The sequence below is a fragment of the Sesamum indicum genome, linkage group LG9 (assembly GCF_000512975.1).
Source record: "Sesamum indicum cultivar Zhongzhi No. 13 linkage group LG9, S_indicum_v1.0, whole genome shotgun sequence".
NCBI classification, from domain to species: Eukaryota; Viridiplantae; Streptophyta; class Magnoliopsida; order Lamiales; family Pedaliaceae; genus Sesamum; species Sesamum indicum.
In genome coordinates, this window is record NC_026153.1 from 8,511,817 (window position 1) to 8,583,905 (window position 72,089).

Genomic DNA, 72,089 nt, shown 5'->3' on the forward strand with positions numbered 1-72,089 from the left:
TTTTTCAACTACTCTAATAATTTTAATAGTTTTGATAGTGACAATAATTATATAAAAATTGTTGCTAGCAATACCTAATGACTGAAAAATTTGGGCAGGTGAGTTTGTCAGGTGTGTGCGTGTAAATATATATATATATGTATGTATAGGTCTATATTAGCACTATAGATGTCACTAATTATTAACAATGACAATTGAAACAGAACTTTTGTTTATATTGTCATTATACCACGTTTTTCTATTTCCGGCCAAATATTTTATCCCATCAAAACTGCGATATAAGATCTGGATCATTAATTAACGTCCGAACGTCGTTTCTACAGGGAAACGACTACTCCTCTGGAGTGTGGCAATTCGAAGCATACATGTATGTGCCATATGGCACTTCCGGTGTATGCATTATGCAGGTTTTCGGGTCCAGCCCACACGCCACGACCCTAATGCTCAGAGTGTACAACGGGACACTGTCGTACTATCGAGCGCCTGTCATCGTACCAAACATATATGGGAGATGGTTGAAGTTGAATGTGGTTCATGATGTTGAGGGAAGGAGAGTGGAAGTGTACATTGATGGAGTGCTGAAATATGAAGCAACTGGTAGAGGTGGACCTGAGGGAACCTCTCATTACTTCAAGTGTGGGGTTTATGCTCAGAATGATGCTTCTTACTATATGGAATCACGTTGGAAGAAGATTAGGGTTCTTAAGAAATGTCAATAATGATATATAAGTAACATTTCTTTCTTGTATGAATGCTTAGGGTTATTGTAGTTGAATGATCATTGCAGCAACAATATTTCTTGCATATGTGGAATCTTGAGTGATGCTCTCTTGTTCCTCACCTTTTGTTGATTATGCATGCATGGTCCCAGGGGGTGAGATGTTTGTGTTACAAATTGGTGTTATCGTTAGCAAAGCTCTAGGTTTATATGTAGCAAGCATTAATTTATGCAGCTTGATGCATGTCATGACTATCCCCATGCTTCACGTTGTTGATTCTTAGCCATTTCTAACAGTGCAATAAATAACTGACCAAGCAGCTGAAGTTGTTGAGGATGCTCCAAGAAATCTGGGATAGACATATCATTGAATATTAGTTAAGTATAACTATTCATTCAGGTCAATGGAGTATAGTGAGTGAAATACACAGGTTTCTATCAGTGGAGCTAGAGGTTTGCAAACTTTGTTAACACTTATTTCATTAAAGTAAAATGACCCAAATGCAAAAACATGAGAAATAAAATTTGTGTCATTCAAAGTTAAAATGCATGAATAGTGATATTAAGTTGTGATAGGAGGCCTTATACTTTTTAAATAATGATTCACTTTTATTACAGAATCTACCAATCAACAACCCATAGTTCCAGTTTCTTTAAGAATATTTGGGAAAAATATTTTTTTAGTCCGTTAAGTATGTCCAATTTTAGTTTTAGTCTTTTAAGTATGCCCATTTTTTATTAACTCCAGTAACTTGCAAAATTGATTAGTTTTAGTCCTCCGATCGATTGGATTTATAATTTGCATCGAAAAAGTGACATGGCATGCCACCTATATGCGTTTTTATTGATTTATAATCCTATGTGGCTAAAATTATGATGTGGAAGACAAGTTGGTCATCTTTTGGAGGGAAGAAAGGTGACTTTTCTTCTCTCCAAACTTGCACAAAAGATGGCCAACTTGTCTTCCACATCATAATTTTAGCCACATAGGATTATAAATCAACAAAACGCATCTAGGTGTCATGCCATGTCACTTTTCCGGCGCAAATTATAAATCCAATCGACCGGAGGACTAAAACTAATCAATTTTGCAAGTTACTGGAGTTAATAAAAAATGGTCATACTTATAGGACTAAAATTAAAATTGGGCATACTTAATGAACTAAAAAAATATTTTTCCCAGAATATCTTAATATATATCTCCATTGGGAATTCGGCTACCTTTAAACAGTGATCTTATTAGACTAGGTTTTTGATAACACACTAATATTGTGGTACCATTTTAGTGAAAATTGAGATGTCAATCTCTTACCCGAGTATCTTAGTTAGCCTAAACCAATCAACTACAAGGGATGACCAGCAAGAAAATAACTTGCCATATTGAGTGAATTTGGAGTATGAAGCCTGCTTGGACAAATCTAAGCCACTTTTTCTGAGACAGTAATTTCATTTTTTAATAGCTCCAATGATCTCACGGATATGTTCCCAAGTGAAGTGTGCAAGAATTGATGGAATTTAAAGCGTGCAAACTCTATAGTCTCATTCAATACCTACAACTGCTCAACATTGACTAACTCTGAAGTTTAGTGTGTTGGATATCAGAGATGGAAATTTCCGTCTCTGAAACTAGGATTTCCGTCTCTACAATAAATTAGCGATGGAAAACGCCGCAATCCGTGGCTGAAAGATCTGTGGCTAAATATTAGCGACGGAAATAATATTCCGTCTCTAATTCCGAGATCGAACATTTTCGTCGCTGAGTCTGTCGACAAACAAGAAGAAAGTTTAAGCGTAATCCGTCTCTGTTTTCCGTAGGCAATCCGTCTCTGAATCCGTCGATAAAAAAAGAACTTTACGTCTCTGAATCCGTCTCTAAAGGTAAAGTATTTGTTTGTTAATGCCGTCTCTAATTTCATCTCTGAAACGTAGAAAATGTTCCGTCTCTAATCCGTCTCTAAAGCCTTACAAATTTCTGTCTCTAATTCGTCTCTGATTCAGACTCTAAACTTTCAAAATTTTCTGTCTTTAATTATTTTTGGTTTTTTTTATACCATCAAATACATTCCATCAATACCAAAATCTGAATTTGCCAAATAAGAACAATAAATATTAACAAAAAAGATACTCATAATACAACAACACTAATGAAATTGATGTCATTGTATCATCCAAATACTACCAAATAATATCAATGGTTGCGCTCCCAAGTCAACAAACATAAGTCAAAGTACAACCCAAATCAACATAAACTAAGTCATAAACAACCAACAGAAAAAATAAACTAATTATCTTTCCTGGAATGTTGTTGCTCCTGTTGTCCAGACCCACCAGCAAATTGATGGTTTGTGTATCCCACATCTTGAAGTAATTTTCGAACTAATTCTCGTAGGTCTGCCTCCCTCTTCCGAGCCTTACCTCCCTCTTTCGAGCTTCTTCAAGAGCAATTTCAAACAATTTTCTATTTTCTTCTTCTCGTCTTGAAAATTCTTCTTCCATCTTTGTAGCATTAGAGCTCATATCCTCCACAGCTTTTGTTAACTCATTAATCTTCTCATCAGATGCTTTAAGAGTAGAACTGACTGAACTTGAACTTGTAGATGAGGAGCTACATCCAAATCCATATAAGCGTCCTTCAGAAGGACCTCCAGTGATATCATACCAAGTTGAGATATCGAATGAAGACTGTGAACAAACATCAGTACAACCCGTTTTTGCAAGGTATTCTTCTTGTGCAAGTACATTAGATACAAAGGAATATTTATGTAATAAAAGTCTAACAAAATCTCTCAACATATATACTAACCAATATTTAAATCCAATGACAAATTATACTTACACTAATTCTTTTGGATTTGTTGTCGATGAACTCCCCAATTCCTTTGTTCTTTCTATGGCATCTTTGAAATAGCTCAAGATCAGTCACTTCTCTACCAAGTTCTTTTTTCTATAGTTTACAAAACAATATTAATTCACATGTCGATAAATTGCATAAAAGATATCTAAAAACTTTATACTTAAAATTTACCATTTTTTGCCTATGTGCCACTACAGGAATAGAACCACTAGTGTGTTTTGTTATCGAACCATCTTTTTCAGTCAAACGATTTTTTCTGGCAGTTCGACATTTTCCTAAATAATCTTTTGAGGCCCAATACTTCTAACCTAGATCATTCCATAATTGATTATTCAACCAATAAGGACCTCTATCAATCATATCACTCATCTCTGGTTCTCTACCTAACTGTTTGTGAGCATAATTCAGTGCCTTTTGCTTAGCTTTGTATGCCATGTCATGTGCTCATAGGTTTAGTTAGATGCATATAGTCTTTTGAGCCTAGGTATCAAAGGCAAATAACGCAACACCTTGAAAAGTACTTTTTTTCCGTGATCCTGCCTTGAATGCTTATATCGAGGATGATAACATTTGAAGGCCCTTGTTCTCTTTGTAATACAATACACAATTGTTTACACAAGAATCAATTTTTTCATAACCTAGACCAAGTTTACCTAGGTGTTTTTTGGTCGTGTAGAAGTTATCTGGCAACTTTTCATTTTCAGGCAACATGCTTTTGATTGTTGACACAAGTCGATCATAGCAAGCTTCAGGTAAATTGTACTCTGATTTGATACTTAATAGTTGGGCCACAACAGAGAGTTTTGTGTGATTTTTGCAGCCATCCCATAATGGTTTGTGAGCATCTTTTTAATAAGTTAAAAAACTTTTGTGCTTCTGGATTAGGCAGTTGTTCATCACACGTGAAGTTTGAGCTCAACTCACGGCCTATTATATCTATCACCATTGTTTTATAACGAGACATTTCTACCCGAGGAGCGGTTAAAGAACCCCCCACATCATCTCTTATGTTTAAGGATTCACCATGTGCGTATCAAATGTTATAACCTCAAGTAAATTCATTTTTTACTATGTGTAAATGCGCATCACTCTGATTCAAGAATCTTGTGCTGCCGCATTTAGAGCATGGACATTTGATTTGTCCATAATTAAAAAATCGTGGGGTATCAAAGGCAAAGTTCAAGAACTCCTGATCAACCCTTGTTATGAATTCATCTAAAAGAAACCCATTATCATCCAAGCGCCTCCACATCCAACTACGGTCAATATTCATTATTCTGCAATTTTTAACGATTTTAGATATACTTGATAGAGAAAGGAGGCTAGATGAATTAACCATTATTTTGAAAACCAAGGTTTTTTATCTACTGATATAAAAAAAGAGAAATTAACATTTAATCAAATTTGATGTAATGATAACTCAAGTTACTTAAGAAAATTCAAAACAAATTTCAAAACTTCTTGTTCTGAGCTATCATATCAAATAACATAATTGCAGTATCATCCTGATGTTAACAAGAAAGGAGGAGCAATATGTTGATCTGCAGAGGGGTATCAGTTGAAAACAACCTAAGAAACACTAATAAAGAACGAAAATAAGCATTGCATTTCTTGAATATATCAATGCAACTAGCATGGAAAACCAAATATTCCTCATCACCACAACACATGCAGGACTAAGCGCATAGCTAAGGTATAGCACCCCCTACTCGCTACATCTAATTATCACTGTTTCATATTTTCTTTAATTAGAACTCGTTCTATAAGTAATTTCCTTTCATCCCGTAAAATAAACTCAAATTTATCAATATAATGTATATCACAAAAGATAATATATACAACCAAAAGTTTATATTATCCTTACTAGATGTTCTCATGTATATAACCTCAAAGAAAATAGTATCACAATTTTAACCACAACCCGATAATGACCGACCGTGGTGGTTGTTTTGAGTCCTTGGTGGCTGTTTTGGTAAAGCAAATTATAGGGGAATTTATTTAAAAAATACAAAAAAAAATTAAAAAATTAATGTGTTTTAAAAAAAATTAGAAAAGTAAGTGGCACCACGGTTACTTACCGTGGTGCCACAATTTTTTATTTAAAAAAAAAAAAATTCTATGTCACCGCAGTAGTCAACCGCGGTGACATTGTTTTAAAAAAAAAAAAAAAATTTTTTTAATGTGTCACTGCGGTGCAAAACCGCGGTGACAATTTTTTTTTTAAAAAAAAAAAATTATTTTATTTTACGACGAATTGCTGCCAACTTCTTGTTAAAATTTCGGCACCATTATGACGAGTTGTCAACCATCAAATATACCGTTCGACTCTCCTTAATGAGACGAACATTTCCCCACAAATAATTTCAAGTTTTATCAATCGTAAATAATGAATTTTTAGCACGAACACCGCACCTTTCGGCCGTCGATTCGCCGCCACCGGAGTGACCCACGATCACGAACCACCACCACTGGACTCGCCTCGACCTAACGGTTCTAACGAGACCAACCTAGTTCAATTTTATTAAATATTTGTTAAAATATGAAAATTTGAAGATTTTTCCGCCGAAAATTCGCGCTGAAGCTGTTTGCTGCCATTTCTCCACCGTCAGGACGAATTATAGATTACGACCATAGCCGTTCGAGTCCTGCCGTCTAGACGATTCCAACAAGACCAATCTTGCTCAATTTCATCAAGTATTTGTTTGTTCAATTAAAATTTATATGTTTTAAATAGTTATAATATTATTAAATTCTATTTAATTAATTAATAATATTATTTATAATTAATTAATAATTAATAATACTATTTAGTATTAATAATATTATTAATTATTAATTAATTATAAATAATATTATTAATTAATTAAATAAAATTTAATAAAATTATAACTATTTTAAAATATATAAATTTTAATTGAACAAACAAATACTTGATGAAATTGAGCAAGATTGGTCTTGTTGGAATTGTCTGGATGACAGGATTCGAACGGCTATGGTCTTAATCTGTGATTCGTCCTGACGATGGAGAAATGACAGCAAACAATTTCAGCGCGAATTATCGACGGAAAAATCTTCAAATTTTCATATCTTAACAAATATTTAATAAAATTGAACTAGGTTGGTTTCGTTAGAACCGTTAGGTCGAGGTGAGTCCAGTGGTGGTGGTTCGTGATCGTGGATCGCTCCGGTGGCGACGAATCGACGGCCGAAAGGTGCGGTGTTCGTGCTAAAGATTCATTATTTGCGATTGATAAAATTTGAAATTGTTTGTGAGGAAATGTTCGTCTCATCAAGGGGAGTCGAACGGTATATTTGATGGTTGACAACTCGCCACGATGGTGCCGAAATTTTAACGAGAAGTTGGCAGCAATTCATCGTAAAATAAAATATATTGTTTTTTTAAAAAAAAATATTTGTCACCGCATGACACATTAAAATTTTTTTTTTCTAAAAACAATGTCACCGCGGTGACATAAATTTTTTTTTTTTTAAATAAAAAATTGTGACACCACAGTGTGTAACCGCAATGCCACTTTTCTAAATTTTTCCAAAACACATCACTTTTCTTATTTTTCTTTTTTCCTGCATTTTTTAAATAAATTCCCCAATAATATGGTCTGTCCTTCTCTTACATACCTAATGCCCAACTTGCCAATGTTAATAATTAACTAAATCAGACATGAATCATAGGACAAAGGACTCTCAAACATAAATTACCAAACATTTTTGTTTGCTGGGCATCACTTCTATCTTACAAGCGTAAGAACACCATGTCAAAAATGTCGGGCCCACCAAATTTTATATTGATCCCAACTTCAAACATAAATGATAAATGATCTTTTATCATCCTTTCGTTTTACACACTGATGTTATATACATGTGTGCATTTTAGATTGGCCGCCCCACTTTTACATTATAATCTAATTTAATGATGTATTTTAATTATTAAAAAAGATAAGCGCATGTAAAATCAGTCATTGATGTGACACCAATTTGTCATATAAAAATGTGATAAAAGATCAGCACCAAATATAAATATAGCACATTAAAGTTCTATATCAACGTCAATAAAAAATACTGGAATTCAGAACCCAACCACCCAAAACTAAAAGAATATATGAACGACGTAGTAGCTAGCAATCAAGCAATCACACACTTCCCCTCAATCCCAACATTATTACATGCCAACAAATTCGATAGGAAGCAGCTTCATCTGTTGTAATCAAGAAAATGTCTTCTCCCAGCATTTGGAGCTCCATTTTTGTTCTTCTAATTACAGTAGTGTACAAGGTTGTGGGGTGGGGACCTATTGATCCCACCAAAGGGTTCATCTCTCAGCATCTGAACCGTTCAAATCTCGTGATCCAATGGCCATACGACGTGCCCGAAGATGAGAGGTACAGCTTCAAGAGAGGGGTTCACAAATTGTGGGTTTTCAAGACAGATAAACCTCACACTCCCACCTCTAAAACCAAGCCTCGTACTGAGATTCGTGTTCAGGTAATTAACTTCATTTCCCCAAACACGTTTTTTGTGTTTTTTTGGTCGAGTCGTGTTACTTTACGACTTTAGATTGTAAAGTATATGTTTATGTGTTGTCGCACGGCAATTGAACCACAGGGGGAGAGAATGTTAATTTTATTTTTGAAAATTTATACAGATCAATAAAGCATGAAAAAGTACTCCATAAAAGTATAAATTTTCTACTTTCAGACGCGTGAAATTTTTTTTTATAAGCGACTGACAATAAAATTTGAATTCAGATTCTACTTATTTGGTCTATCTTGAATATCATGCCAAACGACCACCTCATTAAAATTTAAACTATTAAAAAAATAAATTATTTAATATTCAATAGGGGGAGCTCACGTACCTTATTTATAAAATTTTTATAACACATTTTTCAACTACTCTAATAATTTTAATAGTTTTCACAGTGACAATAGTTATATAAAAATTGTTGCTAGCAATACCTAATGACTGAAAAATTTGGGCAGGTGAGTTTGTCAGGTGTGTGCATGTAAATATATATATATATATGTATGTATAGGTCTATATTAGCACTATAGATGTCACTAATTATTAACAATGACAATTCAAACAAAACTTTTGTTTATATTGTCATTATACGACGTTTTTCTATTTCCGGCCAAATATTTTATCCCATCAAGATCGTTAATTAATGTCCGAACGTTGTTTCTACAGGGAAACGACTACTCCTCTGGAGTATGGCAATTCGAAGGGTACGTGTATGTGCCATATGGCACTTCCGGTGTATGCATCATGCAGGTTTTCGGGTCCATCCCACCTCAGGCCTCGACCCTAATGCTAAGAGTGTACAACGGGACGCTCTCGTACTATCGAACGCCAGTCGTGCCAAACATATATGGGAGATGGTTGAAGTTGAATGTTGTTCATGATGTTGAGGGAAGGAGAGTGGAAGTGTACATTGATGGAGTGCTGAAATATGAAGCAACTGGTAGAGGTGGACCTGAGGGAACCTCTCATTACTTCAAGTGTGGGGTTTATGCTCAGAATGATGCTTCTTACTATATGGAGTCACGTTGGAAGAAGATTAGGGTTCTTAAGAAATGTCAATAATGATATATATGATGGATTTGCTCTTTTTAATTTGAATAAATTGGCATAATTAATGTTTAATTTTATGTATTCTCAATTTTGGTACTTCATCAGTGTGAAGTGTAAGTTTAATTCGTCCAATTGAGACACAAAATGGAGCATATTTTATGATATAAAAAATTAATTTAATATATGTCGTTGTCCTCTGGATAAGCAAACCTATAAACAGAAAAATGTCAAGTGATTGTTTGATGTACAACATCTTGAAGAAGTGAACAGATAATCGAAATCTAGTTAGAGACCTTTATCGGAAAATTGTGAAATTCCTCTGTTGCATACACCATTGTTTCATTTAATTTCATGTTTTATGTTCTGGTGGTTAGTTTTAGCTGATTTAGCAAATTTTCGAATTTAAAAAAAAAAAAGAAGAAGAATGACATGGCATATTTTAATCCACGTCACACAGTGACATGGAAAAAGAGGGGAAAACACTCAGCAGCAGCAACATATCGTACGCTTTTTATAAGAGAATGCAGAAGCCCCATTTCCCAAATGAAGAACCCTAATCGATTTCACTCTTCTCGCCACTTCTCTCGCTAAAATTCCTTCAATGTCCGCTGTTATAAGTTCGAACGAGTGTCATTGTGGAAGGCCCACGGTGGTGCGTACGGCGTGGACGAACGAGAACCCGGGAAGAAGGTTTCACTCCTGTTGGCAGTACAAGGTAAGAAAACCCACCTTGGTTTGGAATTTCTCTAAAAATATTTTTTTTTGCTGTGTTGAAAGGCTGATTTTTGTGGTTTTTGGCAGAGAGGAGGGTGTAGATTTTTTACATGGGAGGATCCCGCAATGTGCCAAAGGACTAGGGCCATTATTCCAGGTTTGCTAAGGAGAATAAATGGCTTGGAAGCAGAGGTTGAAGTGTTGAGAAAGAGAAACAAGAAAAATAAATTTTTTTTAGTTGGCTTAGCTTTGCTTTGGATGATTTTGTGTTGGTTGTTGAAATAGGTAGGTAAATTTTGTAAAGTTTGTGTTGTTGCTGTTGTAGTAGAAGGAAAATATTCCTTTGCAATTATCAAATGTACAAGTGTATTTGATTTTGATTCAAAATGATATTTGATAATATACAAGTGTAATTGGTTTTATCTTTATTTGTTGTTTATGGGATCATTAGATTTTTGGTTTATGGAACTAAATATGAGCATCTACAAAACAGAAATAAACAGGCTGGAATTGAGCCACGGCAAAAACTTGAGACTAATAGCCTGGAATTGAGCATCTGCAAAAACTGAAATGTAGAATCTGGAAAAACTAAAAAATTGGAATTAAACATCTAAAAAAATGAAAAATTGGAATTAAACATCTGCAACACTGGAATTGAACATCTGTAAAAGAGCAACTTTTTATTGACTTCACAATGACACAAGGTTCACAATGATGAGAATTGAGTAACTTTTCATTGTTTCTACAAACATATGTGCAGAAATTAGAGCAAAAACAAAATGAGCTGTGAACTTGAGTTTGCATCCAACTTTACATAAAAAACAGCAAAAACAACAAAATACAATTCTCAACCTAATGAACTAAGAATCTGATGAACTAATCTGACTTAAATCTAAAAACTTTTGTCCTCCATCTCTTATTATTGCAGCACGATTTCCTTGTGGTGCTCTTGATGTGTTGGAAAAAACTGGTAATCCTTGGCTGCCAATCATAGGTGGAGGTGCTCGAATTTGGACTCTAGGTTGTAAGGTTAAGTGCTGGTTTGATTGTTACAATTGTTGATACATTGATGGACCTTTCTTGTATACTAGAGCTGCTGCAACTTGAGACTCCTGTTGTGTGATACATTGATCAACACTTGGTTCATCCATGGGATCTTCTTCAGGGGGCAAAGGTGGAACAATGGTAGAACCTTGTGTTTCCTGTGAAAAAGCTTATCCATCTGTTTGCCAACTTGAGTTTGGAAAAACTTCAAAAAATTGTAGAAATTTAAACTTACAGTTGAGTTTGCCGTCTGTTTGCCAACTTGAGTTTCCTGTGGTGCTTTCTTCTTTCTCTTGGCAGCCTATTCCATCAATTCAAAAGGTATTAAAATAGACATTCAATGTTGTTATAAGTATATTTTCAAATATTGTTTCTTACTCTAACATTGGTGCCTTCTGTATTAACTGCTGCTTCAGGAGCTTTCTTCTTTCTCTTGGAACCCTATTAAAATAGAAAAGCAATCCAAAATGCAGGAGTTATTAAATGGAAAAGCAACCCAAAATGCATGCATTCTAATCATGTTTTCTTACTCTAGTATTAGCATTTGTGCTTTCTGTATTAGTACTTGGGCCTTCTGTGTTGATTCTTGCTTCAGGCATCTGCAAAAGTGAAGGTTAAAACTGAATTAGAAGATAAATATTATATTTGCAAAACAGGGAAAAAAAAACTGCAAGTTTTTTTAACCTCTTGTGTCGGAAATGGTACTCTTTCTGGACACTCGGCTGTATTATGCCCAGGTTCCCCACATGTTCTGTAGTGAACTGTGGTCTGATGCCTTCTGAGCTTCTGCACTTATTTTTTCTTACTTTTCTTTTTGTTCTTCAATGTAGGTTCATCACTTTCTCTTTTTCTTGCCTTTGGAGGCCTCCCTGCACCCCTTCCAAAGTTGGGTGGTAGAGGAGGAATTATGCAAGACTCGAACCACAAGGCCACATGACTTATTAGTTGTATGGCAGAGTTATACACTCTCCTATAAGTCTCAACTGTGTAACCATCTGCCACATAATCTGAAGGGTCCTTTTTTTGGTGATAAATGGCAACAAGCATCCTTACAGGCTATGCCTGACAGTTGCCACTTCATACAGCTACAACTCCTTAACCCAAGATCCACACAATGTTGACTACCATCAAACAAGATACTTGGTAATGGAGATCATCAACTTTGATGGGCATACAATCAGACATCTTATTTGCATGTTTCTGTAAGGTTTGTTCAATTTTAGGACACAATCTGTTCTTCCACTTTGTTGCGCTCCTATCTCTATTTTCTTGCATCCTTCTCATAAGATATTCTCTAATCCATTCAAACATGGTAAGAATTGGTTTGTCTCTTGCATCCAAAATGCAAGCATTGAATGTGTCACACATTATTCAATAGCATATCACATGTAGATGACTCACTGAAATGAGACCTAGTCCACTGAACTGCAGGTTTATCATTAAACCAGTCAAAAGCTTGTTGTAACTGATTTTTCATTTTTTGCATCCTCATTTTCCACTCACCCACAATACATGCTTTGGCAGCATTCCACAGTGCATTCTTGAATGCTAAACCCCTAAATACAGCTTGTTCAAAGTTATTGTGTAAGTGCCTCACACAAATTCTGTGATCACACCCCGAGAAAACTTCTTCAAATGCTTGCATTAAGCCTTTTTGTTTATCAGACATGAATGAATATTCATATTCCCTAGTTATATTAAGATCATGCTTCGACACAATTAGAAACTACTCCTAAGTCTCTCTGCATTCTTTATTCAGTACAACATATGCAATAGGGAATAAACAATTGTTTGGATCTACACCTATTGCGGTGAGAAGAATAACACCATTAGGCCCCTTCAAGTGACACCCATCAACCCCAATTATAGGCCTACATCTAGCTTTAAACCCAGTCTTCAATGCCCCAAAACACACATAAAATCTACTGAATCTTTCCTCCCCATCTATCTATTCAGTTTCCACAATCACAATAGACATAGGATTAGTCTTTCTTATCTCCTTTGAATAGTTCGAAAGTTTGTTGTACTGCCATTGAGGACTGCCTTCAAGTTCCTTTAATGCTGCTTTTTGGGCTCTATAAGCCTGATGCATAGACACATTCACCCTCAACTCATTTATTATGTCCACTCTAAATCCCTTCACACATCTCTTCGAATCAAACTTAAACTTTTGTAAGTACTTATCTTTTATCCAATTTGTCTTCACATTTTTTACTTCAAAAATTTGAGAACATGAATGCTGGTCCCTAAAGAGGTTTATTTGGAAAGTTTCTTCACCTTTTACCTTAATTGCATGCATTGTCCATTCATAGTCAGGATTTCCACATTTTGCATATAGCCTCACTTTGTCATTTTTGATGAATTTTAGTGTTCTCTTGGTCTTAATTGCATAAGACTGCAGTGCCTTCTTAAATTCAGCTTTATTGCTGAACGTCATCCCCAATTCAAAGGTGTGGTCATAAGTTTCTTCAAGGTTAAATACATGGTAAGAAGGTCCAATTCCCTCCCATCTGAGTCCCTATGTTCATCTATGTCCCTATCATTGTCAACAATATCTTTTTCTTCATTTTCAGATTCACCAGATTCACTACATTCTCCCCCTCCAGATTCACTACATCACTATCAGCTAAGTCGTCATCCCCCTCACCCTCACCAAAATCAGCCCCCTCACCACCCTCACCATCACCAACCTCAACACCCTCAAGCCCCTCACCCCCTTCACCACACTGAATGCCCTCACCCAAAAACTGGTAACCCTCACCCAATTCAGAAACATCACCACCCTCACCATCAGCAACTTCAGCACCGTCAGTCCCCTCACCCACTTCATCCCCCTCACCCACATCCACACATACTGACATCTCTCTATCTTTTTTGAACCTCTTATATTGCCTTTTGAAATCATTGTTATCAAGCAACAATTTAAACCCTTTGTTAACAAGTACATAAAATCTTCTACACCTCATTATCCCAACACTATCACATATAATATTCAATGTCTCCATACAATACTCTTTAGGAAAAATATAGTCAAATTTACAAACACTAACCTCCATGTACACGCCTTCGAGAACATGCATGGCTACACCATCATATTGCACAGAAAGTGTAATAGAATCACTTTTAGGGTCTGTACAATTTTTAAAAAAAATAAATAAAATATGTCATTGAACAGTAACAGTACGTACAAACAGAGTATTAAAAAAATATATAAATCATAAAAGATATGGGACTACAAGCAATAAACAATATCTGAAAAGTGACAACACATACCAACCATACACTAAACAAAAAACATTCTAGGACCACACGCAATAAACAACACAAGCAATAAACAACAAAAAGGAAAAGGCAAAACAACAAATAACTCACAAAAAAACAAAAAAGAAAAAAAAACTTTAAAACATAAAATACTTACGGTACATAGGCAAAGATAAGCCCAAGTGGCGCTCAGGCCGTTTCATCACCATCGTGCACCAGGTGAAAGTGAAAACCTATCATTTTCGTCTAATTTTTGGGGATTGTGAAGGCAATTTGGGGGAGAAAGAATCGGGTTTCTTTTAGGGCTGCTGAGTTCGTCTTTTAGGGATTTAGGAATCTGGGGACTTCTGTCTAATGAATCACGTGCGTGCGTGCAGCTGCGGAGTGTTTTCCCTCTTTTTCCATGTCACTGTGTGATGTGGATTAATATGCCATGTCATTTTTTTTAAATTCAAAAATTTGCCAAGTCAGCTAAAACTAACCAATTATGTCTCAACCCTAATTTAAAGGTCCACATGGGCTCCACGTGGAAATTTTCGGCGGGCTGGGTAATTTTCCTGTGAAAAAAAGTCCCAAAATTGAGCAATTAAAATACATAGAGGACCAGATCCAAACCCTAACAAGTTAAAGGACTAAAACGGGATTTGGTTATAGTTAGAGGACCAAAATTGCATTTAATCCTGTGTGGAATCTCTAGCGATGCTCTCTTGTTCCTTACCTTTTGTTGATTATGCATGGTCCCAGGGGGTGAGATGTTTGTGTGCAAATTGGTGTTATCGCTAGCAAAGCTCTAGGTTTATATGTAGCAAATTTATGCAGCTTGATGCATGTTGTGACTATCCCCATGCTTCACGTTGTTGATTCTTAGCCATTTCTAACAGTGCAATAAATAGCATCCAAAAATATATGAGCTGCAAAGGTGCCTGTTAGTCAAGCTTTGGAGCTGACCAACTAGCTGAAGTTGTTGAGGATGCTCCAAAAAATCTGATACAGTTGCTACTTTTTGTTCAGTAGAACAAGCCGGGAAGACATATAATTGAATATTGGTGAAGTATAACTATTCATTCAGGTCAATGGACTATAGTGAGTAGGGGTGGGTGTTGGATCGTGTTTTTTGGATTCGGGTTATTCGGGTCGGGTACCCGACATGCCCGACTGAATCGGTTACCCGACTAATCGGGTACCCGACAGTCGGGTTTGAGTTTTGACTGCTTGCAAAAATGTAGATAGATCATTTTTTCATAATGAAAGTAATTCACTAAAATATATCCATGTAACTCTAAAATATAATTTATGGACACAAATACTTAAAGCTTTACATAAATATAAAAAAAAAAAGGAGTTCAAACACATCCATAAATTATCAGAAGGCCTCCGAAATCCTAATGCCTACAGACTGAAAAAGCTCATATCACATTTTCATCCTCGAGTCCTCGACCTGTCAAACATTAAACATACAAAGTGGAAGAACTATTAGAGAAAGTCAACCAAATAAAAAATGTAACGTTATACAAATGAGGTTTTACCGTTCTAGTACCTTGTCAAAAATTTACAAGTAGCAGTTAGCACAATTAAATGTCAATAATTATTGAATCAACCCCCAACTTAGTCAACTCTACAATAAAATAGAAAATAGTTAGACAAGTAGAATACATAGAATTGAACAATAAGAGAAATACAAGAAAAAAAATAAATAAGTACCTTTCTCAACTACTTCAAGTTCACTCAGATCCTCCTCAATGCTAATTGGTTTGGAGTCTTTTTGTATCCAATTTTGAGTACAAATAAGTGCTTGTACAATTTTAGGAGACAAAGAGCTCCTAAAAGTGTCAAGAACACGACCACCGGTACTAAATGCGGATTCTGATTCAACAGTTGAGACCGGTACTGCCAATACATCCCGAGCCATTTTGGAAAGAATGGGAAACCTTTGGATGTTTACTTTCCACCAATTTAGTATGTCAAATTTATCTTTGTGAATTTCAACATCCTCACCAAGATATTTCTCTAATTCTGATTTCACTCGATCTCCTCTCCCACCTGATTTGTACATACTGAACTCTTGTTCTATGGTAAATGTACGAGTCGCCTCATAGTCAGTATATTGCATAGATGTCCCTACTGAAGAGGAAGATGATGAAGAAACACGACTAAATGATGATCCCGGGCATCCTGGCGTTCCTTGAATAGTATGGCCGTATCTCAACTTATAATCATTAAATAATTCGTAAAGTCCACCTCTCACTTGTTTTTTAATCACATCACTTTTTTCGATACCACCATACAATTTATCAAAACTGAATTCAATGAACTCCAATTTATGACGTAGATCAAGGATCACGGCATAATATAAAATCATATTCATCTTTTCAATTGATCCCCAATATTTGTCATACTTTTCCTTCATCTTTCTTGCCATCTCATTTAATTCAAAATCATTACTACTTAACCAATGTCTGAGAAGCAAGTTAACTTCACATATTTCACGAAATACAAGATTAGATCTGACGTACAAGGCACCAAAAATGCGCAAAGTGAGACCAATACCTTTGCCCTCTCTCAATCATAGTCAGTCGGTATCCCATCAAATGGTTGTCTTGAAAGATCAGTTTTATAGGCAATATCCACATCTTCATAAGCATCAAATGCGATCTTAAGGCTTATAGCCGTCTCCAACATCAAGTAGGTGGAGTTCCATCTAGTAGGTACATCAAGAGATAACAATTTTTTCGTTTCCAATTTTTCAAATTCAACACACTCTTGAAATTTCTTGTACCTAGCTGGAGAATTCCTAATATACCTGATGGCTCCTCTAATACGGGAGATAGTTTCATGCTCACCCTTTAAACCATCCTGCATAACAAGATTAACTATATGTGTCATACACCTCTTGTGCACATATCTCCCACCTAAGATGTTTTGCCCCCAATTTTCAAACTTCTTTTTCAAGTAAACGATAGCCCCACCATTTGAAGACGCATTATCAACAGTGATAGAGAAAACCCTGTCAATACCCCAATCAAGCAAGCATTTTTCAACATCTTTACCTATTTCTTCACTTTTATGCCCGATAATTGGACAAAAGTTCAAAATTCTTTTGTGCAAGTTCCAATCATCATCAATAAAGTGAGCAGTCAGACACATATAAATGACTTTTTGAATAGATGTCCAAGTGTCTATAGTGATGCAAACCTGTTGAGCATGATGTTTAATAAACGACTTCAATCTTACTCTTTCACGTACATATATATTGAAAATATCTTTTGTTATTGTTCTTCTTGATGGAATGGCAAACATCGGGCATGTAACAGACAAAAAATGCCTAAATCCAGGATGTTCGACTAACTTAAATGGAAGTTCATCCACAACCAGCATGTAACACAAATCTTCTCTAGTTTTGTCTTGCTCAAATCTCCAATTAACAAGAGGGGCGTCACTATCACCAATGCGAGTTGGTTGGAAAGACAATCTATTTTAATTTCTGGTGATTTCTTGGGATTTTTTCTTGCAAGATTCATAATGATTTTTCAAAGGTCTAGTTCCATGTGCTTTTGGATCGGCTTTGATCTCTCTACTACAATATTTGCACCTAGCCTTTTGGACATTATCCTTTTTACAATGAAATTTAACGAAATGATCCCAATACGGTGATCTAGAAGCCACTACCCTCTTTTTCCTTTTTTTAAAATCACCTAAAACATCTTCCTCCTCATCCTCTCCCTCCAACTCCTTATCAATATTATCATCAAAATAATGCTCAACATTCTCAAGATGATCACCACTAACCTGATTTTCCAATCCATCTATATTTATGGTTTGGGCATTCGGTGACGAGTTAGACTGAGACTGAGAGTGACTTCCAATTCCATTCATATTTATGAAAGATATATTGAGAAGCCAATGTTTCCAATCTGCAAAGTACAAGAACAAAAAAAATATATTAAGAGTTGCTTCTCTCATAACTTTGCATTGAATAAATATACAAATATTAGCATGTAAAATTAGAGTTTTGACTTTTGACTTGATACTATAGTAGCTACCATCAAAATGGTCTTGTGCTTATAACAACCTAGCCTCCTACATGTTTCCTTACATAACAGTTTTTATTCTTCTATATGCAGATGCCTCAGTGCTTATTATATGGTTATATATACTATTAAAGTGATAAATTACAGCGAAATTTCATACTTACTGCTCTTAATTTAAATAGACCATAGCTCTGATAAAAAAAATGACAATTCATGTTACTATCATATACAATAAATAGTCGCATCAAAGCTTTGAAACATGGTAATGGTGTTTGCTTGTTCAATTAATATTACACACGACTACATATTGCATCTAGTTAGATTTGAAAGAGAAAATAACAGACCGGGATTAGAGTGAAGAAAGCTATATATAGTATATACTGGCAGTTGAATTGACCAATTTGTTCATCATCCTAAAACTTCCCATAGGAATCTTTCCCTTTTGTTTGTTTAAAGGACAAATAGAAGCAGTTATAAGTATGATTGAATAAGGACACAATCTGATTGACCAAATAGAATCACGACACTTTTTCTAAGACAGTAATTTCATTTTTTAATAGCTCCAATGATCTCACTGATACGTTCCCGAGTGAAGTGTGCAAGAATTGATGGAATTTACAGCGTGCAAACTCTATACTCTATTTCAATACCTACAACTGCTCAACATTGTACTGCTGCTTATGTAAGCTGGGATGCCCATATCCAACATCAATTGACCTTTCATATCCATAAAGAGTACATAGATTACCTATTTTCTATGGGATTTAGACAACGTTGTGATGTCTTGAGCCAAATGTTTTCTGTTAATCTTGGTTTCTCCACATACATGAGTAGCAATAGAATTTAAGAGTATGCTTCAAACATGGAGAACCTCAGTTGTCTGAATTAATACGATCCCCCATACAGTGGCATGTGAATTTCACCTCAACATATCTGGAATGCGTTCCACTTTCCAGAATAATGGGAATATATGTCGTCTCATGCTTTTACATCCCTTGTTTTCTGTTTTGGTTATTGAATAGTTGTGACACTTATACAGTGCTTGCTTGTACACAAGATCACAGTCTTCACTTTCTTGCGATGGCTCACACAGGCATACCAACAAGGAGGCTTTGTCCATGTGCATAAAAGGTTAATGCTCAGTTTATTCTCTTTTGAAGTTTGAAAAAAATAAAAAAAAAAAGGAAGTATTGGATTATAATTTGAAAAATACCGCAAAATGAGAGAAAATAGCAATTTTTTTTCACTTTAAATAAAATTTCCATTAAGTTTATCAGAAAAGTTAAGGAAAGGACCGAAAATGCCAAAAAAATTAAAGTTTGAGGATCAATTGCAACCTTAAATTGTTTGAGGACCAAAATCACATTAATGACTATGTTCGAGAACCAAAAATACATTTATCCCGGCAACTTGCTGTTACCCAGCAGAGAGATTTCTTATGCTTAATTTGCAGATTCTTCAGTTGAGGAAATTCCTTCTTCAATGGTGTTCCATTTGCAATGTTCAGAAGAGCAGCTTGTGAGTTTCATAACTTCAATATTTTGCAATGAACCAATGGTCAGCCATATCTTGCCAGCAAACAAAGCAACCACTCAAGGTTAACTTTTCCGACATACCAGGAAATGCAAGCTTTGACATCAGAGGTCAGATTTTCAATTTTTTAAGTTGATGCAGGTGGACAAGATTATCAAGGTGATTTAATTGCCAGGGTACTCCATCTCCTCCGTAAAGGACTCCCTACTATTTATATGTTTGGAATACAATTAGCATAATTATAAGACTTGGAAAAATAAGTATTGAAACTTTGGAGAAATTCTATTAGAACAATTTTGGTAAGCAAAATTCTAACAAATATATCGTCTAACGTGCTTCATTCCTCAACCTTTCTAATTCTTTTCCTCTTCTCACCATAATCAGGCCCAAACACAGCACAACAGAATACTAGAAGGAAGCAATCATGTTCTCATCTGCCAGTTGAAAGTGGTAGATGATTCAATCAAATTGAAGTATGTAAACGGCATCCATAGATTGCCAGATTGAAGACAAGTGTGATGGATATGTGTGCAGTGGTAACATCCATGCAAACTAGCCAGAACTTATACTAACATGCTCGTAGAAACTGGCCTGAACTTATTTTCCAGTAAAGCCGACTCCCGATGTTCCATTTGTGTGCCACAGCATTCACAATGTCTACCAAACAAGTAGCAGCAGTCAACTCATATTCAGACACTGCAAATACATGAAACATATGCATCAGTGCTTAATAATTTTGTTACCTCATATAATGATGATTAAGTGGAGACTTTTTCTTAGTGGTTTGAAGATATGATAGTTAGGAATCTGCTTTGTGAGTCAGCAAGCATGTGTTGTTCTAATATGCATATCAATGAATGAAAGCTGGGTATGTGCACTGAAAAAACCAATTCCATTCCTTCCTTTGCTATGTTTCTGATACTCAAAATTTCACATGCCAAAACAAAGTATTTACATGGTATCAAAGCGTTAATGATCTTAAAGGGCCTGTGGTAGAAACATAAAGATGACGAATGAATACCAGCAAAGCTTTCTCTCTGACGATCCACAAAACTCAAACTTTAAATCCTCATACTTCTAAAAATATGTTAACTCTTTCACCGCCAGTTTTCAATGGTTAAAATAATCAAGTATGTGAAGTCGAGATGAAAGCTCATCTGAGAGGTCTTGGTTTATGAGAATGGGTTGAAGATGAAAGGGAAATAACACCTTTGGGAAATAATCGAGCCCTGGACAAATCAGAGACCATAAAGAAGACGAAGCTAAAGCTCGTCAGCTTTATCATTCATTCATGCTGCTGTCTCAAAATCGATTTTCACAAGAATTATGGCTTGAGAAACATCAAAATAGCCTTGGGACAAACTCAAGGAAATGCATTTGGAAAGTGAAGAACTAGGCAAATGCAGAGTCTGAATTCAAAGAGGAAATTTGAAGTTTTGACAATTAAAGATAATGAGTCCATCAAAGAATACGAGGACAGGATCATGGCGGTCATTGATAAAAAACCGGCATCCTGCTGAGGATTTAACAGACCGAAGGGTTATTGATAGAGTTCCAGTAATTTGAGTCTAACATTTCTTCTCTCGAGAACTCAGAGGATTTAATCAAAATTTCCTTGGTGAGCTTGTTCATGCTTGTCAAGCTGAAGAAAAAAGAGATCAATGACACAAAAATACAAATGAAGAGTCTATCCTTAAAAAGCAAAAGCTCTTCAAGGGGGAGAGAATAATCAAGCTAATGAGAAGAAAGATAAGGAAAACTATGATGGCCATGGAAGTTAAAAAATGGAGGCAAAAGGAGATATCTTCTGTGTCCTCGTTGCAAAAGGAAGAGCCCTTCAGCAAAATTTTGCTAGTTTAGGCCAGATGTAAAAATGCAGATCATGCAAGCAAATTGGACATGAGGAAAAGGTATGCAAATATAAACATGATCTGCAATGACAACAAGGGCAAATGGTTGAGAATCAGCAACAACACGACTTCAGCTATTTGTTGCCACAAATCATGTGACAAGCAGTTGTAGGAAAACTTGGCTTACAGACGGTGACAGTACAAACCAAACGAAACCTGAACTGAGTGATTTCAGGGAGTTGGATTGGTCATGTAAGTCAGAAGTAAAGATTGGGAACTGAGACTTGATTGATGTCAAAGGCAAAGGAGATAATGCTGTTGAAACTCCAACATTATCAACTTCAGATGTGTTATTTGTGCCTGAAATTAGTAAAGTTTTATTAAGTATGGGAGAAATGCTAGAGAAGGATTACTCTTTGTATTCTCAAAATAATTGGGGTAAAATGCATAAAACTCCCCTATGATTTTGCGAAGTTGCAGAAACCTCTCGTTAACAAAATAGCCTGAAGGCCCCCCTTGTGTTGTATTTAAATCAGCACGGCTCCCCTATTGACATCTAACGTAATGCCATTAATAGTTTCGTTAAGTGTTCGTTATACCCTTACTTGTTATTTGTTTCCTCTGATTGTTATGACCGTTAGATATTTGTTAATTCAAAATGAGAGCCGTTGGGATGTGAGCAACTATTGACAACCATTGTATCTCAAACACTTTAGTGATTGATCATTTGGATAGGTTATAGCTTTACCTCCAAAGGCTATAGAGTTGTAAATTTGAAAACCAAAAAACAATGACTAATAGTTAGAAGTGACATGGCATCAAATTTGATGAACCAACATTGTGGAATTGGGAGAAACATGAAACAGAAGCTGTAGATGTTGATCAAACTTGGGTAACCATACCAATTCCTAACATAACTTTCTCACGGACAATATAAACTTACTCAAAATCGTCAAATCAAACATTTAACTGACCACTTTTGTACCCAACTCCAGAAAGGGACCAAAAAAAAAATAAAGGAATTGCATTAACCACTCAAAATCTAGAGGTATATGAATGGTAAGAAAGTCATTGAACAGGACTTAGTAACATTTATGCCTTGGTTTCCCATAATTACCAATGATGGTATTGAAACTTATCAGTAGCCTGATGAAAACCTTAGTCAGGATAATAAATTTATTGGACTTCCTTTATAAGCACTATAGGAAGATGAGTTACTCAGTTGAATTGAGTAATTTAGTTATTTTTTATAATTCAACATATAATGTCCACATTTTCCCTATGTCATAGTAAAATTGATGCTTAGTGTATCATCCAATCCATATCAACCAATTTTCATATAAACATACTGAGCTATTGCATGCTAATTATTTGAGTGACTCTAGTGTGCTTACAATTCAAATCAAAGCAAAGTGGAGGATGCGAGTGCAACTATACCCAAGACTTCATCGATCCTTAATGGTCTGATATCTCTCATACTTTGAGATGTACACAACCTTCCCTTTCGTAACTTCTACAACCCATATCTTACCATCAGGCGTTAGCGTTAGAGATGCATGTCATGCAAAAGGTTGCCCTAGAGCAACCACAAAACTAGCGATCGTGAAGGTAAGTTTGATAGACGAACAAACCAACCAACTAATACTTGAGATAGGTTGATGCTAAAAGCTCTATAAAGCTCGCCATGAGTCAAGTTTGAACATGTATTTTTGTTCTTCAAGATTTGAATCTCAGCTTGAGCTTGACTCCGTTAGTAAAAAGCTAATCAAGTATAAAAGTTCAAACTACTACTACTACTCAAATTGAATAAGTATATCTCAGCTCGACTGAATTAATAATAAATTAGTTCAAACATCATTGTTGAAGCTCGATAAAAATTCATATAAGCTTGGATAGTGTGTGTTCAACGTCACTTAATATATCTGTACTTGGAGGATCATTCAGAGAAGTAGTAGACATGCATATCATGCAAGATATTGTGGTGACAGATTTAGACACCTAGCAGCCTATGGCATGCCATTTGACAAGTCAAAGACCAGCATTTTCACGCAAAATATTTCTATGGCAGGTCTCTTGAAAAGAGGTAGCCACGTTTCATTGACTTAATAGGGCTGATAACACCTGCAGCAGTACTAATTAAGGTAAAAAGAACGTAACAGATAGAACAGATGTTTCGCTAAATTGTGAAGACATTTCCAGCAAGGTAACAAGACTTCCTAATCATAGGAAACGATTAGCCCAAGAGGTATTCGATCACATCTCCTATACTTGACGCTTCAAGAGTGTAGGATATGTCTTAACTTACCACTTTTCACGCCTTGATAATCATCTCTTATTTGTTCGTTTTGAATGCAGCTTCAGGTTTCCCTTAAACTATGTTACAGAATACTATGCGTAGCTACCATATCATATAGAAGCTTGTGTGTTTTATGACACTAAGGCGGAAGAAGCAGATACCTTTTGGAAGACAGTGGAGTGTCAAAAGCCAAAAAGAAGGTGCTTTTGCCAGAAAATTTCAGACAGCCATAATTTCTTAATGCAGGAGTTATCAGATGATATGAAAATGCATAGAAAAGTCTTCTCAAGGTCTATATTAGTGTTTTCTTTAGCATAGGCCCAGAAGAGGTCCACTTAAGAGCCAAATTTCATTAGTTTCAGCCACTGTCCAGTCAGTGTTCTATCTTCAGTTATATTGTATAACCTTTACTCCAAATAAATCTGAGTTCTCATGTAAGATTCCAAATAAATCCGACTGCACATGTATGAATGCTTCAAGCAATAGTTTTATCTCTCAATGGCCAGTTTTCCAAATGAGATTCTGCCTGTATGCATTGCTTCCAGTAAGTCTGGAATGAGCTACAGATATCACATAACAGTCTTGAAGCAGATCAAGTTACTGACCTTAATATTCTCCTCCCACGGTTCAGCCACTAGTTCCATGCGCTCGACTAATAAGCCACCCCCTCCTCTTGAACAGACAAGCACATTAATGCCAATGTCATTTCTATTGATGTTACACATAATTACATGAATTTAGCAGATGCAGCGCATGAAAACATCCTGGCAAATCATGTCAGACTTTAATAGGCAAGAACTGCCTGTAAGATTTACTATCAACAGAAGAATGTAACAAAATAGTCTCCAGAGCAATACTAGTCCCAACCTAACATTGTCACTGATAAACATTCTCTTCTAAGTGAAAGAAACTTACAAGAGAGTCACCACATACTCCAGCTGCAAATCCTGTTCTATGTACAGGCCTATTTATTATATTCTTTATCTTTTTCTTATTATGAAACTCTCCCAAAGTTGTCAGTCATTTAGGAAACTTTTAGTGAAAATTGATTTCTAATTCACCAAGTATGTATATAATATCTCACCAAATAATAAATATATGCAGAATGGTTGACTATCCCAAGGACAAATGAAGGAAAGGTACGAACAACTTATATACCATATAAGTATTGACATTGATGCAAAAAGTTGCTCCTTGCAGCCGGATATGGATTAGTCAAGCAATCATGGATTAGGTCTATGAAATGTATACCTGACCTCTTCAGAAAATGATACATATAGGAACCTATTTCCTCTAATGACTTAAAAAGTTTCCGAAGATGAAGTAGCAGAACATCCCCACATATTACGAAGGGAAATATTATAGGGTTGAAAGAGCTCGCCTACGAGGAAAGATATCCCAGATGTTGATTTGCACCAAAATGAAATTAACCTTATTATTCATTTGCAATAAAGGATTTTCTTGCTAGAGACTAAAATGGAAAGTAATACTGTTGACAGAGAAAAGGGTTAGATACAAGCAATCAACATATATTCTTATTCGTTAGCTTTGAAGGCATTTTGGCACTTCACCACTATTTTATATGATGATGAATCTGAGACACTTTCAAACACTTAAGAAGGAATTCTTATAAATATGGGTTTCTTATACGTATATTTAACACACCAGACCATTTCTGAACTTGATACTTGCAGACTTTCCATGCTTTTAATTGGAACTGTTGCATATTTTATTTCAGTCAACAACGACAGTGCTATCTAATAGTGGACTGTGAATATGAAACAGACCTAGAAACTGGTAATCTTAGTCAAAGATTAGCTAAGGAAGGATATCCTTGGTGTTCATCCCATTCGCAAAGTGGAGAAATATCAGGGTGTCAAAGATTTCAGCCATACTTGGAAAGAAATAAAGTAGGAAAATATCTACAGAGCAGCTAACATCTAGGAAAAGGAAATGGAGACATAGAATGAAACTAGATTAGCGAAGCTATAACCTGTTGGAGTAATCTTGAATCATTCTGCATGCATGAGAATGGTACACTGAATCCTTTTGATATACTTGATATTTGTCTGAATCTGATTGTCTATATGCACAGAAGCACATGATCGGCTTCTGAAATGGTTGTCTTACTAAAGCAAGGTCATGCAACCCATTCTTTGGATATTGAGGGTAGCTTGTTTCCGGTTGAGAGAGGTAGACATGGATTCATTATATAATATTAAGATTAAAATTTTGTTTTGAAACCTTGAGATCCTGTTAGCGATCATAATTTCAGAGCATTATGCAAACTCTGGTTTGATGTGAAGCATTAGGGATGCACATTGTTATGGTGGAGGAAGCATAAGTTGCTTCCAATAGAGGGCATCTGAGGCTTAAGATCCTGTACAAAGAACTAAAAGATATCTGGATTATTGACAGAAAATAATCCACACATTTTAGCTGCAATACGAATGACAGATAATCGTAATATTTCCTGTCATCTGCACAGGTGTTTGAGTTCATTAACAAGTCCACATCTGAAGGAATATGTTAGCATGAGAACTTGGTTCTGATACCTGGAAATACAAGTTCCTGTGATAAAATTCAGTTGGTGGCATAAGTGCATCAAGAAAGACATGTCTATCAATCTTCCAAACTCTTAAGTTGAAAAGCTCCGCCAACTCATCAAGTGCCTTGCGTGTGGATTTATCTGCAATAGGAGATTATGAACAATGCAAAGAAATGTTTTCAGTTTCGTTACAGGTTTGCAGTTGGTAACATCCTTCAACAACTATAGGAGAACAAGGGAGTAGTCTCATGCACATCTCTGTAGGAAAAGGTATTTTTCAGATCTATTAAATAATAAATTCATAACTAAAGAACACCAGTCTGGCAAAGGAACATATAGTTGAATCCTAGTTGTATTACATTATTAATTAAATGGACATCCACATTTGAGACAAAAAAATGCACAGTTGACTAACAATATGTTTCCTGAAATGTCTTGTCAAAGGATGATGATGGTTTCATAGCCATATCCCGCACACCTTCGGAAAGAATCTGAGGAGTAAATTTAGAGCCAGGTACATAACACATATCCCCAAAGAAAATAAAGACTTTAACTAAATAAAACATGACAAATAGATATCCCCAGATTGAGGAGCTCTGATGTTATTTGGGGCAAAGCATCACCAAGCGGTCCTTTAGCAGCACAAGTAAGACGAAGCAAGTGGGCCTAAGGGAAGAGAATTTCTTAGTCTAAATATGAAGAATTAAAAGTAAGAAGCACAACGAGATGGAAAATTCACCAGGAGTAAATCTCTCTTCACAGTCTGTGGTTGATCGTAAGTAGCAGAGTCAGAGGATGAGGACTCTGAATCACTATCCAAATCACCAAAATCAGTTTCTGTTAAATTTCCTTCCACAAAAATATCCTGTAAAAAGGATGAAAATCTCACGTACCCCGGAGAAGAAAAGCATTACAATTATCAAAACTCAGAAGCAACATAGACCAACTTAAAGCTAAAAGGAGAGGGAGGTGAAAAGATAGAGTAGTATGTCTCTTTGGATATGGGATCTTTTATGCAAGGGATATCAGTTACGAAGATTCTAGCACATATAAACAAAGTTTAATAACATAAGCTGGAGAAACATCTTGGCATAGCACGAAATACGGTTTTGCATTTCAAGAGTTTCCAGTAAATAAATGTATGCATCCATGGGAAGAGAAACAGCTGTCAAACATGGTGAAGTTCCAACCGTACCGTTTGTGTGACCTCATGTATTGACTATGTGTTCAAAATTATAATAAGCCTAATAGGCCTTAAACGTAAGTACTAGTTTACAGTTTCAGCTCATGTACTAGTTTACATGCACCGTCTATGAAGACACAAGTACAAATATGCATGAAGAAGTGACATGGTTTACCAGTTCAATGACATAGGCCTTAGACTTATTTTAGGCCTAATATCACCAATTCATCATGGCAAGAGATGACAACGCTAGCACCTTGCATCATGACCAACCTTCAATTATATCCAGCTTGGTGACACACCACAGCCACAGAGACAACATATTTTTAACCAGAGAACCTAACAAGGTTCCAGTTATAAGAGTTTGTCTAATCAATTTGGAATTCTCAAGGTCATACCTCTATTTTCAGAATTTCCTCTAAGAAAGTTGGATATCATGCATGTCTTTTTCCATGAACATTGACTTCACCACAGAGCACAAAATCAGCATTATACAAATCAGGTTCAATCTAATTCCTGCTCGAGCTATTTGATGGCTTTCAACCATATCCAGCTTATATTCTATAAGCAACAACATTCTTACAATCTCTTTCACTGGATTAGCTTGTTATGATTTAGTTCTATATGCGATGCAAGGTACGGTTTGCATTTTACTTTTTCTGTAGACATTATACCTTACAATCTGGGTGTTAATACTCTCGTAACTTCAGGTGATACAGTACACCAAATTTAATGGCAGTATGGTCTTTACTAATACCAACGCCACATCCCCAGGAAAACAGATAAAAGAAATGATAGAAAAGAAAGGAGAAAAAACAAGCCTTTGACCTGGGTCGAACATTAACTAACTCACTCATCCCTTAACAGGCAAGTTCTACTGAAGATTGCATATTACTTCAGGAAAAAGGCAAAACCAACATTACCTTTGCATAGCCAACAGTACCATTTCCAACTGATTCACCATTCCTTGAGTCACTTTTTGTTTCATCTTCACTCTCTTCTTCAAGCGGTCCTAATCTTAATGAAGGGCCATATGCATGCCCTGCCTTATCACTTTCCACCACTGACGGTTTCATATGCTTGTCCATTTGATATTGCAAAGTGACATTTTCAGTTTTCAAACTGTCAAATATCTGAGAAGGAACAATCTTGCTGTTCTCTTCCATTCCCAGGATCCACTGCCCCAACTCCCCAGAACCACTGAAAAGATCTAAATGACCATAGACAAAATGTCCTCCAGAGAAACAGATCTTGCCACTTGAGGTAGTAGCATCCTTCTGAGCGAGCTGGTTACTCTTATCAGTATCATGGCATACAACCTAAACAGGAAACCATTTAGAGATATGAGTAATCTTTTGATTCTAGTTTGATGAAGTAGTTCTTGATCTATTAATGTGAAATTTGGCAAGCAGTATGTCTGTGCTACCACTAAGCTATTCAACAGTGAGTTTTCCAATCATTGATCCAGTCAAGAGTCATATTAGGGTTAAACTTACGTCAAAGGTTACCTAACACTGGAAGTAAAATAAACTCGAACAGTAGTTTTAATACTAGTGGAACTCAAGAGTGTAGTCCTTGACTACAGCATTAATGGTAATTTTTGTTAATTTAGTATCAATTTACATGTAAGCTGTGGAATTCTTATCCTTGAACCCCCCCCCCCGGGGTTGTTTCACAGAAATAAGCAAGTTTGGACTTTCATCTTTACACTGCTAGTGGAGAAGTTATATACCATATATCTCCATTTTCTATGTAATGCTGCAGCTTCTCCACTAACTTTCAAAAACGAAGCTCCTTCTTATTACTTCTGCCAAATGACCTTTGCTGCTGTGAAGGATAAGATTATCATTTTCATCCACAATGGACTTAGAGTCTTCACAGCCTCCAACTTTAATCAGTTCACTCTTGTATGCTTAAAACATTGAAACCGAAAGCTATTTTGCAGAACACGTATGAGAACATAATAAAGTTATCCTATCATGTCAAGAATTCACAAGAATAGCATCATGCCATTAGCGAAAGATAGACGTGAATTCATAGTCGCCTTGCCAAGAGCATGAGTTCAGGTCTTTCAGGAATTTACATTGTTTGTTTTCTGGAAAAGTTCCTCAAGTACCATGACAGATAGTTCATAGGAAAATATAGTTGATAATAGTTGATGATCATGTATAATTGTTTTTATCTGATGAAGAAACTGAACGCAGACCCATTTGAGGGGAAAAAGTATCAGGAAACCTCGTCAGAGTTATAAGATGCTATTCAGCTTGGCTTGCAACTGAGCAATCATTTTAGTCAACCCCCAAATTAAGTTTCACAGAATCACATCTCAACAAATTTTGGATCTAAACCAACAAGAGTGGACGGTGCTGCAACTCATATAATTAAAATAAAGACACTAGACTTAGAACTCCTTTCAGATTCCCCTTCCTATTAAATCAACCCACAAGCTTACTGCATTTAGCCACCAGACACAATCATCCGCAGATATGATATATGCAATTGTCATTCAAGGGAAACCATTGATTTTACAACTAAGGAAACTCAGGTGTTATCTTTCCTTAAAAAACCTGATAAAAAGACAAACCATATTCAGATAGCATCGTCTCACAGTCCATACTTCTCAACATGTACCCATCCAGAACTAACTTCAGCTGTCCATTGAAGAATGTGCCGATGTCTGTTATACAATTAAACCTTAATCTGAATAATGTTATAACAAGGTAGCGCCTATTTCTCTAAGAATATTCAGATTGGAAAGTCACATGAAGAAAACTATAGAATTCTGTTATACATTATAGATATTAAAATGATTGTCCTTTATAATTGTTCAAGATTTTAGATGGCATGGGTCAAGCCAGGCAAAACTAGAGGTCCTGTGTTTGAATCTCACCCCCACGCATTCTTTCAAATAGCTTAAGTTTTTAGATCAGTTGAACCATGCAAAATGTAAAGAAGGCCCGAACTTGATATGCCAAATGTTCATAAGCATAATTATAAGACTTGGAAAAATAAGTATTGAAACTTTGGAGAAATTCTATTAGAACAATTTTGGTAAGCAAAATTCTAACAGATATACCATCTAACGTGCTTCATTTCTCAACCTTTCTTATTCTTTTCCCCTTCTCACCATACTCAGGCCCAAACACAGCTCAACAGAATACTAGAAGGAAGCAACCATGCTCTCATCAGCCAGTTGAAAATGTACCTATGCCATGCAATATCACAAATTCCTCATCCATGGGAACAACATAGAAAGTGGCAGATGATTCAATCTATGTAAACGGCATCCATAGACTGCCAGATTGAGGACAAGTGTGATGGATATGTGTGCAGTGGTAACATCCATGCAAACTAGCCAGAACTTATACTAACATGCTCGTAGAAACTGGCCTGAACTTATTTTCCAGTAAAGCCGACTACCGGATGTTCCATTTGTGTGCCACAGCATTCACAATGTCTACCAAACAAGTAGCAGCAGTCAACTCATATTCAGAGACTGCAAATACATGAAACATATGCATCAGTGCTTAATAATTTTGTTACCTCATATAATGATGATTAAGTGGATACTTTTTCTTAGTGGTTTGAAGATATGATAGTTAGGAATCTGCTTTGTGAGTCAGCAAGCATGTGTTGTTCTATTCCAGCAAAGCATATCAATGAATGAAAGCTGGGTATGTGCACTGAAAAAACCAATTCCATTCCTTCCTTTGCTATGTTTCTGATACTCAAAATTTCACATGCCAAAACAAAATATTTTTACATGGTATCAGAGCGTTAATGATCTTAAAGGGCCTGTGGTAGAAACATAAAGATGACGAATGAATACCAGCAAAGCTTTCTCTCTGACGATCCACAAAACTCAAACTTTAAATCCTCATACTTCTAAAAATATGTTAACTCTTTCACCTCCAGTTTTCAATGGTTAAAATTATCAAGTATGTGAAGTCGAGATGAAAGCTCATCTGAGAGGTCTTGGTTTATGAGAATGGGTTGAAGATGAAAGGGAAATAACACCTTTGGGAAATAATCGAACCCTGGACAAATCAGAGCCCATAAAGAAGACGAAGCTAAAGCTCGTCAGCTTTATCATTCATTCATGCTGCTGTCTCAAAATCGATTTTCACAAGAATTATGGCTTGAGAAACATCAAAATAGCCTTGGGACAAACTCAAGGAAATGCATTTGGAAAGTGAAGAAGTAGGCAAATGCAGAGTCTGAATTCAAAGAGGAAATTTGAAGTTTTCACAATTAAAGATAAGTATGAGGACAGGCTCATGGCACTCATTTTGATAAAAAACCGGCATCCTGCTGAGGATTTAACAGACCGAAGGGTTATTGATAGAGTTCCAGTAATTTGAGTCTAACATTTCTTCTCTCGAAAACTCAGAGGATTTAATCAAAATTTCCTTGGTGAGCTTGTTCATGCTTGTCAAACTGAAGAAAAAAGAGATCAATGAGACAAAAAATACAAATGAAGAGTCTATCCTTAAAAAGCAAAAGCTCTTCAAGGGGGAGAGAATAATCAAGCTAATGAGAAGAAAGATAAGAAAAACTATGATGGCCATGGAAGTTAAAATGGAGGCTAAAGGAGATATCTTCTTGTCCTCGTTGCAAAAGGAAGAGATAGCTAGTTTAGGCCAGATGTGAAAATGCAGATCATGCAAGCAAATTGGACATGAGGAAAAGGTATGCAAATATAAACATGATCTGCAATGACAACAAGGGCAAATGGTTGAGAATCAGCAACAACACGACTTCAGCTATTTGTTGCCACAAATCATGTGACAAGCAGTTGTAGGAAAACTTGGCTTACAGACGGTGACAGTACAAACCAAATGAAACCTGAACTGAGTGATTTCAGGGAGTTGGATTGATCATGTAAGTCAGAAGTAAAGATTGGGAACTAAGACTTGATTGATGTCAAAGGCAAAGGAGATAATGCTGTTGAAACTCCAACATTATCAACTTCAGATGTGTTATTTGTGCCTGAAATTAGTAAAGTTTTATTAAGTATGGGAGAAATGCTAGAGAAGGATTACTCTTTGTATTCTCAAAATAATTAGGGTAAAATGCATAAAACTCCCCTATGATTTTGCGAAGTTGCAGAAACCTCTCGTTAACAAAATAGCCTAAAGGGCCCCCTTGTGTTGTATTTAAATCAGCACGGCTCCCCTATTGACATCTAACGTAATGCCATTAATAGTTTTGTTAAATGTTCGTTATACCCTTATTTGTTATTTGTTTGCTCTGATTGTTATGACTGTTGGATATTTCTTAATTCAAAATGAGAGCCGTTGGGATGTGAGCAACTATTGACAACCATTGTATCTCAAACACTTTAGTGATTGATCATTTGGATAGGTTTTAGCTTTACCTCCAAAGGCTATAGAGTTGTAAATTTGAAAACCAAAAAACAATGACTAATAGTTAGAAGTGACATGGCATCAAATTTGATGAACCAACATTGTGGAATTGGGAGAAATATGAAACAGAAGCTGTAGATGTTGATCAAACTTGGGTAACCATACCAATTCCTAACATAACTTCCTCACGGACAACATAAACTTACTCAAAATCGTCAAACCAAACATTTAACTGACCACTTTTGTACCCAACTTCAGAAAGGGACAAAAAAAAAAGGGAATTGCATTAACCACTCAAAATCTAGAGGTATATGAATGGTTAAGAAAGTCATTTAAGAATTTTAAATGCACTAGAATTGAACAGGACTTAATAACATTTATACCCTGGTTTCCCATAATTACCAATGATGGTATTGAAACTTATCAGTAGCCTGATGAAAACCTTAGTCAGGATAATAAATTTATTGGACTTCCTTTATAAGCACTATAGGAAGATGAGTTACTCAGTTGAATTGAGTAATTTAGTTACTTTTTATAATTCAACATATAATGTCCACATTTTCCCTATGTCATAGTAAAATTGATGCTGAGTGTATCATCCAATCCATATCAACCAATTTTCATATAAACATACTGAGCTATTGCATGCTAATTATTTGAGTGACTCTAGTGTGCTTACAGTTAAAACCAAATCAAAGTGGAGGATGCGAGTGCAACTATACCCAAGACTTCATCGATCCTTAATGGTCTGATATCTCTCATACTTTGAGATGTACACAACCTTCCCTTTCGTAACTTCTACAACCCATATCTTACCATCAGGCGTTAGAGATGCATATCATGCAAAAGGTTGCCCTAGAGCAACCACAAAACTAGTAGATCGTGAAGGTAAGTTTGATAGACGAACAAACCAACCAACCAATACTTGAGATAGGTTGATGCTAAAAGCTCTTTAAAGCTCGCCATGAGTCAAGTTTGAACATGTATTTTTGTTCTTCAAGATTTGAATCTCAGCTTGAGCTTGACTCCGTTAGAAAAAAGCTAATGAAGTATAAAAGTTCAAACTACTACTACTACTACTCAAATTGAATAAATATGTCTCAACTCGATTGAATTAATAATAAATTAGCTCAAACATAATTGTTGAAGCTCGATAAAAATACATATAAGCTTGGATGGTGTGTGTTCAACGTCACTTAATTCATCTGTACTTGGAGGATCATTCAGAGTAGTAGACATGCATATCATGCAAGATATTGTGGTGACAGATTTAGACACCTAGCAGCCTATGGCATGCCATTTGACAAGTCAAAGACCATCATTTTCACGCAAAATATTTCTATGGCAGGTCTCTTGAAAAGAGGTAGCCAAGTTTCATTGACTTAATAGGGCTGATAACACCTGCAGCAGTAGTAATTAAGGTAAAAAGAACGTAACAGATAGGACAGATGTTTCGCTAAATTGTGAAGACATTTCCAGCAAGGTAATAAGACTTCCTAATCATAGGAAACGAATAGCCCAAGAGGTATACGATCACATCTCCTATACTTGACGCTTCAAGAGTGTAGGATATGTCTTAACTTACCACTTTTCACGCCTTGATAATCATCTCTTATTTGTTCGTTTTGAATGCAGCTTCAGGTTTCCCTTAAACTTGTTACAGAATACTATGCCTAGCTTTAAACTTGTAGAACCAATCAGAAGAGAAGTCCAACCTTTACTGAACTTTTCTGTGAAACACCAGAGTCAGTGATGACAATAAGACATTTGATATCATGCTCGCTTGCACATTCATATTGTTCAGTGAGGCTTGGATCATGCAAGGGGACAAATTCTGCCTGCATGTATTGCTTCCAGTAAGTCTGGATTGAGCTACAGATATCACATAACAGTCTTGAAGCAGATCAAGTTACTGACCTTAATATTCTCCTCCCACGGTTCAGCCACTAGTTCCATGCGCTCGACTAATAAGCCACCACCTCCCTTGAACAGACAAGCACATTAATGCCAATGTCATTTCTGTTGATGTTACAACATAATTACATGAATTTAGCAGATGCAGCGCATGAACACATCCTGGCAAATAATGTCTCCAGATCAACAGGATTTACCATCAACAGAAGAATGTAACAAAATAGTCTCAGAGCAATACTAGTCCCAACTGCACCAGGAGGACTTGATTTCTGCAAAGAGAAATATAATCACAAGCACATTAGCTACTACTATAAACGTGTAATGACTTATGTTAGATGAGAAGAAAAAAGATTAGAGATTCTTCTGATACAGACAACCTATGTGTTAACCTTGTTTTACCACCAGAAATCCAGCAAAACTTACATAAATAGGCCATCAATGTGCCGAAGCCATCATCACTCAATGGTTTATGCTGTCATAACCTTACATCTTCCCTCGAAACAAATAAAGTATCTTCTTAGCTATTGCAAGGCACATACCATACCATTTCTGAACTTGATACTTGCAGACTTTCCATACTTCCCTATACTTTTAATTGGAACTGTTGCATATTTTATTTCAGTCAACAACGACAGTGCTATCTAATGGTGGACTGTGAATATGAAACAGACCTAGAAACTGGTAATCTTAGTCGAAGATTAGCTAAGGAAGGATATCCTTGGTGTTCATCCCATTCGCAAAGTGGAGAAATATCGGGGTGTCAAAGATTTCAGCCATACTTGGAAAGAAATAAAGTAGGAAAATATCTACAGAGCAGCTAACAATCTAGGGAAAAGGAAATGGAGACATAGGATGAAACTAGATTAGCGAAGCTATAACCTGTTGGAGTAATCTTGAATCATTCTGCATGCATGAGAATGGTACACTGAATCCTTTAGATATACTTGATATTTGTCTGAATCTGATTGTCTATATGCACAGAAGCACATGATCGGCTTCTGATATGGTTGTCTTACTAAAGCAAGGTCATGCAACCCATTCTTTGGATATTGAGGGTAGCTTGTTTCCGGTTGAGAGAGGTAGACATGGATTCATTATATAGTATTAAGATTAAAATTTTGTTTTGAAACCTTGAGATCCTGTTAGCAATCATAATTTCAGAGCATTATGCTAACTCTGGTTTGTTGTGAAGCATTAGGGATGCATATTGTTATGGTGGAGGAAGCATAAGTTGCTTCCAATAGAGGGCATCTGAGGCTTAAGATCCTGTACAAAGAACTAAAAGAGATCTGGATTATTGACAGAAAATAATCCACACATTTTAGCTGCAATACGAATGACAGATAATCGTAATATTTCCTGTCATCTGCACAGGTGTTTGAGTTCATTAACAAGTCCACATCTGAAGGAATATGTTAGCATGAGAACTTGGTTCTGATACCTGGAAATACAAGTTCCTGTGATAAAATTCAGTTGGTGGCATAAGTGCATCAAGAAAGACATGTCTATCAATCTTCCAAACTCTTAAGTTGAAAAGCTCCGCCAACTCATCAAGTGCCTTGCGTGTGGATTTATCTGCAATAGGAGATTATGAACAATGCAAAGAAATGTTTTCAGTTTCGTTACAGGTTTGCAGTTGGTAACATCCTTCAACAACTATAGGAGAACAAGGGAGTAGTCTCATGCACATCTCTGTAGGAAAAGGTATTTTTCAGATCTATTAAATAATAAATTCATAACTAAAGAACACCAGTCTGGCAAAGGAACATATAGTTGAATCCTAGTTGTATTACATTATTAATTAAATGGACATCCACATTTGAGACAAAGAAATGCACAGTTGACTAACAATATGTTTCCTGAATACACGACGAAATGTCTTGTCAAAGGATGATGATGGTTTCATAGCCATATCCCGCACACCTTCGGAAAGAATCTGAGGAGTAAATTTAGAGCCAGGTACATAACACATATCCCCAAAGAAAATAAAGACTTTAACTAAATAAACCATGACAAATAGATATCCCCAGATTGAGGAGCTCTGATGTTATTTGGGGCAAAGCATCACCAAGCGGTCCTTTAGCAGCACAAGTAAGACGAAGTAAGTGGGCCTAAGGGAAGAGAATTTCTTAGTCTAAATATGAAGAGTTAAAAGTAAGAAGCGCAACGAGATGGAAAATTCACCAGGAGTAAATCTCTCTTCACAGTCTGTGGTTGACCGTAAGCAGCAGAGTCAGAGGATGAGGACTCTAAATCACTATCCAAATCACCAAAATCAGTTTCTGTTAAATTTCCTTCCACAAAAATATCCTGTAAAAGGATGAAAATCGTACGTACCCCGGAGAAGAAAAGCATTACAATTATCAAAACTCAGAAGCAACATAGACCAACTTAAAGCTAAAAGGAGAGGGAGGTGAAAAGATAGAATAGTATGTCTCTTTGGATATGGGATCTTTTATGCAAGGGATATCAGTTACGAAGATTCTAGCACATATAAACAAAGGTTAATAACATAAGCTGGAGAAACATCTTGGCATACCACAAAATACGGTTTTGCATTTCAAGAGTTTCCAGTAAATAAATTTATGCATCCATGGGAAGAGAAACAGCTGTCAAACATGGTGAAGTTCCAACCGTACCGTTTGTGTGACCTCATGTATTGACTATGTGTTCAAAATCATAATAAGCCTAATAGGCCTTAAACGTAAGTACTAGTTTACAGTTTCAGCTCATGTACTAGTTTACATGCACCGGCTATGAAGACACAAGTACAAATATGCATGAAGAAGTGACATGGTTTACCAATTCAATGACATAGGCCTTAGACTTATTTTAGGCCTAATATCACCAATTCATCATGGCAAGAGATGACAATGCTAGCACCTTGCATCATGACCAACCCTCAATTATATCCAGCTTGGTGACACACCACAGCCACAGAGACAACATATTTTTAACCGGAGAACCTAACAAGGTTCCAGTTATAAGAGTTTGTCTAATCAATTTGGAATTCTCAAGGTCATACCTCTATTTTCAGAATTTCCTCTAAGAAAGTTGGATATCATGCATGTCTTTTTCCATGAACATTGACTTCATCACAGAGCACAAAATCAGCATTATACAAATCAGGTTCAATCTAATTCCTGCTCGAGCTATTTGATGGCTTTCAACCATATCCAGCTTATATTCTATAAGCAACAACATTCTTACAATCTCCTTCACTGGATTAGCTTGTAATGATTTAGTTCTATATGCGATGCGAGGTACGGTTTGCATTTTACTTTTTCTGTAGACATTATACCTTACAATCTGGGTGTTAGTACTCTCGTAACTTCAGGTGATACAGTACACCAAATTTAATGGCAGTATGGTCTTTACTAATACCAACGCCACATCCCCAGGAAAACAGATAAAAGAAATGATAGAAAGGAAAGGAGAAAAAACAAGCCTTTGAGCTGGGTTGAACATTAACTAACTCACTCATCCCTTAACAGGCAAGTTCTACTGAAGATGCATATTACTTCAGGAAAAAGGCAAAACCAACATTACCTTTGCATAGCCAACAGTACCATTTCCAACTGACTCACCATTCCTTGAGTCACTTTTTGTTTCATCTTCACTCTCTTCTTCAAGCGGTCCTAATCTTAATGAAGGGCCAAATCACTTTCCACCACTGACGGTTTCATATGCTTGTCCATTTGATATTGCAAAGTGACATTTTCAGTTTTCAAACTGTCAAATATCTGAGAAGGAACAATCTTTCTGTTCTCTTCCATTCCCAGGATCCACTGCCCCAACTCCCCAGAACCACTGAAAAGATCTAAATGACCATAGACAAAATGTCCTCCAGAGAAACAGATCTTGCCACTTGAGGTAGTAGCATCCTTCTGAGCGAGCTGGTTACTCTTATTAGTATCATGGCATACAACCTAAACAGGAAACCATTTAGATATATGAGTAATCTTTTGATTCTAGTTTGATGAAGTAGTTCTTGTTCTATTAATGTGAAATTTGGCAAGCAGTATGCCTGTGCTACCACTAAGCTATTCAAAGTGAGTTTTCTGATCATTGATCCAGTCAAGAGTCATATTAGGGTTAAACTTACGTCAAAGATTACCTGACAGTGGAAGTAAAATAAACTTGAACAGAAGTTTTAATACTAGTGGAACTCAAGAGTGTAGTCCTTGACTGCAGCATTAATGGTAATTTTTGTTAATTTAGTATCAATTTACATGTAAGCTGTGGAATTCTTATCCTTGAACGCCCCCCCCCCTGGGTTGTTTCACAGAAATAAGCAAGTTTGAACTTTCATCTTTGCACTGCTAGTGGAGAAGTTATATACCATATATCTCCATTTTCTATGTAACGCTGCAGCTTCTCCACTAACTTTCAAAAACGAAGCTCCTTCTTATTACTTCTGCCAAATGACCTTTGCTGCTGTGAAGGATAAGATTATCATTTTCATCCACAATGGACTTAGAGTCTTCACAGGCTCCAACTTTAATCAGTTCACTCTTGTATGCTTAAAACATTGAAACTGAAAGCTATTTTACAGAACACATATGAGAACATAATAAAGTTATCCTATCATGTCAAGAATTCATAAGAATAGCATCATGCCATTAGCGAAAGATAGACGTGAATTCATAGTCGCCTTGCCAAGAGCATGAGTTCAGGTCTTTCAGGAATTTACATTGTTTGTTTTCCGGAAAAGTCCCTCAAGTACCATGAGAGATAGTTCATAGGAAGATATAGTTGATAATAGTTGATGATCATGTATTATTGAAGAAACTGAACACAGACCCATTTGAGGGGAAAAAGTATCAGGAAACCTCGTCACAGTTATAAGATGCTATTCAGCTTGGCTTGCAACTGAGCAATCATTTTAGTCAACCCCCAAATTAAGTTTCACAGAATCACATCTCAACAAATTTTGGATCTAAACCAACATGCTTACTGCATTTGGCCGGGTCCAAATTATAATTCAGGGAAACACCACCACTAAACTTTAGCCACCAGACACAATCATCCGCAGATATGATATATGCAATTGTCATTCAAGGGAAACCATTGATTTTACAACTAACGAAACTCAGGTGTTATATTTCCTTAAAAAACCTGATAAAAAGACGAACCATATTCAGATAGCATCGTCTCACAGTCCATACTTCTCAACATGTACCCATCCAGAACTAGCTTCAGCTGTCCATTGAAGAATGTGCCGATGTCTGTTATACAATTAAACCTTAATCTGAATAATGTTATAACAAGGTAGCGCCTATTTCTCTATGAATATTCAGATTGGAAAGTCACATGAAGAAAACTATAGAATTTTGTTATACATTATAGATATTAAAATGATTCTGTTATACACAAGAGAATTAATTTAGATGAATTAATTGAAACATCATTAATGACACTAATTCACCATCTTTCATCAAAACAGTACACAACATCTTCAGTTTGGGCATCTCAATCAGTAGCTTGAAAGCAGACACTAGTGTCCCAATCTGGATCCTATTTGAGAACAAAAATTGCTAATAATATCTCTTAAACTGTATCTTCAAACATATTGCACCCCAAAGTTCACGAACTAAAACTTGAGAGATGAACAAGTTTATTCTCATCATCTTAATATGTTGATAATCGAAGTTAATTCTTTGGAAACTGCAAAACTAAAATAATACCTGTCCAATTGACTGTAGTGATATTTTTATTTGATCCTGAAATGATTTCCTCCACTTGCTATTTCTTCATATGTGTAATTCACCTACACAATGAAGTGCTTATTACAATCACGAATTAAGAGAAAATGGAAGTTTTCTAATCCTTTGGTCCGTGGCTCCTTGATGCTGCCCAAATGGCCTAATTTTTTGTTTCTTCTTCTCCCTTCACCAGTATCAATATATTTAAAATTCAACATAGTGCCAACACAGGTTTAACACTGCTTCATCTTTGCTTCTCCTTTTTCATGGGACAATGTTCATACAGTGCAAATTATTCTTGATTACTCTCTAATAATAGTATTCCTGCCTAACTCGATATTATAGTGCCCAATGTGTCACTCTGACGTTCCTCGCATCATGGATCTTCAACCACACAATTAGAGTGTATTAAAGATTTTCTTGCAGTCCCTAATTTTGTTTCAAGTTGAAATAGCCTTTTCATGTTCAAATCGAGGGAGTGTTGAGAATCAAACTTTGTTCATAATTGCAAATTAAAATACATATTTTACTGATTGTTGTGATATATTTTTAAGTTGGTTTTGGTTTCCTCCACTTGCTACTTATGCATAGAAGTAATTTACCTACATAAAGAGGTATTTATTGTAATTTCAAATTAGGATAGAAAGAATGCTTTCTATCCCTTGTTTGTTCATCTCATTCTTCAATAGCGGATCACTTATTGCTTTCACAAATTATACCATGTTGTGGTGCCAAAATAAAGAATATAATGCCATGGTCAATCTATCTTGATGCTGGAACATAAATATTGTTTCCTTGCAATGTTTCATTTGTTTTTCTTTGCTTTAGAGCGGTTATCCCATGTACATGTCCTGTGGAGTTCAAATAACTTAAATGAGAGAAAAATGTTGACAAGCTACCCAAAAGACCATTACTGATTCTCGAGGATATCTTGGATAGTCAGCTTTAAATTGGGAAGTATGTTGTAGATTTCTAGTGAAGAGGGTACGTAAGCCAACTACCGAGAGTACAGGGACCTGACGGAGAAAAGCATGCTAATTGATCAATATGCTCATCAGAATGTTTCAACTGCTCAACTATTGATAAAAATAAGACAATAGTACCCCCACATATTACCTTCAACTCTCAAGTCTGTCTATGCTCCGCCTATTTTATATAGGAATAACTAAAAGCATAATGCTTAACCTCATATTCTTCTGTAGTGACTGTGAAGTCTGTTGTTGGCATATTGTTATAACAGAGTACGGACCATTAATTTACTCAAATGCATAAACCAATAACTATTAACTAAATGATAAGTTTGCAAGCAACATCAGAAGCACTTCCATCTTTCTTCACATGCACCACATATCAGATCGATGGAAGCTGTGGCGTCAACTGGCAAATCTGTAACTGCAGTGAGGAATACAAGATACAGTGAGTAGGGATGATTGCGACCACAATAAGCTACTAAATGATCATAAGAATATATCCAAATAGCGGTAGCCTACTAGCTAAAATCTTTGCAGTAGCCAACAGTTAAATAGGTAAAAAACATTTGCATCATCGAGAACAGATGTCTGCTTGGAAGAAACCAACCTTATTTTAGTTGTTTTACTTAATTTTAGCTCTGATATGTTCATCCAATTGCCTTCATTATAGATTTATGAGTTCAAGGGGTGAGAAAACTCAACATTAAGTATGTCAAAGGAAAAGATAATAAGCTCATTTCTTACACTAACAGTGATTGGTGTCACCTCATGAACACACAAGTACACCTAACTATGTATTTTTCTCAGGTACAAAAGTAAGTTCACGGGCATAGAAAAGAAAAAGAGCATACCACTATTATTAGAAAAAACAAAATATATTTCTGCCACTAAAGCCACTCGAGGAGTTGTTTTGCTGAGAAAAATATCCATAGAAGTTAAAAGGCAGTACACTCCTGGCTCCCACAATGATTTTCTCCGACAATAGGCCAACTATAAAAACCTAGTTTACCCCACTAAAAAATAAAAACCACCTACTTTACCATGCCAGGTCAACAGCATATTGAACTTTGGCATCATTTCAAAGAAGTCTTGCTAATGATCATGAAATCTAACTGGAGAGCTTGAAAGCAAAAAAACATTTAGCACTATAACTTAACTAAAGTAGTCATGGTCCAAAAAACATTTAGCAATTCCACAGTGACACTTGAGCTACAAATGAAGAGAGAATGCTAGAGGTAATTTGTAATTCAAAATTTTACAGCATAATACATGACGCAAGCAAAATTATCCAATTAAAATGAATCACTTGAACGTGATGAGAATGTTGTTGTCATGTGTGGAAGTGTTGAGAAATGAGCTTGTTAAATATTCTTTGCCAATCAAATTCCCAGACACTCCACCTATAAGGCACAATTTCATGCCTCCAAGCCAATTGAAGATGCGCATCTTGCCAAGATTTCCATAATGCATTAGCTTTAACCAAGAGGGATACACATAGAAATAGTTACTTGCACACTAGGATATGTTTCTATATAATGGTTTTAAATCATTCAGTAGTATCAACCACACCGAGAAGAAACAATGCTCAGTGAAAGAAATATTTCGTTTAGCATCTCAGAGAAATTTTTCAAAGTTGCACTGAAACCTCTATTAAAAAATATGTCATATGATTTTGATTAACATGTTCTACCCTCCTATTTATCCAATCTCCCTTTCAACTATATTACTATATATTTGAACCCAAAAGCCCCAACCATTTTGAATTACTCATTACTACATCTATGTCGCTATTTAATCATATCAATCAGTTTGAGATGCCATTCATCATGTTTCATACAAGCAACTAACAGAGCCTAACCTTTGATCGCAAATCAGATCTCCACCTTCTATGACACAGACAATTAGGGTTTTTAGTTCTGCTTTGACTTAACTTCTTGCTGGCTTAGTTTTTGGATCTTTTGTTACTATAAGTTTGTTAGGTATTAAATCTGCTTATATTAATTTGTTTTGAAAAATTATGATGCAATACGTACAAGGTTGACAGGTGAATGCAGTGATAGAATAAGAGTATGGTATTTAATTAATAATCATGATTGCAAGAATACCAAAGTAGATCTATATTTCATTTCAAATGTTTACATGAAGGGATTCTATGTCAACTCCCTCAAAAATGAGGCAGGAGATAAATGACTAAAATTGATGGCCAAAGCATTATCTAGTTAGTAGATGCATGCATTCAATCTGAGCACAAGCACACTGAGCTAATTAAAGTGTACCTGATATAGTATCATCTAATTGCTGCTGGTTAATTTCCTTGCTTGTTGAAATTCCAACCTAAATATAAAAGTAGCAATGTTTTGTTATATACAAAGCGGGAATTGCTTTCCCGATGTTGTAGGTGGTTGAAAACAACATACCACAAAAACAAGGTGCACGTCCTCTCTTGCAGCATTAACATAGTCCAACATATCTACTAACTTGCGAGAATTCCTTGAAATGCCTAGAATCATGATTGCAGGAACTTTAATCATATGCTGGTACTTGCATGCAATGGAATGAATAATTCAATTACTTCAAAAGCACACCTATTATACGAGAATTGGCAGGTAAATGTCGAGTGACGGGTTCCTGAATAACACTCATCAAAGTTTCATTCGTGTCATTTGTACGTATGCGAGACTTCTGGAGTAACTCCACTACATCAATTCCATAAACCAAGCTCATGTGAAGGACTATTTAACCAATAAAGGAGAAAACAAAGAGGAAATGAACTAACATTTTCATGATTTTTAATAAATAGTGAAGAAAAATCAACAATTAGAGAGAGAGAAAAAATAAATAAATAGATAAGATACATAGTATGATAAGATTATGTCACTATGTTGGCTCACACATTAGTATGATAAGATTATGTCACTATGTTGACTCACACATGAGGCCACTAAAGCGAGGCAACGTTCTTGGAATTCGAACGTGTGGTTTAACTTCAAATAGCGCTCCATCTGCAATTTTCACATAAATAGCCCCTATCAAGCCATACTTGTTAAGTGGGCTATCTAGAATTGCTTTTAGAGCCTGCATATCAGATTTGGAATGAATTAATCTTATAATAATTATAGGAGGAAAAAGATAAAAAAATATAATATATATATAACACTATTGCCATGATCTTGAATAATTCGACAGTTGCTCTATTTTTCTACTATATAGCATTAGTTTAATTGACACAACTTCAGCACTCCCCACTCCCCAGTACTGCAAAAATAACTTTTCTGGTAGTATCTCTAAAGTGCACTATTTAACCCTTTTTCAAATTGTTTAAAGAGAATCACTGTTGTATCTGCAGGTCTCCAGTCAAGCTTGTTATAATATTGATTGATAAGCCAACTAGATCTTTCCCACATCTCCATACTCAAAATATAACACCAAGCTACCAACGAGAAAGTAACCCTGCCAAAATATGAATGGCAGATAAAGATAACAGGTTTAGAAAAGTTCTAATAGAAAACAAAAACTTGGTCATTGTGCATCTCATTAAATAGAAAAGAGAGAAAGACAAACCACGTGTGCAATCTGAGACATGTAATCATTGGGATTTTTATTCTGTCGTAGAAGAGCTTCTTCATCGTCAATCCCATTCGCAACTACCCACCTCTTCAATAATATAGAAATTCAGGGCAATTTCATATTTAAGAAGCTGATATATTAAACAATCAAATATTTTAGTAAAATAACAAAAATACCTTTTTAATGAAAGCTTTTCTGATGGCAGCATTGTCAAGGATGAAGGAAATCCTGGGTTTCTGATTATGGGACTCAACAAGGGCTTGACGTGTGAGGTGCTCTCTCACTTCTTCATGTGAAGTTTCTTCTATTTTTCTTTTCTTGGCGAGATGAGATGAACCAGCCCTTAAACCCTCCATCTTTCTCAACTCTCTGCTGCCGCCAAGATGTGGACTTCTTCTCAACCTGAAAGCATTTAATGATTGGAAGTGAGATGAAAAAACAGAAGCTGGAAACTATTTTGCAGTTAAAAAGTGAAAAGAGAGTTTCAGGGTAGCAATTCAGAGGAGAAATTATTTAAAAAATGTTAAAAAAAAAAATTGCAGAATTGGGGTGAATTTCAATTTGTTATAGATATGGGCAGCACCGTGTTCTCAAAACACGGTGCTAGGGGTGGCAATGAGTCGAGCTCGACCATTTTTGTCGAGCTCGAGCTGTCAATGTGCCCCTGAATCCGATTCACTTGATCAATGTGCCCCTGAATCCGATTCACTTGATCAATGTGCCCCTGAATCCGATTATCCAGGATAAGGGAGACTAATAACTCCTCAACGTCCTTCTCTGGCACATTAAGCTCCTGCAAGTTGCAAATGCCATTAGTATGATAATAGATCTTTACTCTTACATATAAACTGCTACAACAGTCATGAACTGAGGCACAAAGGGTTACTACGTTAACTCTCGATTTTCTCTTTTTGGGGGGTTACTTTAGGTAACACATCTTCGGGCCCTCAAATGAAACTCAGAAGTCAGAAGGGTACAATCTTTACCAGACCACCACAACTTTCATCCTTTCTTCAACTAGTTTTGGTTATAGAAAACAGAAGATACTAAAAACACACCCAAACCCAAGAAAAAGAAGAAGAATACCTGGAAGCCGTACTCGTTGCCGTACTCGTCGTCGTCCTCGTTGCCGTCCTTGTTGCCGTGAATTTGGGGCTAGGGTTCTAAGAGTTGGGTTTGGGGAAGAAACGAGAGAGGAGAATGGAGATAGAAAGAGAAAGAAAAAGGAAGAAGAAACGAAAAAGAGATCGGTTTTTTATTTTAGTTGTATTATTATTATTATTATTATTATTATTATTATTATTATTATTATTATTATTACTATTATTTTAAATCATAGGATGGAATCATCAAATTTTTGCATATATATGGTTGAAATTAATATATATTCACAATTTACAAAATTTATATATTTATAAATGTTAGTATAACATTGATGTAGCTATCATCTTATATTGTTGAACAACATGGATTAGTCGAGTCATCAAAATTCAGATCAAATCATTAGATATGATCAAACTTACAGAAAAATGCATTTGGTAAGTTTTAGACTTATTAGATATACGGATGTCGAGATATCGTACTCGAAACATAAGATAATCATTCAATACGATGTATTGTTGAATCAAGCCATATGATTTTAAATGATATCGTCTTATATGATCTAATGTACACAATCGTGTATATACTTAAAATTTCATAAGAATCGGATGCTCGAATTTTAAGATATTGTAATTATTGATTAAACTTTTTAATTTTATTATATATATATATATAATAAAATAATAATTAGAATTCTTCAATCATCATCATCATCATCATAATCATCATCATTATTATTATTATTGTTATTATTATTATTATTATTAGATTAATTTATAGAAATTACTAAATTTTAACATAAATTTATAAATAATAAAAAATCATAAATGAATTACTTGTCAATTTCATCATCATCATCATCATAATCATCATCATTATTTATTATTATTGTTATTATTATTATTATTATTATTATTATTATTATTAGATTAATTTATAGGAATTACTAAATTTTAACATAAATATATAAATAATAAAAAATCATAAATGAATTACTTGTCAATTTAAAAAAAGTATAATGTAATACAAAAATATATTAAAATATAACATAAAATTTATATATATCATATTAAGTAATAATTTTAATTACATAAAATATTATAACTTACTAAGTTGTTGATTAAATTTATTTTTATATAAAGATTAAATGTATATATATAAAAGTACCATAAAATATTATCCAAAATAAAATTGATTAATAATTATAATATATGGTCAATTTTGATTGTAAAATTGATCAAATATTAAATATAAAATAAATATATAAAAAATTTAAAAATAAAAAAGGCTCCCGAGCCAAAAACAATTGAGCTCGAGCTCGAGCTGGCTCGACTCGTGCTCGAATTTTTCGAGCTCGAGTCGAGCTCAAAATCGAGCCAACTCGACTCATTTGCCACCCTACATGGTGCTGACCATCTTTTAAAAAAATAATTTAAATTTCATGTCACCGTGATCATAGATTGTGGTGACACTTTTGTAATTTAAAAAAACAAATAAGCTAAGAACCGCGATTTGAAATCACAGTTCTTAACAGAAATAAAAATAAAATGTGGTCAAAGCAGGAAAAAATCAAAAATTTAGATCTCGGTTAATCGTTGATGAAAATGAGGCAAATTTGGTCTTGTTGGAATCGTCTGAATGAGAGGATTCGACGCCGGTGGTCCCAAGCGATTCATCCTAACCTGCGAACAAATGACGGCAAACAACTACAGCGCGAATGTTCACGACGGAAAAGCTCCAAATTTTTCGATCTCAACAAATACTTGATGAAATTGAGCAAGGCTAGTCTCGTTGGAATTGTCTGGACGAAGGGATTCGAACGATGGTACTCCCAGGCCATGATTCATCCTAAAGGTGGGGAAACGACGGCAAATAGCTTCAAAGCGAATGTTTTCGGTGGAAAAATCTTCAAATTTTCAGATCTCAACAAATACTTGATAAAAATTGTGCAAGGCTGGTCTTGTTAGAACCCTTAGGCCGAGGCAAGTCCAGTAGTGGTGGTCCGCAATCGTGGGTCGCTCCAGTGGCGGCGAATCGACGACGGAAAGGTGCGGTGGTCGTGTTAAAAGCCCATTGTCTACAGTTGATAAAATTTGAAATTGTTTGAGGAAAAATATTTGTCTCATCAAGGAGAGTCGAACGGTATGTTTGGCGGCCGACAACTCGCCGTGATGGCGCCGGAATTTTAAAGAGAAGGTGGCGGCGATTTTGAGGGCTACACAACAGTTGTTTTTTTTTTTAAATTACAAAAGTGTGATTTCAGTTATCTATAATAAATTAAAATTCACCCTAATTTTGAAAAAAAGATTCACATTTTTTAAATAATTTCTCCCAATTCGGACTATGTATTGCTAGAGAAGTAATTAAACAGAGAGAGTTCCAACAAGTATTCCTTTGGTAGAAATCAAAGGTTCGAATTCTTTTTTAGGAATTCAAAGATGGATTTTAGATCAAAAGGTAATAAAAACAAAAAAGCAGCATTTGCGGAACCTAAGAATAAAGAGTCCAACATCGAAAAATGTTAGAAAAAGAGAGAAGATAACAAAAATACAAAGTGCTTAGAGAAGAGGTTTAAGAAACTCACTCATACTTGAGAGGTAGCCATCTAGAGTGGGGTCGAGCTAGCTGGTGTCGGAACCCTCTACAATGCCCTTCAGCTTTTAGACTTGTGAGGTACAATGATCAAAGCCTTGCAACAGGTAGTCGATAGATTTGATCTCGACAGCGACCTAAAATGCAGAGGACTTCGAGAAGTCTCTGGCACCCTGTATTCGAGTATCCGATAGAAGTTTCTTGTGATCGTTGGATGCCAGATATCTATCGTGACCCTGGTTGCGAGCAACTTCCAGTTGGTGCTTGTGATCTTCTGAAGTGAGGTACTCCTCGCGACCTTCAGCTCGGCTTTCCTTCAACCCCTCTTCTCGGCCAGGCATGTGACCTGCAGAGAAGCCTTCAACCTTAGTCGATTCTTCAGCAACAGTGATTGCAAATTGGAATTTTAGTGCTTGTGCTCGTAGTTGTGCCTCGAGTTCAGCCATCTCTTTTTCATAGGTCGCTAACTCGGCTCTCTCCTCTTCAAGTAGCTTCTTAGTGGCAAGCTTCTTGTGTCGCCAGTATGTACACTTCAATGACAATTGATGGCTGAAAGCAGAAGCCTACATGCATCCGGTAGGAAAATTTAGTTTGTCGATCAATAAAGGACAGTACACGACCTATGTTTATAAAAAAGGTTACTTGAGATATGGAATGAGCCAGGTTTTGCTCGACTCATATATGCGACAGAGGTGTCAGGAGAGCCTAGTCTCGAGGCTGAAGTGTGGACTTATATAATTCCCACGAATCGTGGCCTGTGTGGGTCTTCAACATGGAGCTCTAAGTATTAGATAGCCCATTCGGTTATCATTTTCTCACCCTCCATCTCAGCAGATCTATAGGAGGGAGATCGAAATTCTACATGGGTTTCCTTTTACCATGCAACGAACTCGTTGACTACCTTCAAATTACAGTATCGAACTTGAGCTCGACCAGATTACAGAATTGAGCTCGAGCTCGACTCCTTGCCACCCCTAGCATCGTGTTTTGACAACACATTACTGCCCATATCTATAACAAATTGAAAATCACCCCAATTTTGAATTTTTTTTTTATATTTTTGAAATAATTTCTCCTCCGAATTGCTACTCTGAAACTCTCTTTTTCACTTTTTAACTGCAAAATAAATTCCAGGTTTTGTTTTTTCATCTCACTTCCAATCATTATTTTAGGTTGAGAAGAAGTCCACATTTTAGCCGCAATAGAGAGTTGAGAAGGATGAAGAGTTTAAGAGCTTGTTCATCTCGCCTGTGTGTAGCAAAGAAGATAAAAATAGAAGAAACTTCACATGAAGAAGTGAGGGAGCACCTCACACGTCAAACCCTTGTTGAGTTCCATAATCAGAAACCCAGGATTTCCTTCATCCTTGACAATGCTGCCATCATAAAAGCTTTTATTAAAAAGGTATTTTTGTTATTTTACTAAAATATTTGATTGTTTAATATATCAACTTCTTAAATATGAAATTGCCCTGAATTTCTATATTATTGAAGAGGTGGGTAGTTGCAAATGGGATTGATGATGAAGAAGCTCTTCTACGAAAGAATAAAAATCCCAATGGTTACATGTCTCAGATCGCACACGTGGTTTGTGTCTTTCTCTCTTTTCTATTTAATGAGATGCACAATGACCAAATTTTTGTTTTCTATTAGAACTTTTCTAAATTTGTTATCTTTATCTGCCATTCATATTCTGGCAGGGTTACTTTCTCGTTGGTAACTTGGTGTTATATTTTGAGAATGCAGATGTGGGAAAGATCTAGTTGGCTTATAAATCAATATTATAACAAGCTTGACTGGAGACCTGCAGATACAACAGTAATTCTCTTTAAACAACTTGAAAAAAGGACTAAATAGTGCACTTTAGAGATACTACCATAAAAGTTATTTTTGTAGTACTGGGGAGTGGGGAGTCTGAAGTTGTGTCAATTAAACTAATGCTATATAGTAGAAAAGTAGAGCAACTGTCGAATTATTCAAGATCATGGCAATAGTGTTATATATATTATCTTTTTCCTCCTATAATTATTATAAGATTAATTCATTCCAAATCTGATATGTAAGCTCTAAAAGCAATTCTAGATAGCCCATTTAACAAGTATGCTTGATAGGGGCTATTTATGTGAAAATGCAGATGGAGCTCTATTTGAAGTTAAACCACAAGTTCGAATTCCAAGAACGTTACCTTACTTTAGTGGCCTCATGTGTGAGTCAACCTAGTGACATAAGCTTATCAGACTATGAATTTAATCTATTTATTTATTTTTTCTCTCTCTCTAATTGTTTGATTTTTCTTCACTGTTTATGAAAAATCATGAAATGTTAATTCATTTCCTCTTTGTTTTCTCCTTGATTGGTTAAATAGTCCTTCGCATGAGCTTGGTTTATGGAATTGATGTAGTAGAGTTACTCCAGAAGTCTCGTATACGTACAAATGACATGAAAGAAACATTGATGAATGTCATTTATGAACCCATCACTCGACATTTACCTGCCAATTCTCGTATAATAGGTTGTGCTTTTGAAGTAATTGGGTTATTCATTCCATTGCGTGCAATTACCAGCATATGATTAAAGTTCCTGCAATTGTGATTCTAGGCATTTCAAGGAATTCTCGCAAGTTAGTAGATATGTAGGACTATGTTAATACTGGAAGAGAGGACGTCCACCATGTTTTTGTGGTATGTTGTTTTCAACCACCTACAACATCGAGAAAGCAATTCCTGCTTTGTATATAACGACACATTACTACTTTTATGTTTAGGTTGGAATTTCAACAAACGAGGAAACTAACCAGCAGCAATTATATGATACTACATCAGGTACACATTAATTAGCTCAGTGTGCTTGTGCTCAAATTGAATGCATGCATCTGCTAACTAGATAATGCTTTGGCCATCAGTTTTAGTCATTTATCTCCTGCCTTATTCTTTAGGGAGTTAACATAGAATCCTGTCATGTAAATATTTAAAATGAAAGGTAGATCTACTTTCGTATTCTTGCAATCATGATTATTAAGTAAATACCACACTCTCATTCTATCACTACGTTGACCTATCAACCTTGTACATATTGCATCATAATTTTTCAAAACGTATTAATATAAGCAGATTTAATACCTAACAAACTTATAGTAACAAAAGATCCAAAAACTAATTAAATTTTAGCAAGCAAGAAGTTAAGTTTAATCATGTACCATAGTCGCTTTTTTAAATACAACAGATAATCTTATCTGCATCACAGCAGAACTAAAAATCCTAATTGTTTGTGTCATAGAAAGTGGAGATCTTATTTGCAATCAAAGGTTAGGCTCTGTTAGTTACTTGTATGAAACATGATGAATGGCATCTCAAACTGATTGATATGATTAAATAGTGACATAGATATAGTAATGAGTAATTGAAAATGGTTGGGGCTTTTGGGTTCAAATATATAGTTGAAAGGGAGATTGGATAAGTAGGAGGGCAAAACATGTTAATCAAAATTATATGACACGTTTTTTAATAGCGGTTTCAGTGCAACTTAGAAGAATTTCTCTGAGGTGCTAAAAGAAATATTTCTTTCACTGAGCATTGTTTCTTCTCGGTGTGGTTGATACTACAGAATGATTTAAAACCATTACATAGAAACATATCCTAGTGTGCGAGTAAATAATTCCATGCGTATCCCTCTTGGTTAAAAGCTAATGCATTGTGGAAATCTTGACAAGATGCGCATCTTCAAATTGGCTTTGGAGGCACGAAAAACATGCCTTATAGGTGGAGTGTCTAGGAATTTGATTGGCGAAGAATATTTAACAAGCTCATTTCTCAGCACTTCCACACATGACGAAAACATTCTTATCACATTCAAGTGATTCATTTTAATTGGATTTGCTTGCTCAATGTATTATACTGGAAAATTTTGAATTACAAATTACCTTTAGCATTCTCTCTTTATTTGTAGCTCAAGTGTCACTGCGGAGTTGTTGAATGTTTATAGACCATGACTACTTTAGTTAAGCTATTGTGCTAAATATTGTTTTGCTTTCAAGCTCTCCAATTAGATTTCGTGATCATTAACAAGACCCAAATTATACTCCTCCATTGTGGTTTTTCAAATTTCTTGCACTATCATTAGATTCTTCCTGGAGAAAATCTTGAGTACCTTCTTTCTTCACATACAGTGATAGCTCCTTTTAACTTCTTTCAAATCCTTTCCTTTGGAAATGACTATCAATCTTGTTATCCTAGGTTCCTAGTGCTTATTTTAACTTTTAAACAATGTAAAGCTTTAGACAATAGACTTTCTCGTCTTTGTCCACAATTTGTGGTTGTCGCTACTTGGGTCGGGCAATTTAATATTGTCTTCATCTCACTAACTACTCAAAACTGGATTTATCCTTTTCCAACTAAATGTTCTTCTAATTGTGAATGCAACCACTTCTTTATTGGTCCTTAATGGTAGGAGATCTACCGGGGTGGTAGTGGTGGTTGGTTTGCAACAGTTCAATCCTTTAAACTAAGTCTTATGTGAGAATATCTGATGAATGTTGTGTTCTTTCTTTTGTTTTTGCATCAACTCTTCTCCAAATTCCTAAAGGAATCCGTTGAAGTGTTGATTTCATACTCATTGTTTCATAACACTTTACAATTCATACTTACATGTTTCTTCTCTCTCAAATAGGAACTTGAGTATAAACAACTCAGCTGATCATAAACAATTTAACAGTTTTCAAAATGTATTGAAATATTTATGAAGACTTCCATCTGTCTTAATGCATTTTTCAGTTCTTAATAAGATCACTTCTCTATTTTTCATATTTATCCAAGCTTTGATCTCCCATTGCTCTGTTATGTTGAGATAATTCCTTTATTCTTGCCTCTTAACAAATCCATTACGCCATGATTAAAACCAGTTGACTCTAGCAACATCCCTCTTTTATACAAGGGTAAATTATAATGACGCTCATTTAACTTTGGTGCATATACATGACACCCCCTGCCCTTTGCAAAATTACAGCTATACACCCCCTTAAGGAGTGTTAGTGTAATATATTTCTTGGGTATTTGTGTAAGCTTTTGCCTTTGAATAGGGAGTGTAATGTAATTATAAATGCCCAGTTTAATGTGCAGATGAATGATAAGGAATTTGCTAACATTCCGACCCAATCTTAACCCTTGTTGGTAGTGATGTGATTGCCGCAAATTTGCTTCAATTGCTGGAACTCTTCATCTCCAGCAACTCTTACTTGTTTATGTCTTGAACCATTTTCGCCGAATTTGTGTGTCACTGTCACTACCAAAAAAGCTATATTTCCTTTCTTTATTTAGCTAGGGAGTTCGTGTTCATATTGTCAATTAAATAATAAAATAAGAGTCAAGTTATTTTTTTGTTTGAATGGGATCAGGTCGTGAGAGGACTTTCAAAGAATATTGCAGCAAAATATTTCTAAGAATTTTTTCTATATATCTTCATCTAGGGTGTTCATCCTTTTATAGACAATAAAGATGTAAGACCTGTGTGTTAGCCATGTTATATTAAAATTTCCTAATTAAATCTTATTGGTGGATGCGTGTCAGCTTAATTCGTTTGGCTAAGAATGTTTAATTATGACGGCGCATTTCTTAAGCGTTCCATGCATGATGACATCCTCCACATCATACTCAAATAACCCATTTTGATTGGATAATTTTGGTTGCAATATCTATTAAATCCTCTATTTTGAATTGCAAATTATCCTAACAGGAAAAAGGGAGGTGTAGCTTCTCTATCCCCATGAAGTAGTAAGCAGAAAGTTATTGGGTGTTCAACAATACCCTAATGTTTCTTATGTAGCAGATAAGAGATTTTAGTCCTCTCTCTATGTAGAAGTAACTTTACATATTCTTTCCCCTGGATTCATCATAACAACTAAAATAAGGTTGGTTTCTTTCAAGCAGAACATCTATTCTTGATGATGCAATGTTTTTTACCTATTTAACTGCTGGCTACTTCGAAGATTTTAGCTAGTAGGCTACCGCTATTTGGATATATTCTTATGATCATTTAGTAGCTTATTGTGGTCGCAATCATCCCTACTCACCATATCTTGTATTCCTCACTGCAGTTACAGATTTGCCAATTGACACCACAACTTCCATCGATCTGATATGTGGTGCATGTGAAGAAAGATGGAAGTGCTTCTGATGTTGCTCGCAATTATCATTTAGTTAATAGTTATTGGTTTATGCATTTGAGTACATTAATGGTCCGTACTCTGTTATAACAATATGCCAACAACAGACTTCAAAGTCACTGCAGAAGAATATGAGGTTAAGCATTATGTTTTTAGTTATTCCTATATAAAATAGGTGGAGCATAGACAGACTTGAGAGTTGAAGGTAATATGTGGGGTTACTATTGTCTTATTTTTATCAATAGTTGAGCAGTTGAAACATTCTGAAGAGCATATTGATCAATTAGCATGCGCTTCTCTGTCAGACCTTGTGCTCTTGATAGTTGGCTTACCTAGCCTCTTCACTAGAAATCTATAACATAGTTCCCCATCTAAAGCTGACTATCCAAGATATCCTCGATAATCAGTAATGGTCTTTTAGGTACCTAGTCAATATTTTTCTCATTTAAGTTATTTGATGAAATTTTAAAACAACATTCACATAGAACACCACAAGTCATATATGTGGGATAACTGCTCTACAGCAAAATAAAACAACTGAAATAGAGCAAGGAAACAATATTTATGTTCCAGCATCAAGATAGACAAACCATGGGCATTAGCACTACTTGTAGAATAGAATTGATTAACACCACACGGCCGATTCGAGAAGTTTCTTAGTAGCCCATCCATTAAGCTTCTGCCAGAAATTGTCCTTAATACCTTTGAAGACCTCATTATTTGACCTACCTACTATCGAGGGAAGTCCTAGATACTTTTCATGTTTTACTTTGACTGCCACTCCAAGAATTGTACCTAACTCCTCTCTTTGGGTGCTAAGGATATTTCCGGTAAGGACTAAAGTAGATTTCTCCAGATTGATTTTAAGTCCAAAAGCTACTTAAAAATTTGCAAAATATTCTTGATAACAAATATGGCCTTGTGAGAAGCCTCGCAAAAAAATCAACGTGTCATCTGCAAATAGGAGGTGGGAAACTCGCGGGGCTTGCAACGAAATGGGGACTCCATCAATACCGCCTTTGATTTTTGCTTGCTGAATAAGGTGCTGAAGGCCTTTGCACATAACAAAAAAAGATACGGTGACCAAGGATCACCCTGGCGGATGCCCCATTCAGAGCAAAGGAAACCAAATTGATCATTATTCAAAAGAAAAAAAAAAAGAAACTGTGGTGACACACATCACGATTAAATAGACAAATGTCGAATGAAAGTAATTAAACAACTCATAATAAATGCAAATTGGGAAGCAAAAATGACAGAATCAAGAAACGGTATAATCTTATTCACCTGAACTTTAGATATTAGCTTATAGATCACATTACCAAACTAATTGGTTTAAATTGGGTTACATTCTCAAGGTTAGGGCATTTAGGTAGAACCACGATATGAGTAAGTTAAGTAAATGATCCAAAAATCAATTATGAAGAACATCCAATGTGCAATTAGAAACCGATAGACCAACAATATGCCAATACTTTTGATAAAAATAAGGGAATACCATCAGGTTCTGGCGATTTTAGGGGATGCATTTGTTTCAAAGATAAGGTGATCTTGTCCTCAACAAATGGCGGAATCAATGTTCCATTCATAGCTTCAGTCACTTAAATTTCCACCGAATCTACTGCTTCACATATCACTGACTCTGGGGTCGTGTGGAATGGAAATGTCTGTAAAATAACACTGCACTATCTCTTTAATACTCCTTGGATCCATAACCAGAATCCCCCTTCATTCCTTAGTGCTATGACTTCCTTCTGTACTCTCCTCTCATTAGCCTTTGCATGAAAGAACATCGTATTCTTGTCTCCCTTGTTTAATCACAATGCTTTGGCCTTTTACTTCCAAAGAAGTTCCTCCTTGCTTGAGATGTCCTCCAATTCAACCCTCAAATTTGATAATTTTTTCCTCGAGCTTGCTGTCAGCTCCCACTATTTCAGATTGTGAATCCGAGCAATTAGGTAACTGTATCAATCAAGAACATTACCAAAAACCTCCTTGTTCCACCGCAGAAAGCCTACACAACAACCTCTCAATTTTTCGATAAAACTTTGTTGCTTACCACTTAGAAACTCTCTCTCCCAGCACTGCTTAATCACATCCATACAACTTCCTGATTTTGTCCATATTGCCTCGAACCAAAATCTATTTTTCCATCCTCGAATACCACTGTCGGCTCACAGGTCAAGGTCCACCCAAATGGAGGAGTGGTCTGAGCTTGACTGAAATGAACCTGGGCTCTAGGAAATAGTTGCGACCACTTTGAACAGCAGCACGTACGGTCAAGCCGTTCTCAGCTCGTATGCAGGGCATCCCTCCCATTGCACCAAGTGTACGAAAAGCCACTAAAGGCCATATCCTAAAACCTGAAATCTACCAATAAGCTTGAAGCGCCATGCCTTTGTTTTTATGTTGGGGTAAGATTTCGTTGAAATCTTATACACATAACCATAGATGAATACAACTCTGACCCAAGTAATATAATAGTTTCCACGTTTCTTTACATTTGCACACCTCTGGATGCCCATAAACACCACTAAACCTCCACAGTTCAGATTCTTATCTACTTTAATCGAGGCATTTGTATGATTTTGAGAATATATTGTATCCACACCACAATATCTTTATCGCCAAAGCAATAGAAGACCACCAGATTAACCTTGGGAGTCTACCCCCACTCCATAGTAATTCAATCTTTCCTTCAGCTTGTCATGTCTCCTCTTCTAGTACTTGGTTTTGGAGAGGAAAATCAAGCCGAGGCTGTGGAGCTTTAATAGTTCGACAAGGTTTTGAACTATCCCAGGGGGCTCCAGACTCTGACAATTCAGCTAAGGATTTTCATAACTCCCAGTGAGACTCTTTGCAGTCTCCGCCAATAAAAAATCAGAATCCTCATTGATCAACTAAGCTCGTTTTTTGACCACGTGACTCGCCCATGCACCCAATCAATTATAGTAATGCCTCGTTCCCTTTTCCGAATGGCCATCATGGCGATGGAGCCAATACGCCTCCCTCTTTTCTAGTAGTGCCACTCCTATCACTGCCTCTTGCAACAAATGCGAGAGGAATATTGATAAGATTCAATTCTGATAGTGCCAACAGAGCATGATAAGCCACCATATTCTCGATTTTCTATTGTAGAAGTATCGTATAGTTTTCATCCAAATTGGTCCTTTCCATTAGATTTTATGGTCAAATTAAGGGAGAGTACTAAAATTATTATAGTTAACAAACGTATGTGACCAAAATTGATGAGGCTAATCATATATAATGCTAAAATTGATATAATAGCATAGTTAAAGTATGAAAAATGAAATTATCCTCCATAGTAGAAAGTAAAAGCACGTGTCTTTGCATTATTTTCTCCACGCTTTCTGCAAGTTCTGTCTTATATATTTATATATATATATATATATATAATATCCATTACGTCCTACCTAATTTTTTAGTTAATATAATTTGCTCTTAAATATTATAATAAACTCCAAGTTTTAGTTTAAATTTTTCAACCTATAATTTATTTATAAATAAATTTAAAAATTTTTAATAGTTATCAATTAATCTTTCAATAACGTACAAAAATCTATCAGCGTCATGACCCATTATCTTCTCTTCATATTCCGCAAGCCGGGGTCTTTTCTTCATACTTTGCAAGTCTAGTCTTCCCATTATCTCTCTTCATATTCCACAAGTCTAGTCCTGTTCTTATCCTCTCTCATATTCTACAAGTGCGAGTCTTCCCATTATCTCTCTTCATATTCCACAAGTCTGGTCATGTCCTTGTCCTCTCTCATATTCTACGTGTTGAATCTTTGGTTGGTTCTATGGATTCATGATCTAATATGCATGTATATAAAAGTGATACGATTATAACTTCATTAGAATAAAATATAAAGATTAATATTAATTTTTGTGCAAAATTTAGAGATTGTAGATTTATTCACCATTTTATTTATGTCAATTAATGATGAAAATCGATAATTACTTAATATTCTCGCGATTTGGACAATGTCAATTAACGGTGGATCAAGTAAAATTTGTGCTTTGTTGTTTAAGTTGCAAACTAGAAAATATGATTAGAGAGTTGTGAAGCTTTGTTTTTAAATATGAGCTCTCTCATTCTTAAGTTGTTAATTAAGCTGACTTATGGACATCTGTTTTTGTCTTCAACTAAAGAAAATGCCACATATATGGTTGATTTTTTAAAGTTGAAACACAAAAATTGATGCACTTGCTACTTATGTTGAACCAACTAAAGTATTGTTGGATTAAATAAAGAGTAATATGAGAAGTGCAAATTGATGCACGAAATTATAATTGTACCACTTTTGTATACAAATGAAACTAACAAATGCCAAAATACTGTGAGAAATGGTTCACCTCACTCGTAATTGGACTGAGAGGAAGTTTGACTAAGTAAAAGCTTACTTATTTGTTTCGCTAGAGTCTTCATATCTCTTCATAGATGGATGACAGATGTGGTAAGACCGAGCACATAATTAGAGATTGAGCAAAAATGACTATTATTAGTATTGTGCGCTAATAAAGAAAGTTATGGCATAGCGCAGAAGTGGAAGCATTTAATGTCAGCCCATGCTCATTAATCGATATGAGCTCTACTCTTTAAGAGTCATGTAAAAAGCAAGGGAGCTACACTAAAGAGTTGTACAAAAGGCACTAGTAACGTGATATTGTCTAATTGAGTTGAAAGCACTTTTTAAAATAATTGTTGTGTGTTTTGGCTTATCCATCCTAAATGTATTTTTGTACTTGACATGCATTTATATTTCTTCTTTCATTTTATATGTGATGGCATATGAAGTTTTGGGAATAACCATATTAGCTAGAACAAACCACTAGGTTAACTTAGCTACAAGAGGCCACTTGGTTCACTTGCTAAAATATTATTCTCACTTGAGAATGACTATGTTAGCTAGAGGAAGCCACTTGGTGCATCACTCGTTAACTCGCTAAAGTCAACCTCCACGAGGAAGATTATGTTAGCTAGAAAAGAAACCATAAGCTAGTGAGGGAATGCTACAATATAGCAGCAAGCACTCGAATGATGATTGAGAGGAAAGTAACTGTCGGCTTGGATGCATGACCCCTAGAGAGAGAGGAACTAAAAATAGGACCAAGTGACCATAAGAAGATACAAATGGTTGAAGGAGACACGAGTAAGACCACTAAAATCGGGACTAATTTGACAGTGGAAGCATAGAGGGACATGGTAATGATCTTGAAACAAAACGTAGATGTGTTCGCTTAGAATCCTGTAGGATTTCGGGGGGATTAGCATGAATGTGATTGTTTATTAGCTAAATGTAAACCCAGGCTGCAAACCCGTAAAACAAAAGAAGAGGAGTTTCGAGAATGAACGAAACAAAATTATAGAACAAGAAGTTTTGAAGTTGTTAGCAGCTGGATATGTAGCGGAGGTCCAGTACACGAACTGGCTATCTAATGCTGTGGTGGTACCTAAAGGAGGAGGAAATGGAGAATGTGTACTGATTTCATGGTCTTAAACAAAGCCTGCTTGAAAATTCCATACCCATTACCAAGAATATACAGGTTGGTTGATGAGACAGTAGGGTGTGACTTACTAAGTATAATGGACGCCTTCCAAGACTACCAGTAAAATTTTTATAGCAGAAGAAGACCAAGAGAAAACTTCCTTAATTACAAAGAAGGGGTTATAATCCTACCGAGTTATGCCCTTCGGCTTAAAAAATGTAGGAGCCACCTACCAAAGGATTAATAGGATGTTCGAGGAACTCATTGGCAAGACGATGTAGGTTTACGTGGACGACATGGTAGTAAAAGGTGTCAAAGAAGCGGATCACCTGGCACATCTTACGAAATGCTTTGGAGTAGTACGAAAGTATGTTATGAAACTCAACCCCACTAAATGCACATTTGGGGTAAAGAGCGGAAAGGGATCAATCGGACGAAGTTTGTCATTCTTCCAGACACTAAGGAAAATCAAGAACCTCTAGTGGACCCCCAAATACGAGAAAGCATTCCAACGGTCCTGCACAAATCATTCCTAATATTTAGGGACACCGTCTATAACGACAGAACGTGATGCAAAATCCATTTCAAATTAACTCATTCAATTTCCAACCGTTCCAAAAAATAAATAAATCGTTCCTAAATCTGCCAAAAATCCCACATTTTTTGTAATGAGTTCCCAAAGTCTTTGAATAAAATAAGATGTTAAAACTTATAAGATCTAGAAATATCTTATAAGATGTTAGGGTGTTTGGTATAATAAGGTCTTTTATGGGTATAATGACTAAAATTGACATGATACTTTTAGAATCAAATAAGTTGTTATTTCTTGATATATTTTGGTTGAAACTGTTAGAATCAAGTAAGTTGGTACTTTTTAATATATTTTGGTTTACTTTTTTCTTGTTTAGGTAAAGGTAATTTGCATTAGTGAAATTAAAAGCTAATGTACAACTACCGAGCTAGTTCCTCGCGTCCATGGGATCCTCCAAAGTTTGTACAGGACTAAAAACTGCAAACTAAAATGTTCTTAGCTGTTTCACATGTTCGAATACAAGTTCAGCAACTTGCATAGGTGTCTGTGATTTTTGTTGGAACCTTCACATATTCCATTTTCTCCAAACGTGATGAACTATAGCCGCCAGTAGAGCCTCATAAGCAGCATTAATGTAGTGTTTCCCTCTCTATCTCGTTGCAGCCGAAAGAATCCCCCTACTCCAGTCATTGAATTGCCATTGCAATTTGACCTTTCTCCTTAGAATCTGCAAGCACTTGGAGGAAAATGCGCATTGAAAAAATAAGTGGTCATGGGTTTCCAAGTGATGCGCATCACAAAGGATGCAATTTTAGTGGACTCCCTGCAATCTAGGCTTGTCCATAGTGGTTAGCCGTCCAAGAATAACATCGCGGGGTATTGAAGCGCTCTTGTAGTAGAGCACTCCATGCTACCTTTGGCATCTGTGATGTAAAAAGCTTGTATGCATTTGATGTGATTAAATTGCCCCTGTTGTTCCTCCATGGAATCTGGTTATCGTGTTGGTGAATAGGTGGTATGCATCCAATATAGTTCATTAGTTCGGCTTTGTGCCTTCTAACTGATGGCCAGTGCCATTCTCCAGACCTTATAATCATGTCTAATGGGGCGTCAGTGAACAAGGATGCTCGAGGGAATTGGTGAAGTAGGGGACCCTTTGGGGACCAAGGGTCATACAACTATAGGAACCTATTTCCGTTAACTACTTTGTATTCAATCAATTGGAGCAAGAACATTCTAAGCTTAACAATCTTCCTCCAACTCCAAGTCTTTGTTGTCATACTCATTGTCCAAAGTTCCAATGCGCCCAAATAGAAGAGGGGTTGACCATCAGTTCACAGAGATGCTTACACATGAGGGCACGATTCGTAGCAGCAATATCAGGAATTCCCAAGCCACCCTCCTCGAGAGGTCTGCAAAGGTGTACCCAATATATTTTAACAAGTCCCATATTGTTAGAGAAATTGTTTAAGTCTTGATTTAATAGCCTTCACAACACCTTTAGGTAATAAAAACGCTGAAACCCATTGTGGAATACTATTAGGCACGGTTTATTATTTATTTAGGACGCTCTCTTGTAACGGTTTTAGGAGTATTTCTTAGAACACATTGTGGTGTATGCATTAGTTTGAGTTAGGATATATTTAGGAGCGGTTATTCCTGTTTGGGAATATTTTTTTAGAACTATTTTAGTAATAATTTTTGAAACGGTGTTGTTTTTTAAATTTGTAACATTTTGTTTGCAATTACTAAATTCTTCCTGATTTTTTTAATTATATAATTTTAATAATAATTTATAATTTATAATTGATTATTAAATTTAATTATATGTATGAGTTTAAACAATTGAATAAATATTAAATAATGAAATGCAATAAATATTATGAAATATGAATAATTAGCGGAGAAATATTATATTAAAATAAAAATTATCTAATTACAAATGTAAAAATAAAATCTAATTTAAACCCTCCTTATTAGCGACGTCCATACCTTCCTTGATCTGGGTAGGGGGTCCTCACACCACTGCATTGATGCGCTCGTCGAATTTGCGATTAGACCTGAAAGGACATGTTAATTAATAATTTTTAAAATAAAATAATATTAAGATAAAAGGACACTTGTGATTCTTGTACTAAATATATTCTAAATTACATAAATAATTACACAAATTTCCGAATGTTATCGAATAATTATAAAATTGACACAGTAATTACAGAAAAATACCAAATAGTTACAGTAGATTACAAAAATAATTTCAAAAAATTACACTCAAACTATATATAGAGAATTACACAATAATTACATAAAATTACAGAAAATAACACACTAATTACATAAAATTACAAAAAATGTTAAAATATTAAAAAATTAAATTATACGATAATTAAGCATTTAAAAAAATTACTTTTAAGCTCTCGAACCACATCTTGGAGGATGCGTGTTACCACTGGAGATAATCTATAAAATTATAGTAAATATTAATTTTTTTGAATTACAAAATATTCATAAAATTATATAATTTACATAAATATTTATAAAATTACAGAATTTACACAAATATTCAGAAAATTACACAAATTACAAAAATTACACAAAATTACAAAAAAATAAAAAAAGTAGAAAAATAATGTAATAAATTACATAAATACTTTTATTAATAAACAGTTTTATTAATAAAGAGAAAAAAAAAGAATAAGTTTTTAATAAATAGAAAAAATACATAAAATTTCAAAAAAAAAATATTCAGAAAATTGCATCAAATAAAACTTACATAATTAAGCAAAATATAATTGACATAATAATTATGATTGTTTACATTATAACATATATTTATACATTTGTAAAATGTGTATTAAGTCCAAATAAACTTGCTAAAATGTGTACTTAATATTTTATAAAAAAATTATATTTGAAAAATTTAATATTTTAAAAAAATTTATAGTACAAAATGCATATTTAAATACAGAAAAATCAGAAAATTTAGAAAAATTGCACATTCTAAAAATCTGAAAAATCCAAAAATTTTAATTATAGCAAAATATGAAAAATGATAAAAATGGCATACATACGTAGATTCTAAACTTTTAATTACAGAAATATCTGAAAATTTTACTCAAAAATTAGTAAAGATCAGATCATTTTTGAAAAAAATTATACAATAATTCGCCAAAAAAATTATATATTTTACATTCAATAATTTGCCCAAAAAATAAAATAAAATTAGTAAACATTCATTTTACATATTTTACATACAATAATTCGCCCAAAAAATGCACATTTTACATACAAAAATTACACAAAGATTTCGTGCAAAAAAATTACACATTTTACATACAAAAATTACACATATTGCATACATAAATAAAATTGCTAATCTTGTTTTGGGCAAAATAAGAAAAAAAAAATAACAAATGCATGTTAACGTATATTTTCACATCTATTATCACAAATATTTTCCCAAAAATATCCAAAAATAAAAAAAATAACAAGAAAACTAACCTTTAAAAATGACGGGGCTGATAATGGCAGGGGATAATGACGTTGGAGGCTGGCGGTTGACGGCGACTGGCAGACGAAGAGAGAAAAAGAGATGTAGAGAGAGCGAGCGAGCGAGAGAGAGAGAGAGAGAGAGAGGTGGAGGCTCATGGTGGAGAAAGGAGAAAAGAGGAAAAGTGAGAAAAAAATATGTTAAGGGTTAACTTATATATTAAAATTTTGGAACGGTCTTGGAACAATCAGATATTAAAAAATTATTTCAAATATCGTTCCTAAGTAAGCAATACGACATCATTTTATGTAGTGTGGACTGTTCACATTTTGGACTTATTTTGGAACATTCATATATTAAAATAATAGTTCCTAAATCGTTGGCACAAATACAAAATGGTTTCGTTTTGTCTAAGGCGAAGTCGTTTATAGAGGGCATTTAAATGACCTTTCCTTTATTAAATAAACCGTTCCAATTTAAATGCTAAATAATTTTTTTCAACTGAAAAAATTAATAATAAAGAAAAAATCATTCTGGACATATTAATGATCAAAGAAAAGTAAACCATAAATTATTAAAACCTGGAAACATATAATTTATTTCGTGAAATTGATACATGTTCATAAGGCCAAGTATATTTGTATATCTGAAATTGTTAGTCTTACATAGGTGTAACTAGCATCTTAGATTGTTACACTGCGTCGTCTAATTAGACTGTTAAAATTTTAAAAAAAGAACATTAGATATGATTAAATCGACAAAAGACTACATTTGATGAAGTTTTGGACATTTTTCTTATATGAATACTGAGATAAAGTATCTGACTCATAATCAGCAAGGTTCAAAATAGTGCAACATTCAATCAAGCTATATGATTTCAAATCAGACCTTCAGATATATTCAAACAGATAGAATCTTATACGTATTTAAGTTTGGAATTAATCCAGCTAGTGGATGTTGAGATATCATAATCGAAACATACACTAGATATTTTCTATACACATTTTGGAACAATTAATGATAATTTATAATTAGGAACAGTAACTGAATATAATTAGGAAGGGTTTTTAAATATAATTAGGAATGGTTATTTAATATATAATTGTTCCAAGTTTTATTTTTTTTGCCTTTTTTTGCAAAGAGGCGTCAAATGTAATTATGTTGGAACTCATCTTGGAACGGTCAAATTTAAAAAATTGTTCCAACGTATGAATTTTTCTCCTTTTTTGGACAGGAGTGGAACAGGTATTAGAATGGTAAAATTGAAACTAACCTTAACAAATTAAAATTTCACCAATGTACCATACAGATTAGAACTGTTTGTGGTGGAAAAGTAATTTTAAAAAAAAAATTGTTTCTCATGGAAATAAATACAAAATTTTATAAAGCTAAATGAAATGAAAGTAATATATATATATATATATATATGAAAATTTGAAACGGACATCGGAATGGTGTTTGGAACTCCAAAAATAAGCTTTATAATATAGTCGTTGCAACACATTTAGGAACGGATCCTAGAACACGTGTAGGAACGACAAAGTTGTAACGTTGTTGGAACAGTTATTGTAATACCATATTTTCTATCCATCAAGGCCTTGCCGAATTGTGACCCACTTTGGAACGGTTCTTAGAACACATACAATTTTTCACAAATACTATACTTGGGAACGGGCATTGTAATACAAGTTTTTATAAGCACTAAAACCGTCTCAAATTGTACCTTATTTTGAAATGATTTTTTCAACTGTCTATTTTTCAATGGATGTTGGACCTCATTTTGGAACATTAACTATATGCAATTGGTGGGTTGTCCAAAATGTGTTACAATATGTTACCATTCTAAAGTTGGTATGGCCATAGGAACACAACTTGTAACACTAAATTTGGAACGATTCCAGTAACGATCTGCCATTCCAAAAATAAACGATGGAATTTAATAAGATCCCGACGTCAACGAACTAATTCCGTTCCTCAAGAGTTTTAATGATCGTTCCAATTAGGAACGGTTTTTGGAACGATCGCGTTATCCTCCCCAAATCCCGTATTTTTTTGTAATGTTAAAATAAAATTCAAAATCTTATAAACTTTTAAAACATCTTATAAAATATAGAAATTTATAAGATGTTTTAAAAAGATTTAGCCAAACACCCTCTTATTAGTGGCTGCAAATAATTATCGTCACTATATAACTTTGTGTCACTATTTATGCATGTTACCAATAATTGTAATGTGAGAAAATCAAAATATTATTACTTATAGGAAAATTTTGAAATTTTAATTCTGTAAGTATGTGGGTGCAAGAGTGGTCATTTTCGTACTATAACTTTGAAAATTTTGCACATTAAAATTAAAATCGGCAAATTTGCTAAATTGACCAAAAAAATTAGTTAATTATTTCGATTATGTGCAATTCACATGCACTTTTCAATCATTTTAATAAATTTGAATTTTTTTATTCTCAATATGCCACCTCCGTATTTACAGATTTAAAATTATAATTTTTTCTATATAGAACTTTAGTGACAACTTTAAATTATCAGTACTCTATATATATATATATATATTATTTCATTGTAATGTATTTGTCGATCCTATTCTATTTATATGTTAATATAATATTTATATGGTAGAATATTAATTAGCCAAAACAATAAATTGTATCCTGGAAATCAATTATATATAACTCCACACTCATGATAAGTCCTGTTTTTGTTTATATAAGAAAATGGTATCCAAATCTTTGTTTTTCATTTAATGTTCCAACGTTCTGAGTAAATATTATTTATCATATAAATTAAAAAAATTAATTATCATAATTAAAAATAAACATTTGTGGACAGTAAATAATAATTGACTACGATCTTATAATGATTTTTAACTATTAATTTGTGAATTAGTCCTAATTTATTTTTGTAAGTATGCTTAAAATATTTATTATAACTAAAAAAATATTTATTGTAGCTCATAGCTAAGATAAAAATAATTTAAATTATTAAATAATTTAAATTTTTACATCAATTTTGTTTACCCATAGACTAAATCTATGTAATCCCACATCATATAAACAATTTTAGAAATAGGAAAAACCCAAATTAAATCCAGTAAAATCCGATAAACCAGAACAAGGAAAACAGGTAAACAATGCAAGAACTACATCGCTAAAAACATCAATAACAACACAATTTTAGTACGTAGTATTACGTGGTAACGATTCATACTCGACTCCGAAACCGTGCATCAATATTCATAATACATGCAAATCTTGAAACTGATCATGGAACAACCTACTACATATATATATATATACTCTCAGGTACTCATCCATCTCACAAAGGCTGTCCTAACGGGCTCGGAACGGGCCCGAATTGGGCAACCTCAGAGGCGACGGCGTCGCAGTAGCCCCTCAAAATGCTGGCCTGGTCGGGGCTGTAGCCGAGGATGCTCAGGACAGCGGGCCAGCAGCTGTGCGTTATCAGAGTGATGGCCTGGCAACATGGTGGAGTTATGTCGATGGTCCCGTTGGAGAAGTAAGCAATGATCTCGTTGGAGCAAGACCTGATTTTGTAGAGTGCAGTCAAGCAATCCAGGGCCGAGCCTTGGAGTTCAGGCGTGGGATTGTGATCAGGCGCCTGTGGGAATGGGAGTTCCCTGGCCTGGAAACTGGACATGAGGAGAGCAGTGGTGATTGTGAGCAAGAACAAGAAACCCTTTGCAGCCATTTTTAGGGTTGAGTGATTGATGATGAAGTGGAGGAGAATTGAGGGCGGGATTTATAGGTGGAGGGAGTGGAAAGGGCATTGCATTGATGTGGGATTACTGCAGAAATCAAAAGACAATAGGAAGGGGAATGGGAATGGGAATGGAATGAAATAAATGGATTATTAATTTGAGTAGTACTCTTTTTGGCATTGATGAAGATTGATATGGGGATGAATGCCCTGAAAATCATGTCATTTTTACGGCATTGAATTTTCTATGACAAACTTTATTATAGTTTGTAATCCATTCAATAGATACACAGTATCACTCTATAAAAAAAAAAAAAATAGAATTTGGCACAGATAACATAACTATTCCAAAGTTCGTTCCTCATTGAAACAGTTTTTGTCACTCATAAGGAACGATAAGTGGACGAGAAGTAATGATCCTCAATTTTATGTGTGATTTTTTTGGCAAGGTCAAATCGTTACTGGATGTGTTGTAAAAAAAACTGTTACAAATTCCATCCAAAAATCAGTCCAACTTTAGAACAGTAAAATATCGTAACTCTATTTAGAACACTATATTAAAATTAGTAACGTCCTTGAGACGATCGTTCCTAATTGTGATACAAAGAATATAAAAATATGACAGTTAGTAAATGTATTCCAAAATGAGGTGTAATTTGGAAAGGTTTTGTACTAGTGTTGTAGGGATCGATCCTAAGTATGATTTCTACTAAAAAAAATTATTGTATTACAACATGACTAAATTAGTTCCAAGTTGGAATGTTTTTCTGTAATTTCAAAAATCTATTTCTTAGGTTGTTTCAAAAAAAACAAAAAAAATAGATATATTACAACGGTTAGAAAATCGTTCCAAAATGAGGTCCTAAGACCGTTCCAAATATACAGTACAGATTGGAAGTTATAAACAACTAGTATTTAACAGCTACATTTGTGTTCCATAAATCGTTCTAAAGAACCGTTCCAGTTTTTCTATTCATCTTTTCTCATTTAATTTCACTATCTTCTTCCATTCTTTATATATTCTCTTTATTGTGTCAATCCCTCTTGAATTTTCTTGATCTTTCACTATTCCACTAATATTTTATACTCTTGTTCATCAATCTGTCTCAAATTTTTTTTTATATTTGAGGTTATTTTGGTCAGGTAACGACTTCAATCCTTTATTCATCAGTTGATTATATATTTTATATTTTTGTCAATTAAATTTAATATTATAATCATATATATATATATATGTGTGTGTGTGTGTAGGACTCATCGTACTAATACAGTTGAGGAGATGGATGTATGAGAAGAACCTATCGAGGAGGGCAAGTCTTGCTCTGGAGTTTGAGGCTAGTGTTACTACATTTATAGAATGGGCCAAGTCTCAACATGCATATCTGGATGGGTGGTAAGAAAATTAATTATCCTTGTCGGAAGTGTAAAAATAAAATTTTTAAAATCTCGGACGAGGTAAATTTTGACTTGTATATGAAAGATTTTATATCGGAGTATTATAATTGGACTTCATATGGCGAGGAAAGGGTGCAGAGTACTTTGAGGCCATCACTGCACCCACTTTGCAGGAGGATATCAATATGCACTGTGTTGATGCAGCACAGATAGATTGGGTATAGAGGATGGTTTCCGATACCGCCCCACCGACTTTCTGATTTCTAATTATAACCAGAATGGTGTGCCTAATGATGGTATGAGATCCTGTCCTACTGATGTCGGACTCAGTTTATATTACGGCCCGGGGGCCCTATTATTATGTGTCTGGGCTGGCAGATCAGTTTCATGATTTAGTGCATGTTACCAAGCAGCTGTTATGAGACGGTTGTACCTAATCTCAATTGGGAGTTGTTACTGAGTTTGTGAATATCAAAGCCGAGGGCTATTTATCTAAGCGAACATATGATCGCATATCACGGTGGAGTGATTATATATTGCCCCACGACCACACCCTGCCCCTAGATTACTATAGTACGAAAAAGTTGATAAGAGACTTGGATTTACCTATTGAAAAGATTGATGCGTGTAAGCATGGTTGCATGTTGTATTAGAATGACGATGTTGATCTGGACTACTGCAAGTTTTGTGCACAAGCTAAATACAAGCCGACCAGGGAATGAAATCCTAATCGCAAAAAGAGCCCGTATACCATTCTTAGGTACATGCTGATTACTCCTCGCCTGCAAAGGTTGTATGCTTCAGACGCGACTCTCAAGCATATGACAAGGCATGCCAATCATTAAACTGAGGAGGGATCCATGTGTCATCCATCTGATGTAGAGGCATGGAGGCATTTTGATCGAATATATCCTGATTTTACAATAGAGCCCCGTAATGTTAGACTTGGTTTGTGCAAGGATATGTTCGCACCACACGAGTAGTACGATCATACATATTCATGTTAGTGTTATACTTACATCTACAATCTCCCACCAGGAATGTGCATGAGTTCTAAGTATATGTTCCTGGCGATGGTGATACCTAGCCCTTCGAATCTGAAACATCTCATCGATGTTTACCTGCAATCGCTGATCGAGGGCAGAACTTGTGGCATGTGGGTGTACTGACACACGACAATGCGAAGAATGAGAAATTCACAATGCGTCGCTTTGATGTGTACCATGAATGACCTACCACTTATAGGATGATATTTAAATGGAGCACCGTTGGTGTTATGAGGTATCCAGTCTGTACGAAAAATACACGTGCATTTTATATGCAGAACGGTAGGAAGGCATGCTACTTTGACTGCCATAGACAATTCCTCTCCTCGAACCATTCGTACCATGGGAACAATAAGGTTGCACGTCCAAAATTGATTGGAGAAGAGATTCGTCATTGGCTTGAAGAGTTTAGTCCTATGGTTGAAGTGTCGTTGTCGCTCCTAGACGACTACGGTACCGAGCATAAGTGAACAAAGAAAAGCATCTTCTCGGAACTCGAGTGCTGGTCGACGCATTTGATACAACACAATCTTGATGTCATGCACTTTGTGAAGAATGTGTTTAACAATATATTCAATACCGTGATGGATATAAAGAGAAAAACAAAGGACAATCTGAATACATGGAAGGACCTGAAGGTTATATGTAATCTTTCGGAGCTTGAGGTTGACGAAAGGAGGCCGAACGTGACGCCCAAAGTCGTATATACCCTAATCGAGGAGCAGAAGAGGATGATATGTGAATGGATTTATCATCTGAAGTTTCCTGATGGTTACGCATTTAATTTTGCCCGTTGTGTCGATATGAAGGAGTTGAGGCTTCAGGACATGAAGAGTCATAATTATCACGTATTCATATAAAAATTGATCCCAATTGCCTTCCACGATAAATGATACTTCGGACTCTATATCTGCAGTCCTGTCGGACGCCATGAAAATTCTAAGCTGAAACTATAAGGGGATAGGCCACCCTTGGACAATTTGAACCTTAACAGAGCTCATTAAGCTCCATCGGCCTGGCTTGGTTTTCCTCTCTAAAACCAAGTGCAAAGCTAGGAGAGTGGATAGAATAAAGAATTTAGTCTCTTACAATGGTATAGAGGTTGACTCGGTTAGAAGAAGAAGTCTTTTCTCTTGCCGCGGAAAGATTTACATGTCTAGCTCCAATCCTTCTCTATACACCATATTGACGCCATGGTTCAATCTGATTCGTGTACGGATCGCTAGCATTTCATAGGATTCTATGGATATTCGGAGCTCGCTAATAGGAAATAGGGGTGGAATCTTTTGAGGAGGTTGTCCCAGTGCTCTGTTGGATAGTGATATGGTCTTACATTTAGAAAGTTATGCCAGTACTATCTTTTAAATTTTTAAAAAAATCGATCGAGTCTACTA

General features: G+C 35.2%; 5 protein-coding genes and 1 long non-coding RNA gene across 11 annotated transcripts in view; 2 read left to right on the plus strand and 4 right to left on the minus strand.

Annotated features, from left to right (window-relative positions):
• Window positions 1-971, plus strand: part of LOC105171174 (citrate-binding protein-like) — a 3,902-nt gene extending 2,931 nt beyond the window's left edge. Inside the window, exon 2 of the mRNA XM_011092201.2 lies at window positions 324-971. Within this exon, the coding sequence (XP_011090503.1) occupies window positions 324-719 (396 nt within the window). The 3' untranslated portion in view covers window positions 720-971. The remainder of the gene's footprint in view (window positions 1-323) is intronic.
• Window positions 7,587-9,288, plus strand: LOC105171175 (citrate-binding protein-like). The gene is made up of 2 exons (XM_011092202.2): window positions 7,587-8,072; window positions 8,778-9,288. The coding sequence occupies exons 1-2, from the start codon at window positions 7,803-7,805 to the stop codon at window positions 9,171-9,173; spliced, it is 666 nt and encodes a 221-aa protein (XP_011090504.1). The 5' UTR covers window positions 7,587-7,802; the 3' UTR covers window positions 9,174-9,288.
• LOC105171117 (eIF-2-alpha kinase GCN2-like) lies at window positions 19,983-41,030 on the minus strand. Of its 5 annotated transcripts, XR_002287783.1 has the most exons (12): window positions 40,586-41,026; window positions 40,034-40,126; window positions 38,448-38,827; window positions 37,083-37,155; window positions 36,340-36,473; window positions 35,096-35,167; window positions 34,902-35,003; window positions 34,700-34,822; window positions 28,542-28,937; window positions 27,175-27,300; window positions 26,443-26,576; window positions 19,983-20,437 (listed from the first exon to the last, which is right to left on the minus strand). XR_002287783.1 is itself a non-coding variant. In XM_020696652.1 (11 exons), exons 7-11 carry the CDS (start codon window positions 34,938-34,940, stop codon window positions 26,985-26,987), a joined length of 801 nt encoding a protein of 266 aa, XP_020552311.1. In that variant the 5' UTR covers window positions 34,941-35,003; window positions 35,096-35,167; window positions 36,340-36,473; window positions 37,083-37,155; window positions 38,448-38,827; window positions 40,034-40,126; window positions 40,586-41,030; the 3' UTR covers window positions 25,970-26,984. The 5 variants fall into 5 exon arrangements, 4 of the variants coding, with proteins under 4 accessions (XP_020552311.1, XP_020552314.1, XP_020552312.1 ...); XM_020696652.1 differs by lacking the exon at window positions 19,983-20,437 and having other exon boundaries at window positions 25,970-27,101; window positions 40,586-41,030; XM_020696655.1 differs by lacking the exon at window positions 19,983-20,437 and having other exon boundaries at window positions 25,970-26,576; window positions 40,586-41,027.
• LOC105171118 (ribosomal RNA small subunit methyltransferase NEP1) lies at window positions 41,621-45,463 on the minus strand. The gene is made up of 7 exons (XM_011092141.2): window positions 45,318-45,463; window positions 45,136-45,228; window positions 44,505-44,649; window positions 44,160-44,270; window positions 43,992-44,074; window positions 43,851-43,908; window positions 41,621-41,995 (listed from the first exon to the last, which is right to left on the minus strand). Exons 2-7 carry the CDS (start codon window positions 45,154-45,156, stop codon window positions 41,916-41,918), a joined length of 498 nt encoding a protein of 165 aa, XP_011090443.1. The 5' UTR covers window positions 45,157-45,228; window positions 45,318-45,463; the 3' UTR covers window positions 41,621-41,915.
• Window positions 45,470-46,379, minus strand: LOC110012624. Of its 2 annotated transcripts, XR_002287850.1 has the most exons (3): window positions 46,228-46,379; window positions 45,725-45,934; window positions 45,470-45,543 (listed from the first exon to the last, which is right to left on the minus strand). It is a non-coding gene; the product is annotated as an uncharacterized LOC110012624 (long non-coding RNA). The 2 variants fall into 2 exon arrangements; XR_002287849.1 differs by lacking the exon at window positions 45,470-45,543 and having other exon boundaries at window positions 45,678-45,934.
• Window positions 67,853-68,245, minus strand: LOC105171176 (egg cell-secreted protein 1.4-like). Its single transcript, XM_011092203.1, has one exon. The coding sequence runs from the start codon at window positions 68,243-68,245 to the stop codon at window positions 67,853-67,855; it is 393 nt and encodes a 130-aa protein (XP_011090505.1).

Bases quoted from the DNA above. Each gene is read 5' to 3' on its own strand.
- LOC105171175 (XM_011092202.2), top strand. From the start codon at position 7,803: ATGTCTTCTCCCAGCATTTGGAGCTCCATTTTTGTTCTTCTAATTACA. The intron at 8,073-8,777 runs GTAATTAACTTC...TTGTTTCTACAG, and splicing joins GTACTGAGATTCGTGTTCAG to GGAAACGACTACTCCTCTGG.
- LOC105171118 (XM_011092141.2), bottom strand. From the start codon at position 45,156: ATGTCTCAGATTGCACACGTG. The intron at 44,271-44,504 runs GTGAGTCAACAT...GAATTGATGTAG, and splicing joins TCGCTTTAGTGGCCTCATGT to TGGAGTTACTCCAGAAGTCT. The intron at 41,996-43,850 runs GTACACTTTAAT...TCCTCACTGCAG, and splicing joins ATTAGATGATACTATATCAG to TTACAGATTTGCCAGTTGAC.
- LOC105171117 (XM_020696652.1), bottom strand. From the start codon at position 34,940: ATGGAACTAGTGGCTGAACCGTGGGAGGAGAATATTAAG. The intron at 28,938-34,699 runs GTTGGACTTCTC...TTTCCTGTTTAG, and splicing joins CACAGAAAAGTTCAGTAAAG to GTTGTATGCCATGATACTGA. The intron at 27,102-27,174 runs GTGAATTTTCCA...CTCTTCCCTTAG, and splicing joins TGAAGAGAGATTTACTCCTG to GCCCACTTGCTTCGTCTTAC.
- LOC105171176 (XM_011092203.1), bottom strand. From the start codon at position 68,245: ATGGCTGCAAAGGGTTTCTTGTTCTTGCTCACAATCACCACTGCTCTC.